This window comes from Arachis stenosperma, chromosome 10 (assembly GCF_014773155.1).
Source record: "Arachis stenosperma cultivar V10309 chromosome 10, arast.V10309.gnm1.PFL2, whole genome shotgun sequence".
NCBI classification, from domain to species: domain Eukaryota; kingdom Viridiplantae; phylum Streptophyta; class Magnoliopsida; order Fabales; family Fabaceae; genus Arachis; species Arachis stenosperma.
In genome coordinates this window covers 57,351,250-57,423,338 of record NC_080386.1, presented here as the reverse complement: position 1 = coordinate 57,423,338, position 72,089 = coordinate 57,351,250, and the positions used below count along the sequence as shown (strand labels likewise).

The 72,089-nt window shown below is 38.0% G+C and overlaps 1 pseudogene; it reads left to right on the top strand.

The window, feature by feature from the left end:
* The first annotated feature begins 43,134 nt into the window (after positions 1–43,134).
* On the top strand, positions 43,135–57,409 carry LOC130957132 (phosphoglucomutase, chloroplastic-like; annotated as a pseudogene).
* The last annotated feature ends 14,680 nt before the right edge of the window (positions 57,410–72,089 follow it).

Genomic DNA, 72,089 nt, shown 5'->3' with positions numbered 1-72,089 from the left:
TCGTCTATCAAGGAATTGCAGGGAAGTGTGTTACTATTGGTTATGGGTTTTTGTTTTTTTCTGAGAAATTTTAGAGTTGGAGAATGGGAAAATAAATTATTATAAATTAAAGCAATGAAAATTAACAAGAGGTTTTATGTAATTGAAATAAAAAGCCTTGGCTAGGAGAAGATTAATCGGAAGTTCTATCCTTGTTGGATTTCCCAAGATTAATAGTAATAGGTTGTTGTTTCTACTTAGTTAACCCTTACCAAATAAAGGAAAGTCAAGTAGTGAGCCAATTTCTATTCACAAGTCCTAATCCTCTCCCTTAGGAAGTATTAGCATTAGTGACTAGAGAGCCAACCAACAATAAACCCAATTATAATTTAACTCTTGAGTCTCCCAACTCAAGGGTTTCCGAATATTAATCAACTACAAAGCCAAGTTGGAAGCCTACTCCATTGACATGGATGCCATGCTCGCATACATGTAAAGGGAGTAAAAAGAAGACATGATAATTTTAGAAGAAATTAAATAGAACAATACTATAATATTAATAAATTTCAAGATTAAATATATCCAATTGTAACTCTAAACAGGGTAAATGGGAAATAAAAGAGTAAAGGAATAGGAAACAAACTAGAATGATAAAATCTTCAACGGAGGTAGTAATTCTTTTAATATCTAACTCAAAAGCATAAAACTAGGAATCCTAAAACCTACAGAGAGGAGATAGCCTCTCTCTCTAGAAAACTACATTTAAAACCAAAAATTATGTGAATGAGAAGTGTGTGTTGATTCCCTCCACTCTGCAGTCTGTGTTTTCCGGGCAAAAAATTGGGTAAAAAACAGTCCAGAAATCGCCTCTGATACGTACAGGTCGCTGGATTTTCCGCAGATGCACACGTGCGTGTGATGCACGCGTGCGCATCACCTAGCTGTACGGCCAATATGAAAAATTACATTTCGAAGCCCCGGATGTTAGCTTTCCAATGCAACTGGAACCGTCTCATTTGAATCTTTGTAGCTCAAGTTATGATTATTAAATACAAAGAGGTCAGGCTTGACAGCTTTGCGATTCCTTCAATTTCCTGTATTCTTTCCACTTTTGCATGCTTTTTTTCCATCCTCTAAGCCATTCCTGCCCTGTTATCTCTGAAAACACTTAACACACATATCATTGCATCTAATGGTAATAAGAGAGGATTAAAATTAGCTAAATTAAGACCAAAGAAACATGTTTTCAATCATAGCAAAAATTAGGAAGGAAAGTGTAAAACATGCGAATTCTATGAATAAGTGTGAAAGTAGTGAATAAAATCCACTCAATTAAGCACAAGATGTACCACAAAATAGTGGTGCAACAAATCTCCTCACACTTAAAAATTAGCATGTCCTCATGCTAAGCTTAAGAGAACTAAAAGAGTGGAGGCAAAATGGTAGGATGTATGCAATGCAACCTATCTATATGAATGCAACTACATGCAAAAAAATGATTCTACCTACTTGGTGAAAAGTAAATAAACCTTTCAAGAACAAATATGAACTGGATTTCACTAATTCAAATCATAAAAATGAAGTACAAATAGACTTGCAGAAGAAAATAGCTCATGAAAGCCGGGAACAAAGAATCGAGCATTGAACCCTCACTGGAAGTGTATACACTCTAATCGCTCAAGTGTTTAAGGTTCGGTTCTCTCAATTCTCTACTAATCTCCTTTCTAAGGCTTGCTCTTCTTCTACCAATAAACAAAGAATTAATGCACATATACACATATCAAGAGGTCTTTTAAGGGTTGCAATGGGGTTAAGGTCAATGTAGGATTGTATTTGGTCAAGTGGACTAAAATCTGAATCCTTAATTAACCTAAACTTCCCATCTAACTTAAGACAATCCACGTAATTACAATGCAAGATCTAACTGCCCATTAACTATGTTTACCACACATTCATGCATCACAAATTTAAGTACAACTCATATGCATTGATATTACTACTTCACTTGCAGCATTTTGTCCCCTTTTTATTATTTGCTTCTTTTTCTTTTCTTTTTCTCATATTTTTTTCTATTTCTCTTTTCTTTTCTTTTGTTTTTCTCAATGCTTATGATTAAAGTTTTGCATGCATAAACATGTGCTTAACATTCTTGTTCATATTCTTTCAAGACTACACAACACCCAATTCTCAAACCAAATGTTTCCAAACCCAACTTCCCCACACTTAAATTATGAACACTCTCACTAGTCTAAGCTAACCAAGGATTCAAATTAAGGACATTATTGTTTTCTGCTAAGAGTTAGTGATGTGCTAAAGTACAGAACAAAGGGGTAAAATAGGCTCAACTTTGGTTTGCAAAGGATAATGAAAGGGTAAGGCCATATGCATATGTAACCTAAGTGAAACAAGGCCTCAATCATATAAGTATATGCATACATTAAACCATGGAAATATAGAATCAAGCAAGATATAGATCACAATTTTAGAGAGAACAACACACGCCAAAACAAAATATTGGTTGATAAAATGCAACTAATCAAATAGGCTCAAAATCTCACTGGTTTTGTGTGTTCGAGCTCTAAACCATGTTCCAAAATAAAATTTCTTCAAGCAATTTAACAAAATTTTAATTCAATTTAGTGAAATGCTATAAAAGTTTCTTGAAAAGGAAAATATTACTTCAACCAAGCAGTGGTAGAATATGCACAAAATCAAACAAACATGCAATCAAACATGCAAATACAATAACTAATTTAACAAAGAAAATTTAAACATTGGTGTTGAGACAGGAAGGTAACTAACCCACGGAGATCGACATCGACCTCCCCACACTTAAAGATTGCACCGTCCTCGGTGCATGCTAAGATGTGCAAGTGGATGGGTTGCTACAACTGTTGCTTTTTACCCAAGGTTGTGTAAATGGACTTGTCGGTTGCCCCCATTGGGAAGCTTTCTCTTTCCTTTCTCGGTGGCCATCCTGAAAAAAGAGAAAAAGGAAGAAAAGTAACTCAGAAACAAAAATAAGAAAACAAATAGAATATGGGTGGGTTGATGCCAAATAATGAGGATCTCAACTACATGGTAGCTACAACATGCAAGTGAGAAAATAGTAGAAGCAAAGGGCATATAAATAGTGCAAAAATTGAAATAATAGAGGAGAGAGTGTGGGTAATGAAAGACAATATTGGTGCATATCAATGCAAATGGAATACAAGTATTATAAAAATTAGCATTGACTTATATTTAATAATACCCAACAGTTTAAAACAAGTCACGAAGCACCAAAATAATTCAAGAAATGATGCAATAGTTGAATAAGAACATTTAACACTAGTGATAAAATTGGAAATTAGAAAAGAAGATAAAAACATGAACAAAATTAAAATGCAATGAAGGAAAGTATGCAAATGTAATACGTAAAAGAGAATGAAAGAGAATAAGGAAGGGAAGGGAGGAGAAGAAAGTAAGAAAGGATGAGGATAGAAGAAAATGAGAGAAGAAAGAAGGAGAAATGATAAGAGAACAAGAAACGGATCCGATGCGCGCGCATGCATCACGCGTATGCATGAAAACTGAAATGGCCAATCGACACATAAGCGTCGTCCACGCGTACGGGTGAACAGCCAAAAATGAACAATGACGCGTGAGCGTTGGTCACACATACGCGTGACCTCTGGTTGTGCGAAACGCACGTTACCAGCACCAAGGCAGCACAACTCTCAACCAAATCACTCATTGAGGCCGATTTTGCACCCCATCATATGCGTCGCTGACCCCTACGCGTGGGTTGACTAAAATATGGGCGAATCACACGCGTCGCCCACGCGTACGCGTGGGTTGGCTCGTGCGCAAGACACCCTTCCTACGCAGCTCCCGCGTAACTTGCTGTAAGTTTTAGCGTCGCATGTGACGCGTGCGCGTGGTTCACGCGCACGTATGGAACACACTTTTCTCTCTCTCTTTTTTTTAAACAGAATCCAGGTGATGATGCAGAATGTATGAATGAACACTGATAAAAATAAAACAAAATAAAATTAAGAATGAAAAGGAACGATCATATCATGGTGGGTTGTCTCCCACCTAGCACTTTTAGTTATTGTCCTTAATTTGGACATCTGGGGAGCTCCTTGTCAGGGCGGCTTATGCTTGAACTCATCCAGGATTTCCACCAATGTTTGCAATTCCAATAGCCTCCGGGATCCCAAACTAGGCGCATAAAGCCTTCAAGCATGTTAAAGTAAGTGACAAGGCCCCAAGAATGTGGACGGCTGGAATGAATTCCGGGGTCCCAAACCTTGCTTTTGCACCCATCTTCTTGTTGATCATCATCTTTCCAACCGGGTGGCAAGCAATCTGAATTCTTACTGAAGCGTCCAAACAACTTTCTAGACCCATTCAATCGAGTTCTACACCAATCCTTGCACTTAGAGCGTGCAACCGTGTTGAACCTTGCATGACAACTCCTACCACTAACCATCTCCCTCTTGCTCTTAAAGCCACAAAGAGCTCTAAGTTTACCATCCGTCTCCAGTAGCCCATATTCAATTTGGAAAGTAAAGGTTAAGGACAAGAATTTTACCCACTTGAATGTTATATTGGATGGTAATGGCTTTGGAAGAGGTATTTCCAATGATTGTGCAAGCTCCACTCCCTTGTGCTATACTTTGAATTCTTCCACCTCCATGCAAGCCTCTTCAACTTCAATCGCTTCCTCTTGGTAGCTTCCTTCCAATTCAATCCCTTCTTTGTTACCTACCAAAGGCATGGGGGGTTGTGCTTCTTCTTCTTCAATCTCCATCTCTTGATCAACCTCTGCAAAGTCTTCAACCATGATTTGGCTTGGATGTTCCGCATCTCCTAAGTCTTCAACCACTTCCTCTTTTGTGATAATTTCGGCTTTCTCCACTTGCTCTAATACAAAATCAAACTCCTCCTTGATGTCTTCTTCCACTAATTCTTCAACCACTCCTTCGCCTTCAAGGGTTTCTACTTCCTTTACCCTTTGGGCCTCCTCTAGCTTCTTTTGAATTATGAATTCATGAAGACGATCCCTTCTCTCTTGTTCCATGTCAATAACATAATTGGAATTATCTTGCTCATGGATTGATGGATACCTACGGGATATAAGATTTTAGAGTTTAGAGGTGAGACCAATGAGATTAGAGATAAGTGTGTTATTATCCAAGGGAGGTTGGGGTGGATAGGAGGTTTCATTTGTTGGGAGAAAAGGCTTATAATACGGAGGTGGTTCTTCTTGATAAGGATATCGAGATGGTGTATATTGAGGTGGTGTTTCTTGGGAGTAATTGTGTTGGGATTGGGGTGGTTCTAAGTATGGCTCATAAGGTTCTTGGTATGTTGGGTAAGGATTAGGATCATAGAAGGGTGTTTGGTAGTGGGTGGCTTGTGAGTATGGTGGTTCAAAGTTATGTTGAGGAGGGGACTCATAGGTATAGTGTGGTGGGGGTTGATTATCACGGAAAGGTCTACCATAACCATTGCCTTGATATGCATCACAGAATGGTTGTTGCTTGTAACACATTGGAGGACTTTGTTGCTAAGAGGGTTGATCAAATCCTTGTGGCTCCTCCCATCTTTGGTTGTCCCATCCTTGATGCATGTTCTCATTGTAATCTCCTCTTCCTGCAACATAATTGTAACCAAACTCATAGCCAAAGGGGTGAGAGTTCATGGTAGCTAAAGAAAATAAAAACAAAAACTAGCAACAATAAGAAACTAATTCCTAAACTAACAAAAACTAGCAAACAATCAAAAATCAAATATTTACAATAACCAATAATAAGGTACACGTTTGCAATAACCAATAATATTGTACAGTCACTATGGCAAATTATATATTATTTTAAAGCCCCGAATGTTAGCTTTCCAACACAATTGAAACCGCCTCATTTGGACCTCTGCAGCTTAAGTTATGATCGTTTGAATACAAAGAGGTCAGGCTTGACAGCTTTGTGATTCCTTCAATTTCCTGTATTCCTTCCACTTTTGCATGCTTTCTTTCCATCCTCTAAGCCATTCCTGCCCTGTAATCTCTGAAAATACTTAACACACATATCATGGCATCGAATGGTAATAAGAAAGGATTAAAATTAGCTAAATTAAGACCAAAGAAACATGTTTTCAATCAGAGCACAAAATTAGGAAGAAAAGTGTAAAACATGCAAATTCTATGAATAAGTGTGAGAGTAGTTGATAAAATCCACTCAATTAAGTACAAGATGTACCACAAAATAGTGGTGCATCAAACAATGATGAGAAAACAGTTAAGGCCTTTGAGATGTTTACTTTTCCAAATTAAAATGTCTTACCAACTATCTTAGCATGAGTGATTTAATCTATGGCATACCATAATTGATTAAACCCTAATCTCTTAGCGATTTAATCTCCTTTAATCCTCACCAGAAGCCACTCTTGTGGTCATTAATTCAAATCAGAGGGTGAAGTTCATAAAACCTTTTTAGCACCAAAAAACCCTAATTATCTAAAGCTAATAGGATTTTATCTCACTTATCCCAATTAGTTCATGTAATTAGCAGTTTAAGAGGAGTGTTTTCAAGCTATAACTCAAGCGAGATAGCTCTCTCGAGAATCACAAGAGCTCATGAAGAATAAGGATCTTACTCTCGTTCTACCCAGATTCATAATATTAAGAACGAAAACAACACCTTAGAATTAAATCAAAAATTAATTAAAATAGAAGAATAATAGTTCTAATCCATAGAAATAAACAGAGCTCCTAACCTTAACCAGGAGGTTTGATTGCTCATGACTTACAGAGAAAACGGGATTCTAAAAAGTGCAGAAGGCAGAAGATTCTAAAACTAATTGACATACTGACCTAATAATAAACGCTAAATCTAAAAGATATTATTTTAAAATAAAAATTACAAAGATAGATAAGATAAAATTGAGGTGCTAAATCCACTTAGAGGCTCAAAAGTTTTGCAACTTGACAGCAGGCTGGCGTTCAGCGCCAGAATTGGACGTTGGACGCAAGAGAGGGAAAGCGCGCTCTGACTTTATGCCCCCTGCTGGTGTTGAACGCCAGGTTGGGCGTTCAAAGGTGAATTTTGCACTAAAATACAATATAACTTAATAAAATCTAACTAAAAATAATATAAAAAATTGCTAAAAAATGGTATAAGATTCTCATGCATCAAAGGCAGGCAGAATGTATTATTTTAATTGGTCTAATGCATATAAAAAATGCAACTAGATGCCACATATAATAATGAAGAAAGCAAAATTTTGGGAAGAAATAATTAGTAATAATGTTCTCAAAATCAATCATTCAATTCTTAAAAAATCAGATAAGCACAATGTATACACATTTCAATAATTTAGTGGGCCTGATAAGACTAACATTATTGTGTTCAATACTCAACATTTGCATTTTGATATTCCAAATCTTTTTAGAAGACATAAATACATACACACATATAGATATATAAGATCAAAAGATGTCATTATAGCACACAATAAATAAAAGTATAAAACATGTTCATATTCTATGTCAGGTGAACTGTTCAAAAATACTTGACTCAATTCATGTACAGTGTACTAAGAGGTAGTCATAGAACAACCTTAAAATATGTTATATCAGAGAATTTCAAATACATAGTAGTAAAGAGGATAGTAGCATTTTTCAATTGCTTGTCTGCAAATACCAGTGATGCATGCCAAAAGTACATATAGATTAACCGATACGCATTTTAAAAATAATAACAAATGCAAATTCACAGTTATTATTCAATATCATTTAATCACTTAATTGGGCACCAAGTTCCCCAAATATATAAGAAGTGTAAGCTCATTGTTTTATTTTTTCCTTTTTTCTGAAACTCTAAAAATAAAAAATAAAAAATTATTTAAGCATGAAGATTTCTTATGCGTAGCTTTGAATATTCAAAGCTTTTAATTACAATCCCATTCAACATTACAATTAGCAAAGTAATGGAATTCTTAAGATGCAATTGCAACTAAAAGAACGTACAAGTCCCCAGGAAGGTAAAGCAGATACGGCTTTGGAATGATAGAATCATTGCTTCAAGTCTCTTCAATGCACTTGCTTGTGATGTGTATGTTTCAACTCTAAGAATTTTTTGCAAATCCAAGCCAGACTCTATGGAAAGACCTTCAAGTGCTTTTGTAATTACTGATTCATCAGACAAAACCTGACTTAGCAATAAAAATATTGTAGCAGGAGTATAGAACTACAAAAGTCTTTTGTAACATGATGTTGCACTACCAATATCAATAGAAAATTCAAGCTACCTCATTCCTAAAATGATTTTCAAATGGGGATCATATCTACTACTGAAGATACCATACTATCTTACCATACCATACCTATCGAAAACTAAAGGATATCTCCTAAACAGATAAAGCAATCCAATAACGAAAAGAAAACAAAGGAAATTTAAAAAGTAGTAACACCAGCAGAACCAAATCCGACTATTACAAAATGAATTTCATTCACTCTATTAAATACAAAGTGAATAACTCATTCACCCTATTCTAACATTTTTAAAATTCAAAGTGATGTAAACATATTCCAAAACAAAATTTATAAAAATAGAAAAAAAAAACAAAAGAATTTAAACTCTTCTTTAATTGACGCAATGGATGGTTTACAACTCTGCTTCATCATCATTTTTCCCTGAAATTTAAGATATATATTTTTAAATTTTAAAAAGTAAAGTAAGTATAATAAAAAAAATAAAAAATAAAATTTAAAACATTTTATACCATTAAAATCGAAATCCGTTGAGGACTCAGTTTCACCACCACTCTCTTCGTAATATGTTGAGGAATCAAAATATTCCTAGATCAAAATTACAAATAAGAAGGCTAATGAGCTATGATAAACCTTTATTTTATGATGATTTTTAGATAGAAAAATGTAGAGTTTATCAACTTGAATTTATTCATAAAAAATACATAATTTTGTGAATTTTTCCTAATTGTGCTTAATTGTGAAAACATATTTTTCATGCTTGCAAATTATCAAATTTAATTCAATTTTATTTCATTCGATGACTTGATATGTTTGTTTGAGTGATTGAAGGTTTAGAAGACAAGGATGGCTTGAAGAAATAAAGAAAAAGCATGCAAAAGTGGATAATTCATGAAGAAATAAAGATTGGAGAATTCCATGGTTGTGCGTACGCATGCCTTGTGCGTACACATCACTTGGAATTTATGCGTACGTACGGCTTGTGCGCACGTGTAATACCCTACTACATAGAGCTTTACGCTTAATCCATAAAATAGAGGTGGTGTGGTATTAAGATCTCTAAAATAAAATATATACATGATATATAATAATAGTTGAAAGAATTTAATACTCGAGGAGCCTTGAAACATGGTTTAAGCAAAAGTATGAAAAGAAAAGCGCAATAATCATGTACAGAAACTTGCGTACATAGAAAAGTAAATACACATATGTGTAACAGGAGCTGAGTGTCAAAAGATACGTAATATCAAACTCCGGGTCTAACCTGCGAAGCCAAGGCCAGTCGGAGAATATTACATACATAAAGCATACATATACATCCCTAAAGTACTCAAAATACATAACATAAACTCCTAGTTCTCCATCTAACCTCTAAGAGGTACAAAGTAAAAACTACACAAAGGAGAAATCTAAGCACAAATATATATATATATATATATATATATATATATATATATATATATATATATATATAGCTTAAAATATCAAAATACATAAACCCGACTTCGCTTGCAAAAGAAACTCCAGACGCCCAGAAAGGTGCCTCTCGACCTGCATCTGAAAATAACAACATATGTATGGAATGAGAACCATGGATTCTCAACATGGTAATAAGGCCTACATACATAATATATAAGGTCCTGGAAAAGCCACGGGCAATCCTATAACATCGACATTCAAATTTAAAACTTTAAGATTAACACTGTAATCCATAAGCATGGTAGTTGTCTAAGGCTCTTAGTTCTAACTCAACACTAACTTAATTCTAACATATACCCTCAGTTTCTTGCCTTCTCGCCTTCCTCTAATTCTCCAAAACTCTGGCACACAGACAAGCAATACAGACAAAACAAACACAAATAGGATACAGATACAGTAGGTAGCAAATATAGCAGGTAAGGATAATAATCACATAGGCAAACTCAATTAATGCACAATCAAACAAAACACATGTATGCATATGTTGTATGCCTTCCCTATGGCTGACAAGTCTCATATGTCAGTTATAAAGCCAATCTAACATGTCCGTTAGCTAACCTAGACATTGTCCTCTTGAAAACTGGTGAGCGGTACAGTACCACGATCCTCACCTGTGAGCGTTGTAAACCACCTCAATCCCCACCTTTTGCAGGCAGTAAACTACCTTGACCCCCACAAATGTTTTCAAATGGAAAACGGCACACAGCTGGGCGGTAACTAACCATGATCCCTATAAAACAATTTCATATCAAATACGGTGGGTGGTAAATAAGCACGATCCCCACAAAATAATTTTCTTTAAAATTTGGTGGACGGTAAAAACTAATTTTTAGGGTCTTAGGGAATAAGGATAGAGGTTTAGAAGTTTAAAAATCATGTGTAAACTCACAAAAACACCATGTTGCTAAAAACAGGGTCCTACGTACGCAAGCCTGGTCTCACGTACGCGAGAGTGCATTTTACCCAGCTCGTGTACGCGACCACTGTCAGCGTACGTGAGCCGCCTTGGACAAAAGCACATGGCCACGTCGCGTGTGTACTCCCGTACGCAAGTCCTCCAAAATTGTTAAATTCTGTAGAATCTCCTTTTACACACCAATCTTCCAACGAGTATAACTTTTTTGTTAAAAACATTTTTGGTCGGTTCTTCAAACAACATAAACTTAACGGACCTAATTTTCATTTAAGATAATTTTGAAAAAGATTAGGGAACTGGAAGTCGAGTTATAGCCTGTCAGAGTTTGGTCAAAAATCAGGTTTTTATCAAAATCTTCAAAAAACCATATTCTTTTCAATTACTCATTTCAAACTGATAACTCATCATCAAAACAGCACTAAATATAACTAGAATCGTAATCTCACCCGATTCATTCATTCTTTAACATATCACCACCCAAACCACTCAACCATCCACAAATACAAACATACATACATACATACATACATACATACATACATACATACATAGATCCATACATATATATATATATATATTCAACAAATCTCTATAACCTATCCTCATAATCATTTACTATCAACAGTATTCATCACATTCATTATTCATTTCAAATCTTATCATTATAATTCAACATCATTCATCAATCATCAATCATCAATCATTCTCATCATCATTATTCACAATCATTAATAATCAATCATCATGCATTTTAACTACCCACTCAACAATTTCCAACAACAAGTCACTAAACCACAACCTTCCATATCATACAACGTATCCTATGGTCATCTAGCCTAAGTTTTCACGAAATATTATATATTATCTATGAGAAACCAAAACCATACTTTGGTTGATTCCTCCCTATGCTCGAAACACCAAGATAAACTCCAATTATGTAGTTTATCTTGTGTTGAATTTAATGAATTTTATCCACTTTTCTCACATTTATTCAATGAAATAGCATGGTTTGGCGAATTCTTCCTGAAATGTGCTTAAGAGTAGAAACATGCTTCTTAGGCCTTTAATTTGCTAATTTTAATTTCACTTCTATTCCATTCGATAACTTGATGTGTTTGTTTAAGTGATTGAAGTTTTAGAATGCAAGGATGGCTTGGAAGGATGAAGGAAAAGCATGCAAAAATGGAGGATTCAAGAAGAAGTGAAGGATTTGCTAAGCTGTCAATCTTGACTTCTTTGCACTAAGGTGATCATAACTTGAGCTACAAAGCTCCAAATGAGGCAGTTCTAGTGGCATTAGAAAGCTAACATTTGGGGCTTCAAAATAATATCAATTTGTTATGGTGGACATGTGTTAAGATGTCCACATGAGCACCCAAAGTACCAAATACACCTGATCTGTGTACGCAGCCTGACTTCAACATCTATGCGTATGCAAGCACATAGTATGCGTACGCATAGTGAGAAAAATGTGCCTTATTAATCAGAACACGTCACCAGCAATTTCTGTGGTATTTTAGGCCCAATTCAACCCATTTTCTGATGCTATTGAACCATGGATTGAAGGGAAATGAGCCAAGTAGTCATAATAGAGTTTTAGAAACATGCTTTAGGTTATATTCTAGAGAATGAAGCTCTCTCTTTTCTCTAGAATTAGGGTAGAATTAGGTTAATTGTATCTTAGATTTAGGTTTAATTTCTTGTCTTGATCTAGTTTCCTTTACTCTTCCTTGTTCTATTACTCTAATTTTCATAGTTATTATTGTTAATTTCTTATCTTGGTCACTTTTATGTTTATGAACCCTTGTTGATTTTGATTTTCATTTAATGCAATTTGAGGTTTTATGTTCCTTATTGTTTGATTGAGTTATTATTTTTGCTTTCCTGCTTTTGGTAATTTTAGATTTTATTATTTCTTGTTACTGCGCCATGCTTTCCTTTTATGCCTTCCAAGTGTTTGATAAAAATGCTTGGTTAGATTTTAGAGTAGATTTTGGTACTCTTGGCTTCTGATTGAGGACTTAGGTGCCATGATATCATTGATGCCCAGTTTTATTGGTGATTTAGGATTGTTAATTGGTTTAGGATCAATAATGTCCACTTGACTTACCCCTCATATGTTAGAGGAAAACTAAATGCAATTGACTCTTTGTAATCACCATGTTGTGGTCAATGATCCAAGATAGCATACCTTGACTCTTAATCCTTGCCTTGGGTAGCTTTTAGCATTTAAATTTCTTAGTTGTTGGTTTTATTTTCATGTCTATCAAACCCAAAACCCTAAAACTATACACCCATAACCAATAATATGCACACTTCCCTGCAATTCCTTTGAGAGACCACCCGAGGTTTAAATATTCTCGGTTTTTATTGGGTTTGCTTAAGTGACAAACAAATTAAACTTTGATTGAGGGTTAATTCTTAGTTTGGATCTATACTTGCGATGGAATTATTTTGTGAAAATTTCGAACCGATGATTTCCCTTATAAATCTTCACCACCACAAGCTCCAATTCCTCCTATTCTCAAGTCAATAAGCTCAAACCCGTGTCACTTGCTCTGCTTTACCAATTTGACTTCAACTAATTACCAATTTTAATCTACTATCACATATTATCACTATCATCAATATAGAGTTCACTAAATTAGAAATTCACCAAGAAATAAGAGTTCTTTACCTTACCCACAGCTCAAATGAACAAGACCAAACAGTTTCTACTAGCTAATTCAATCCTAAAACATCAAAATCACAAAATCCTCAATAAAAAACCCCATATATATTTGAAACTGATAACGTAAAATATGGGTGAGAAAAATTGAAATTTTTACCAAATTGGTTAGTGGCCGCTGACTCGTCAATTGGAGCTTCGGATAAAAAGATACATGAGATTAAAGGTGAGGTTAGGTTTTAGAAGTTCTTCCCCTTCTCCCTTTATGTTTTCAGTGTGAAACTCATAATGTGGGGGAGAGAGTGGTTGAAGCCATTTATTAACGTGATGTTGGGTTGGGCCTTGGGCCAAGTTTAACCAGTTTGGTCCGTTTGGCCCAATTTTGGGCCAAAATCTTTAAAATTAGTGTCAAAATTCGTATTTTAATTATTTCTCCCATTCAAAACTAAAAAATTTAATTTTATAATTTCTTTAAATAATAATTAATTTATTAGCTAATTATTTATTAATTTCGCGAGTTTTACATCCTACCCACCTAATTAGGAATTTTGCCCTCAAAATTCAAGTTCAATTACCTGATAATAGGTGTGGGTAGTCACTTCCCATTCTGGATTTCAAGCTCGCAAGTGTGTTTCTCAAATCCAGCTCAATTCCAAGAAATCTTTTTTAACAGTACTACACTTTTGCGTAGTTTCTCAACACTGGTATCGTCCATTCTAACCGGAAGTACTTGAAACGTTAAATCTTGTTCTAATTGAACTAATGTAGTGGAAAAACTATTTGATACGTCATCGGCCACCAATCCATCTTAATACTTCAAATGGCTCAATACACCTCGATTTCATCCCCTTAGTCATGATTGCCCCTCGATTCCAGGATATTAAAGCAACTTCGAAGAAGTGCAACTTCTTTCTTCAAACTATCTAGTTTTCTCTCTAGGTCCACATAACTCCCCTGTCGGCTTTGCTCAGGCGAAATCTCAACTTGAATACGCTTAGTTTTCTCCGTTGTCTTGGCTTTCAATTTGGGACCTAGGATGCTTGAGTTTTCAAAGAATAGCTGATGAGCGGATAATTTATACGCTTTTTGGCATTGTTTTTATATAGTTTTTAGTAAGTTTGAGCTACTTTTAGGGATGTTTTCCTTAGTTTTTATGTTAAATTCACATTTCTGGACTTTACTATGAGTTTGTGTGTTTTTCTGTGATTTCAGGTAAATTCTAACTGAAATTGAGGGATTTGAGCAAAACTCTGAAAAAGGCTGACAAAAGGACTGCTGATGCTGTTGGAATCTGACCTCCCTGCACTCAAAATGGATTTTCTGGAGCTACAGACCTCCAAATGGCGCGCTCTCAATGGCGTTTGAAAGTAGACATCCAGGGCTTTCCAGCAATATATAATAGTCCATACTTTATTCGGAAATTGACGACGTAACTTGGCGTTGAACGCCAAGTTCATGCTGCTGTCTGGAGTTAAACGCCAGAAAAACGTCATGATCCGGAGTTGAACGCCCAAAACACGTCATAACTCAGAGTTCAACTCCAAGAGAAGCCTCAGCTCGTGGATTGATCAAGCTCAGCCCAAACATACACCAAGTGGGCCCCGGAAGTGGATTTATGCATCAATTACTTACTCATGTAAACCCTAGGAGCTAGTTTATTATAAATAGAACATTTAACTATCATAATTTTATCCTGGATTGTATTTTGATCTAGTGATCACGTTTTGGGGGCTGGCCTCTCGGCCATGCCTGAACCTTTCACTTATGTATCTTCAACAGTGGAGTTTCTACACACCATAGATTAAGGGTGTGGAGCTCTGCTGTACCTCAAGTTTCAATGCAATTACTATTTATAATCTTATAAACTTCATTTATTCTTATTCCAAGATATTCATTCGTACCCAAGAACATGATGAATGTGATGAGTTGGATAACCCTCATCATCATTCTCACTCATGAACGCGCGTGATTGACAACCACTTCCGTTCTACATGCAACAAGGCTTGAATGTGTATCTCTTAGATTCCCCAACAGAATCTTTGTGGTATAAGCTAGATAGATGGCGGCATTTATCTGGATCCGGAAAGTCCAACCTTGTCTGTGGTGTTCCGAGTAGGATCCTGGGAATCCGGAAAGTCTCACCTTGTCTGTGGTATTCCGAGTAGGATTCCGTTCATGAATGACTGTGACGTGCTTCAAACCTGTAACCTGCTGGGCGTTAGTGACAAACGCAAAAGAGGGATTCTATTCCAGTAGGGGAGGGAACCAACCGGTGATTGGCCGTACTGTGACAGAGTGCGTGAGCATTAGCTTTCACTGCGAGGATGGGATGTAGCTATCAACCATGGGTGATGCCTCCAGACTGGTTAGCTATGCGAGTGACAGCCGCATAGGATATTTCCCCGTGAGGAATGAAAATAGCCACAGTTGATGGTGAACCCCTATACAAAGCTTGCCATGGAAAGGAGTAAGAAGGATTGAGTAGAAGCAGTAGGAAGGCAGGCGTCCGAGAGCTCTACAGCATCTCCATTCCGCTTATCTGAAATTCCCATCTATGAATCTACATAAGTATTTCTATCCCTTTTTAATTAACTTCTTTCTATTTTATTTAAACCCATAAACTAGTTTAATCTACCTAATTGAGATTTGCAAGGTGACCATAGCTTGCTTCATACCAACAATCTCTGTGGATTCGACCCTTACTCACGTAAGGTTATTACTTGGACGACCCAGTACACTTGCTGGTTAGTTGAACGGAGTTGTGACTTCAAATAAGGACAATTATTGAATAAATCCAATTACAATGAATAAGATCAAAGAACAGTGATCACAATTTCGTCCACCAAGTTTTTGGCGCCGTTGCTGGGGATTGTTCGAGTATGGACAACTGACGGTTCATCTTGTTGCTCAGATTAGGTAATTTTCTTTTCAAAAAAAAAAAAAATCTTTTTTCAAAATTTTTCTTTTTATTTTTCGTTCTTCATCACTTTATTTTCGAAAAAAAAATTAAAATAAAAATACAAAAAAATTAGAAAATCATAAAAATCAAAAATATTTTGTGTTCTTGTTTGAATCTTGTGTTAATTTTTAAGTTTGGTGTCAATTGCATGCTTTTAAAAATTTTTCTTGCATTTTTCGAAAATCTCATGCATTCATAGTGTTCTTCATGATCTTCAAGTTGTTCTTGATAAGTCTTCTTGTTTGATCTTGATGATTTCTTGTTTTGTGTCTTTTCTTGTTTTTCATGTGCATTTTTGCATTCATATTTTCCATGCATTAAAAATTTCTAAGTTTGGTGTCTTGCATATTTTCTTTGCATCAAAAATTTTTCAAAATTGTGTTCTTGATGTTCATCATGATCTTCAAAGTGTTCTTGGTGTTCATCTTGACATTCATAGCATTCTTGCATGCATCTTGTGTCTTGATCCAAAATTTTCATGTTTTGGGTCATTTTTGTGTTTTTCTTTAAATATTTAAAAATCAAAAATATCTTTTCCTTATTTTCCTCCAAATTTTCGAAATTTTGGGTTGACTTGGTCAAAAATTTTCAAAATTAGTTGTTTCTTACAAGTCAAGTCAAAATTTCAATTTTCAAAAATCTTATCTTTTCAAAATCTTTTTCAAAAATCATATCTTTTTCAATTTTTTCTATTTTTCGAAAATTTCAAAAATATTTTTTTAAATTATTTTCAAAATCTTTTTCTTATCTTCATATGTAATTTTCGAAAATTCACTAATAATTAATGTGATTGGTTCAAAAATTTGAAGTTTGTTACTTTCTTGTTAAGAAAGGTTCAATCTTTAAGTTCTAGAATCTTATCTTGTAGTTTCTTGTTAGTGAAGTAAATAATTTCAAAAATTTTGAATTAAATCTTTTTATCTTTTATTTTATCTTTTTCAAAAAAATTTTATATTTTTCAAAATTTGATTTCAAAATATCTTATCTAACCTCCTATCTTCATATCTTTTTCAAATTTGATTTCAAATCTTTTTCAATCAACTAACTAACTTTTTGTTTGTTTCTTATCTTTTTCAAAACTACCTAACTACTTCTCTCTCTTCTATTTTCGAAAATATCTCATCCCTTTTTCAAAAATTCTTTTTAATTAATTAATTGTTTCATGTTTTAATTTTAATTACATTTTATCTCTAATTTTCGAAAATCACTAACCCCTTTTCAAAAAAATTATTTTCGAATTTTCTTTTCTCTTTTCTTATTCTATTTAATTGTTTAATTACTAACACTTCTCTCCACCTCTCTTCCTCCAAAAATCCGAATCCCCCTCTTTATTCTTCTACCCCCTTCTTTTTCTACTAACATAAAGGAATCTCTATACTGTGACATAGAGGATTCCTTTTTCTTTTCTTGTTTTCTTCTCTTTCATATGAGCAGGAACAAGGATAAAGGCACTCTTGTTGAAATTGATCCAGAACCTGAAAGGACTCTGAAGAGAAAATTAAGAGAAGCTAAAATACAACAATCCAGAAACAACCTTTCAGAAACATTAGCACAAGAGGTGATGGCCGAAAATAATAATAATGATGCAAGAAGAATGCTTGGTGACTTCACTAAGCCAACGTCCAAGTTTGATGGAAGAAGCATCTCCATTCCTGCCATTGGAGCCAATAACTTTGATCTTAAGCCTCAACTAGTTGCCTTAATGCAACAAAACTGCAAGTTTTATGGACTTCCATCTGAAGATCCCTATCAGTTTTTAACTGAATTCTTGCAGATCTGTGAGACTGTAAAGACAAATGGAGTTGATCCTGAAGTCTACAGACTCATGCTTTTCCCTTTTGCTGTAAGAGACAGAGCTAGAGTGTGGTTGGATTCACAACCCAAGGATAGCCTGGACTCATGGGATAAGCTTGTCACTGCATTCTTGGATAAATTCTTTCCTCCTCAAAAGCTGAGCAAGCTGAGAGTGGATGTTCAAACCTTCAAACAAAAAGATGGTGAATCCCTCTATGAAGCTTGGGAAAGATACAAGCAGCTGACTAAAAGATGTCCATCTGACATGTTTTCAGAATGGACCATATTAGATATATTCTACTATGGTCTCTCTGAATTTTCGAAAATGTCATTGGATCATTCTGCAGGTGGATCTATTCACCTGAAGAAAACGCCTGAAGAGGCTCAAGAACTCATTGACATGGTTGCAAACAACAAGTTCATGTATACTTCTGAGAGGAATTCCGTGAATAATGGGGTACCTCAGAAGAAAGGAGTTCTTGAAATTGATGCTCTGAATGCCATATTGGCTCAGAACAAAGTGTTGACTCAACAGGTCAACATGATCTCTCAGAATCTGAATGGATTGCAACATGCATCCAACAGTAATAGAGAGGCAGCTTCTGAAGAAGCTTATGATCCTGAAAACCCTGCCATGGCAGAGGTTAATTACTTAGGTGAACCCTATGGAAACACCTATAACTCATCATGGAGAAATCATCCAAATTTCTCCTGGAAGGATCAACAAAAACCTCAACAAGGTTTTAACAATGGTGGACGTACAAGGCTGAACAATAGTAAGCCATATCCATCATCTTCTCAGCAACAGACAGAGAACTATGAACAAAATAATTCTAATTTGGCTAATATAGTCTCTGATCTATCAAAGGCCACTTTTAGTTTCATGAATGAGACAAGATCCTCCATTAGAAATCTGGAGGCACAAGTGGGCCAGCTGAGTAAGAAAGTCATTGAAACTCCTCCCAGTATTCTCCCAAGTAATACAGAAGAGAATCCAAAAGGAGAGTGCAAGGCCATTGATGTGATCAAAATGGCCGAATGCACAAAGGAGGAGGAGGACGAAAATCCTAGTGAGGAAGACCTCCTGGGATGTCCTTCAAGCATGAAGGAGTTTCCTATTAAGGATCCTGAGGAATCTGAGGCTCACCTAGAGACCATAGAGATTCCATTAAATCTCCTTCTGCCATTCATGAGCTCTGAAGAATATTCATCCTCTGAAGAGGATGAAGATGTGACTGGAGAGCAAGTTGCTCAATATTTAGGAGCTATCATGAAGCTGAATGCCAAGCTGTTTGGTAATGAGACTTGGGAAAGTAAACCTCCCTTGCTCATTAGTGAACTAGATACCTGGATTCAGAAAACTCTACCTCAAAAGAAACAAGATCCTGGCAAGTTCTTAATACCCTTTACCATTGGCACCATGAGCTTTGAAAAAGCTCTATGTGATCTGGGGTCAGGGATAAATCTGATGCCACTCTCTGTAATGGAGAAGCTGGGGATCATTGAGGTACAACCTGCCTTGTTCTCATTACAACTGGCAGACAAGTCAGTGAGACAAGCTTATGGAATAGTAGAGGACGTGCTGGTAAAGGTGGAAGGCCTTTACATCCCTACTGATTTCATAATCCTAGACACTAGGAAGGAAGATGATGAATGCATCATCATAGGAAGACCTTTCCTAGCCACAGCAGGAGCTGTAATAGATGTCAACAGAGGTGAGTTAGTCCTTCAATTGAATGGGGACTACCTTGTGTTTGAGGCACATGGCCATCCCTCTATGACAGAAGAGAGTAAGCATGAAGAGCTTCTCTCAGTTCAGGGTCAAGAAGAGCCCACACAGTCAAACTCTAAGTTTGGTGTTGTGAGGCCACAACCAAACTCTAAGTTTGGTGTTCAAACCCCATATCCAAACTCTAAGTTTGGTGTTGGGAATACCACACTTAAATTGACCTGATCACCTTATGGAGCATTGTCAAGCTAGTGACATTAAAGAAGCGCTTGTTGGGAGGCAACCCAATTTTATTTATCTAATTTTATTTTATTTTGTTTCTTTGTTATTTTTGTGTTTTATTAGGTACATGATCATGAGGAGCCACGAAAAAATCAAAAAAATTAAAAACAGAGTCAAAAACAGAAGAAAAAAAAATTTTTCACCCTGGAGGCAGCACAGACTGGCGTTCAACGCCAGTAAGGAGCATCTGGCTGGCGTTCAACGCCAGAACAGAGCACCATTCTGGCGCTGAACGCCCAAAACAAGCAACAACCTGGCGTTAAACGCCAGGATGCGCACACAGAGGACAATCTGGCGCTGAACGCCAGAAACAAGCTTGGAACTGGCGTTCAACGCCAGAAACATGCATAACATGGGCGTTTAACGCCCAGAACGTGCATCAATGGGCGTTTGAACGCCAGAATGATGCATGAAGGCATGTTACATGCCTATAGGGTGAAGGAATGGTATTTCTTTTCACCTCAGGATCTGTGGACCCCACAGGATCCCCACCTCAGGATCTGTGGACCCCACAGGATCCCCACCTACCTTTTCTTTTAATCCTAATCACACTCTTCTAATCCAAATCTCATTCTCAATATCACACTTCCCAACACCCTTCATCAATCACCTCAATTCCTCTTCCCAATTACCCCATTCACCATTCACATCATCCCCTCTTCCCCATAAACCCCACCTACCTCCACTACTTTCAAATTCAATTTCCCACCCTTTCCCACCCAAATTGGCCGAACCTATACCCTCCCCCCTCACTATAAATACCCCTCCATTCTTCATCATTTTCACACAACACAAACACCTTCCTCTCCCATATAGCCGAAACCACTCTTCTCCTTCTCTTCCAATATTCTCTTCTTCTTCTACTCTTCTTTTCTTTTTTGCTCGAGGGCGAGCAAACTTTAAGTTTGGTGTGGTAAAAAGCCTAAGCTTTTTATTTTTTCATTCACCATCAATGGCACCCAAGGCCGGAGTTCCCTCAAGAAAAGGAAAAGGGAAGGCAAAAGCTTCCACTTCCGAGTCATGGGAGAAGGAGAGATTCATCTCCAAGAGCCACCAAGACCACTTCTATGATGTTGTGGCAAAGAAGAAAGTGATCCATGAGGTCCCTTTCAAACTCAAGAAGAATGAGTATCCGGAAATCCGACATGAAGTTCAAAGAAGAGGTTGGGAAGTCATAGCCAACCCCATACAGCAAGTTGGAATTTTAATGGTTCAAGAATTCTATGCCAATGCATGGATCACTAGAAACCATGATCAAAGTATGAACCCGAATCCAAAGAATTATCTCACAATGGTTAGGGGGAAATACTTGGATTTTAGTCCGGAAAATGTGAGGTTGGCGTTTCATTTGCCTATGATGCAAGGTGATGAACACCCCTACACTAGAAGGGTCAACTTTGATCAAAGGTTGGACCAAGTCCTAATGGACATTTGTGTGGAAGGCGCCCAATGGAGAGTAGACTCCAAAGGCAAACCAGTCCAACTAAGAAGACTGGACCTCAAGCCTGTAGCTAGAGGATGGTTGGAGTTCATCCAAAGATCCATCATCCCTACAAGCAACCGATCTGAAGTTACTGTGGATCGGGCCATCATGATTTATAGCATCATGATTGGAGAGGAAGTAGAGGTTCATGAAGTTATATCCAATGAACTCTACAAAATAGCTGACAAGTGGTGGACGAAATTGTGATCACTATTATTTGATTTGACTTTTTGGTCTTGTATCTTTTTACTCTTAGGGCACTGCTTATTTTCACAACTCCGTTCAACTAACCAGCAAGTGTACTGGGTCGTCCAAGTAATAACCTTACGTGAGTAAGGGTCGAATCCACAGAGATTGTTGGTATGAAGCAAGCTATGGTCACCTTGCAAATCTCAGTTAGGCAGATTAAAATAGTTTATGGGTTTAAATAAAATAGAAAGAAGTTAATTAAAAAGGGATAGAAATACTTATGTAGATTCATAGATGGGAATTTCAGATAAGCGGAATGGAGATGCTGTAGAGCTCTCGGACGCCTGCCTTCCTACTGCTTCTACTCAATCCTTCTTACTCCTTTCCATGGCAAGCTTTGTATAGGGGTTCACCATCAACTGTGGCTACTTTCATTCCTCACGGGGAAATATCCTATGCGGCTGTCACTCGCATAGCTAACCAGTCTGGAGGCATCACCCATGGTTGATAGCTACATCCCATCCTCGCAGTGAAAGCTAATGCTCACGCACTCTGTCACAGTACGGCCAATCACCGGTTGGTTCCCTCCCTACTGGAATAGAATCCCTCTTTTGCGTTTGTCACTAACGCCCAGCAGGTTACAGGTTTGAAGCACGTCACAGTCATTCATGAACGGAATCCTACTCGGAATACCACAGACAAGGTGAGACTTTCCGGATTCCCAGGATCCTACTCGGAACACCACAGACAAGGTTGGACTTTCCGGATCCAGACAAATGCCGCCATCTATCTAGCTTATACCACGAAGATTCTGTTGGGGAATCTAAGAGATACACATTCAAGCCTTGTTGCATGTAGAACGGAAGTGGTTGTCAATCACGCGCGTTCATGAGTGAGAATAATAATGAGGGTTATCTAACTCATCATCATTCATCATGTTCTTGAGTACGAATGAATATCTTGGAATAAGAATAAGATAGAGAATTGAATAAGAGAAAATAGAACTTCATTAATCTTTGAGGTACAGCAGAGCTCCACACCCTTAATCTATGGTGTGCAGAAACTCCATCGTTGAAAATACATAAGTGAAAGAGGTCCAGGCATGGCCAAATGGCCAGCCCCCTAAACGTGATCAATGATCTCCTAAGATGAAGAATAAAACAAAACTGAGACCAAAGATGTCTAATACATCAATAATTCATCCTATTTATAATAAACTAGCTCCTAGGGTTTACATGAGTAAGTAATTGATGCATAAATCCACTTCCGAGGCCCACTTGGTGTATGCTTGGGCTGAGCTTGATCTATCCACGAGCTGAGGCTTCTCTTGGAGTTGAATTTCGAGTTATGATGTGTTTTGGGCGTTCAACTCCGGATAATGACGTTTTTCTGGCGTTTAACTCCAGAAAGGAGCGTGTACTTGGCGTTCAACGCCAAGTTGCGTCGTCATTCTTCGAATAAAGTATGGACTATTATATATTGCTGGAAAGCCCTGGATGTCTACTTTCCAACGCCTTTGAGAGCGCGCCATTTGGAGGTCTGTAGCTCCAGAAAATCCATTTTGAGTGCAGGGAGGTCAGATTCCAACAGCATCAGCAGTCCTTTTGTCAGCCTTTTTCAGAGTTTTGCTCAAATCCCTCAATTTCAGTCAGAATTTACCTGAAATCACAGAAAAACACACAAACTCATAGTAAAGTCCAGAAATGTGAATTTAACATAAAAACTAAGGAAAACATCCCTAAAAGTAGCTCAAACTTACTAAAAACTTCCTAAAAACAATGCCAAAAAGCGTATAAATTATCCGCTCATCACAACACCAAACTTAAATTGTTGCTTGTCCCCAAGCAACTGAAAATCAAATAGGATAAAAAGAAGAGAATATACTATAAAGTCCAAAATATCAATGAATATTAATTTAATTACATGAGCGGGACTTGTAGCTTTTTGCTTCTGAACAGTTTTGGCATCTCACTTTTTCCTTTGAAATTCAGAGTGATTGGTATCTCTAGGAATTTAGAATTTGGGATAGTGTTATTGACTTTCCTAGTTAAGCATGTTGATTCTTGAACACAGCTACTTTTGAGTCTTGGCCGTGGCCCTAAGCACTTTGTTTTCCAGTATTACCACCGGATACATAAATGCCACAGACACATAACTGGGTGAACCCTTTCAGATTGTGACTCAGCTTTGCTAGAGTCCCCAGTTAGTGGTGTCCAGAGCTCTTAAGCACACTCTTTTGCCTTGGATCACGACTTTAACCACTCAGTCTCAAGCTTTTCACTTGGACCTTCATGACACAAGCACATGGTTAGGGACAGCTTGGTTTAGCCGCTTAGGCCTGGATTTAATTTCCTTGGCCCTCCTATCCATTGATGCTCAAAGCCTTGGATCCTTTTTACCCTTGCCTTTTGGTTTTAAGGGTTATTGGCTTTTTCTACTGCTCCTTTTTTTTTATACTCTTTTTAGATCTCTTTTTTTTTTCACTGCTTTTTCTTGCTTCAAGAATCAATTTCATGATGTTTTTCAGATCATCAATAACATGTCTCTTTGTTCATCATTCTTTCAAGAACCAACAATTTTAACACTCATAACAACAATATCCAAAGACATATGCACTGTTCATTCATTCATTCAGAAAACAAAAGCATTGTCACCACATCAATATAATTAAACTAAATTCAATAATAATTTCGAAAATTATGTACTTCTTGTTCTTTTGAATTAAAACATTTTTCTTTTAAGAGAGGTGAAGGACTAATGGATTTATTCATAGCTTTAAGGCATGGTACATACTAATGATCATGAAATAAAGACACAAAACATAGATAAACACAATAATTAAAAACCGAAAACAGAAAGAAAATAAAGAACAAGGAATGAATCCACCTCTAGTGGCGTCTTCTTCTTGAAGGACCAATGATGTTCTTCAACTCTTCTATGTCCCTTCCTTGCCTTTGTTGCTCCTCCCTCATTGCTCTTTGATCTTCTCTTATTTCTTGGAGAGTGAGGGCGTGTTCATGGTGTTCCACCCTTAGTTGTTCCACATTATGGCACAAATCTTCCAAGGAGGTATTAAGTTGCTCCCAATAGTTGTTGGGAGGAAAGTGCATTTGAGGCATTTGTTGATGGTGAACCTCCTCTTGTTCTCCTTGAGGGCCGTGAGGAACTTCCTTTGTTTGCTCCATCTTTTTCTTGGTGATGGGCTTGTCTTCTTCAATGGAGACATCTCCATCTATGATAACTCCGGCTGAATAACATAGATGGCATATGAGGTGAGGGAAGGCTAGCCGTGCCATGTATGAAGGCTTGTCAGCTATTTTGTAGAGTTCATTGGATATGACTTCATGAACCTCTACTTCTTCTCCAATCATGATGCTATGAATCATGATGGCCCGATCCACAGTAACTTCAGATCGGTTGCTTGTAGGAATGATGGATCTTTGGATGAATTCCAACCATCCTCTAGCTACAGGCTTGAGGTCCAGTCTTCTTAGTTGGACAGGATTACCTTTGGAGTCAACTCTCCATTGGGCGCCTTCCACACAAATGTCCCTAAGGACTTGGTCCAACCTTTGATCAAAGTTGACCCTTCTAGTGTAGGGGTGTTCATCACCTTGCATCATAGGCAAATGAAACGCCAACCTCACATTTTCCGGACTAAAATCCAAGTATTTCCCCCTAACCATTGTGAGATAATTCTTTGGATTCGGGTTCATACTTTGATCATGGTTTCTAGTGATCCATGCATTGGCATAGAACTCTTGAACCATTAAAATTCCAACTTGTTGTATGGGGTTGGCTATGACTTCCCAACCTCTTCTTTGAATTTCAAGTCGGATTTCCGGATACTCATTCTTCTTGAGTTTGAAAGGGACCTCATGGATCACTTTCTTCTTTGCCACAACATCATAGAAGTGGTCTTGGTGGCTCTTGGAGATGAATCTCTCCTTCTCCCATGACTCGGAAGTGGAAGTTTTTGCCTTCCCTTTTCCTTTTCTTGAGGGAACTCCGGCCTTGGGTGCCATTGATGGTGAATGAAAAAATAAAAAGCTTAGGCTTTTTACCACACTAAACTTAAAGTTTGCTCGCCCTCGAGCAAAAAAGAAAAGAAGAGTAGAAGAAGAAGAGAATTTGGAAGAGAGGGAGAAGAGGGGGTTCGGCTATATGAGAGAAGAAGGGGTTTGTGTTGTGTGAAAATGTAGAAGAAAAGGAAAGGTATTTATAGGGAGAGGGGGGTGTTGGGTTTCGGCCATTTTGGGTGGGAAAGGGTGGGAAATTGAATTTGAATGTAATGGAGGTAGGTGGGGTTTATGGGGAAGAGGGGTTGATGTGAATGGTGAATGGGGTAATTGGGAAGAGGAATTGAGGTGATAGGTGAAGGTTTTTGGGAAGTGTGACATTGAGAATGAGATTTGGATTAGGAGAGTGTGATTAGGATTAAAAGGTAAGGTGGGAATATGTTAGGTGGGGATCCTGTGGGGTCCACAGATCCTAAGGTGAGGATCCTGTGGGGTCCACAGATCCTGAGGTGAAAACAAATACCATTCCTTCACCATATAGGCATGTAACATGCCTTCATGCATCATTCTGGCGTTCAAACGCCCATTGATGCATGTTCTGGGCGTTAAACGCCCATGTGATGCTTGTTTCTGGCGTTGAACGCCAGTTTCATGCTTGTTTCTGGCGTTCAGCGCCAGGTTGTCCTCTGTGTGCGCAACCTGGCGTTAAACGCCAGGTTGTTGCTTGTTTTGGGCGTTCAGCGCCAGAATGGTGCTCTGTTCTGGCGTTGAACGCCAGCCAGATGCTCTTTACTGGCGTTGAACGCCAGTCTGTGCTGCCTCCAGGGTGAAAATTTTTTTTTTTCTTCTGTTTTTGACTCTGTTTTTAATTTTTTTTTTTATTTTTTCGTGACTCCTCATGATCATGTACCTAATAAAACACACAAAAATAACAAAGAAACAAAATAAAATAAAATTAGATAAATAAAATTGGGTTGCCTCCCAACAAGCGCTTCTTTAATGTCAATAGCTTGACAGTGGCTCTCATGGAGCCACAAGGTGATCAGGTCAATTTAAGTGTGGTATTCCCAACACCAAACTTAGAGTTTGGATATGGGGTATGAACACCAAACTTAGAGTTTGGTTGTGGCCTCACAACACCAAACTTAGAGTTTGACTGTGTGGGCTCTTCTTGACCTTGAACTGAGAGAAGCTCTTCATGCTTACTCTCTTCTGTCATAGAGGGATGGCCATGTGCCTCAAACACAAGGTAGTCCCCATTCAATTGAAGGACTAACTCACCTCTGTTGACATCTATCACAGCTCCTGCTGTGGCTAGGAAAGGTCTTCCTAGGATGATGCATTCATCATCTTCCTTCCTAGTGTCTAGGATTATGAAATCAGTAGGGATGTAAAGGCCTTCAACCTTTACTAGCACGTCCTCTACTAATCCATAAGCTTGTCTTATAGACTTGTCTGCCAATTGTAATGAGAACAAGGCAGGTTGTACCTCAATGATCCCCAGCTTCTCCATTACAGAGAGTGGCATGAGATTTATCCCTGACCCCAGATCACATAGAGCTTTTTCAAAGCTCATGGTGCCAATGGTACAAGGTATTAAGAACTTGCCAGGATCTTGTTTCTTTTGAGGTAGAGTTCTCTGAATCCAAGTGTCTAGTTCACTAATGAGCAAGGGAGGTTTACTTTCCCAAGTCTCATTACCAAACAGTTTGGCATTCAGCTTCATGATAGCTCCTAAATATTGAGCAACTTGCTCTCCAGTCACATCTTCATCCTCTTCAGAGGATGAATATTCTTCAGAGCTCATGAATGGCAGAAGGAGATTTAATGGGATCTCTATGGTCTCTAGATGAGCCTCAGATTCCTCTGGATCCTTAATAGGAAACTCCTTCATGCTTGAAGGACGTCCCAGGAGGTCTTCCTCACTAGGATTTTCGTCCTCCTCCTCCTTTGTGCATTCGGCCATTTTGATCACATCAATGGCCTTGCACTCTCCTTTTGGATTCTCTTCTGTATACTTGGGAGAATACAGGGAGGAGTTTCAATGACTTTCTTACTCAGCTGGCCCTATGCCTAGATTCTAATGGAGGATCTTGTCTCATTCATGAAACTAAAAGTGGCCTTTGATAGATCAGAGACTATATTAGCCAAATTAGAATTATTTGTTCATAGTTCTCTGTCTGTTGCTGAGAAGATGATGGATATGGCTTACTGTTCAGCCTTGTACGTCCACATTGTTAAAACCTTGTTGAGGTTTTGTTGATCCTTCCAGGAGAAATTTGGATGATTTCCCATGATGAGTTATAGGTGTTTCCATAGGGTTCACCTAATGAGTTCTTGAGCCTTCAGGCGTTTTCTTCAGGTGAATAGATCCACCTGCAGAATGATCCAATGACATTTTCGAAAATTCAGAGAGACCATAGTAGAATATATCTAATATGGTCCATTCTGAAAACATGTCAGATGGACATCTTTTAGTCAGCTGCTTGTATCTTTCCCAAGCTTCATAGAGGGATTCACCATCTTTTTGTTTGAAGGTTTGAACATCCACTCTCAGCTTGCTCAGCTTTTGAGGAGGAAAGAATTTATCCAAGAATGCAGTGACAAGCTTATCCCATGAGTCCAGGCTATCCTTGGGTTGTGAATCCAACCACACTCTAGCTCTGTCTCTTACAGCAAAGGGAAAAGCATGAGTCTGTAGACTTCAGGATCAACTCCATTTGTCTTTACAGTCTCACAGATCTGCAAGAATTCAGTTTAAAAACTGATAGGGATCTTCAGATGGAAGTCCATAAAACTTGCAGTTTTGTTGCATTAAGGCAACTAGTTGAGGCTTAAGCTCAAAGTTATTGGCTCCAATGGCAGGAAGGAGATGCTTCTTCCATCAAACTTGGACGTTGGCTTAGTGAAGTCACCAAGCATTCTTCTTGCATCATTATTATTATTTTCGGCCATCACCTCTTGTGCTAATGTTTCTGAAAGGTTGTTTCTGGATTGTTGTATTTTAGCTTCTCTTAATTTTCTCTTCAGAGTCCTTTCAGGTTCTGGATCAATTTCAACAAGAGTGCCTTTATCCTTGTTCCTGCTCATATGAAAGAGAAGAAAACAAGAAAAGAAAAGGAATCCTCTATGTCACAGTATAGAGATTCCTTTATGTTAGTAGAAAAAGAAGGGGGTAGAAGAATAAAGAGGGGGATTCAGATTTTTGGAGGAAAGAGGTGGAGAGAAGTGTTAGTAATTAACAATTAAATAGAATAAGAAAGAGAAAAGAAAATTCGAAAATAATTTTTTGAAAAGGGGTTAGTGATTTTCGAAAATTAGAGATAAAATGTAATTAAAATTAAAACATGAAACAATTAATTAATTAAAAAGAATTTTTGAAAAAGGGATGAGATATTTTCGAAATAGAAGAGAGAGAAGTAGTTAGGTAGTTTTGAAAAAGATAAGAAACAAACAAAAAGTTAGTTAGTTGATTGAAAAAGATTTGAAATCAAATTTGAAAAAGATATGAAGATAGGAGGTTAGATAAGATATTTTGAAATCAAATTTTGAAAAATATAAAATTTTTTTGAAAAAGAGAAAATAAAAGATAAAAAGATTTAATTCAAAATTTTTGAAATTTTACTTCACTAACAAGAAACTACAAGATAAGATTCTAGAACTTAAAGATTGAACCTTTCTTAACAAGAAAGTAACAAACTTCAAATTTTTGAACCAATCACATTAATTATTAGTGAATTTTCGAAAATTACATATGAAGATAAGAAAAGATTTTGAAAAGATAGATTTTTGAAAATTGAAATTTTGACTTGACTTGTAAGAAACAACTAATTTTGAAAATTTTTGACCAAGTCAACCCAAAATTTCGAAAATTTGGAGGAAAATAAGGAAAAAATATTTTTGATTTTTAAATATATAAAGAAAAACACAAAAATGACCCAAAACATGAAAATTTTGGATCAAGACACAAGATGCATGCAAGAATGCTATGAATGTCAAGATGAACACCAAGAACACTTTGAAGATCATGATGAACATCAAGAACACAATTTTGAAAAATTTTTGATGCAAAGAAAATATGCAAGACACCAAACTTAGAAATTTTTAATGCATGGAAAATATGAATGCAAAAATGCACATGAAAACAAGAAAAGACACAAAACAAGAAATCATCAAGATCAAACAAGAAGACTTATCAAGAACAACTTGAAGATCATGAAGAACACTATGAATGCATGAGATTTTCGAAAAATGCAAGAAAAATTTTTAAAAGCATGCAATTGACACCAAACTTAAAAATTAACACAAGATTCAAACAAGAACACAAAATTTTTGATTTTTATGATTTTCTAATTTTTTTTTTTTGGATTTTATTATTATTTCGAAAATAAAGTTTTGAAAAACGAAAAATAAAAAGAAAAATTTTGAAAAAGATTTTTGAAAAGAAAAATTACCTAATCTGAGGAACAAGATGAACCGTCAGTTGTCCATACTCGAACAATCCCCGGCAACGGCGCCAAAAACTTGGTGGACGAAATTGTGATCACTATTATTTGATTTGACTTTTTGGTCTTGTATCTTTTTACTCTTAGGGCACTGCTTATTTTCACAACTCCGTTCAACTAACCAGCAAGTGTACTGGGTCGTCCAAGTAATAACCTTACGTGAGTAAGGGTCGAATCCACAGAGATTGTTGGTATGAAGCAAGCTATGGTCACCTTGCAATCAGTTAGGCAGATTAAAATAGTTTATGGGTTTAAATAAATAGAAAAAGTTAATTAAAAAGGGATAGAAATACTTATGTAGATTCATAGATGGGAATTTCAGATAAGCGGAATGGAGATGCTGTAGAGCTCTCGGACGCCTGCCTTCCTACTACTTCTACTCAATCCTTCTTACTCCTTTCCATGGCAAGCTTTGTATAGGGGTTCACCATCAACTGTGGCTACTTTCATTCCTCACGGGGAAATATCCTATGCGGCTGTCACTCGCATAGCTAACCAGTCTGGAGGCATCACCCATGGTTGATAGCTACATCCCATCCTCGCAGTGAAAGCTAATGCTCACGCACTCTGTCACAGTACGGCCAATCACCGGTTGGTTCCCTCCCCTACTGGAATAGAATCCCTCTTTTGCGTTTGTCACTAACGCCCAGCAGGTTACAGGTTTGAAGCACGTCACAGTCATTCATGAACGGAATCCTACTCGGAATACCACAGACAAGGTGAGACTTTCCGGATTCCCAGGATCCTACTCGGAACACCACAGACAAGGTTGGACTTTCCGGATCCAGACAAATGCCGCCATCTATCTAGCTTATACCACGAAGATTCTGTTGGGGAATCTAAGAGATACACATTCAAGCCTTGTTGCATGTAGAACGGAAGTGGTTGTCAATCACGCGCGTTCATGAGTGAGAATAATGAGGGTTATCTAACTCATCATCATTCATCATGTTCTTGAGTACGAATGAATATCTTGGAATAAGAATAAGATAGAGAATTGAATAAGAGAAAATAGAACTTCATTAATCTTTGAGGTACAGCAGAGCTCCACACCCTTAATCTATGGTGTGCAGAAACTCCACCGTTGAAAATACATAAGTGAAAGAGGTCCAGGCATGGCCGAATGGCCAGCCCCCTAAACGTGATCAATGATCTCCTAAGATGAAGAATAAAACAAAACTGAGACCAAAGATGTCTAATACATCAATAATTCATCCTATTTATAATAAACTAGCTCCTAGGGTTTACATGAGTAAGTAATTGATGCATAAATCCACTTCCGGGGCCCACTTGGTGTATGCTTGGGCTGAGCTTGATCTATCCACGAGCTGAGGCTTCTCTTGGAGTTGAATTTCGAGTTATGATGTGTTTTGGGCGTTCAACTCCGGATAATGACGTTTTTCTGGCGTTTAACTCCAGAAAGGAGCGTGTACTTGGCGTTCAACGCCAAGTTGCGTCGTCATTCTTCGAATAAAGTATGGACTATTATATATTGCTGGAAAGCCCTTGATGTCTACTTTCCAACGCCGTTGAGAGCGCGCCATTTGGAGGTCTGTAGCTCCAGAAAATCCATTTTGTTTGCTCAAATCCCTCATTTCAGTCAGAATTTACCTGAAATCACAGAAAAACACACAAACTCATAGTAAAGTCCAGAAATGTAAATTTAACATAAAAACTAAGGAAAACATCCCTAAAAGTAGCTCAAACTTACTAAAAACTTCCTAAAAACAATGCCAAAAAGCGTATAAATTATCCGCTCATCAACAAGCCTTCATACATGGCACGGCTAGCCTTCCCCCACCTCATATGCCATCTATGTTATTCAGCCGGAGTTATCATAGATGGAGATGTCTCCATTGAAGAAGACAAGCCCATCACCAAGAAAAAGATGGAGCAAACAAAGGAAGTTCCTCACGGCCCTCAAGGAGAACAAGAGGAGGTTCACCATCAACAAATGCCTCAAATGCACTTTCCTCCCAACAACTATTGGGAGCAACTTAATACCTCCTTGGAAGATTTGAGCCATAATGTGGAACAACTAAGGGTGGAACACCATGAACACGCCCTCACTCTCCAAATAAGAGAAGATCAAAGAGCATGAGGGAGGAGCAACAAAGGCAAGGAAGGGACATAGAAGAGTTGAAGAACATCATTGGTCCTTCAAGAAGAAGACGCCACTAGAGGTGGATTCATTCCTTGTTCTTTATTTCTTTCTGTTTTCGGTTTTTAATTATTGTGTTTATCTATGTTTTGTGTCTTTATTTCATGATCATTAGTATGTAACCATGCCTTAAAGCTATGAATAAAATCCATTAGTCCTTCACCTCTCTTAAAAGAAAATGTTTTAATTCAAGAACAAGAAGTACATAGTTTCGAAATTATTATTGAATTTAGTTTAATTATTGATGTGGTGACAATGCTTTTGTTTTCTGAATGAATGATTGAACAGTGCATATGTCTTTTGATCTTGTTGGTTATGAGTGTTAAAATGTTGGTTCTTGAAAGAATGATGAACAAAGAGAAATGTTATTGATGATCTGAAAAATATCATGAAATTGATTCTTGAAGCAAGAAAAAGCAGTGAAAAAAAAAAGGGATCTAAAAGAGTATATAGAAAAAGAAGGAGCAATAGAAAAGCCAATAGCCCTTAAAACCAAAAGGCAAGGGTAAAAGGATCCAAGGCTTTGAGCATCAATGGATAGGAGGGCCCAAGGAAATAAATCCAGGCCTAAGCGGCTAAATCAAGCTGTCCCTAACCATGTGCTTGTGTCATGAAGGTCCAAGTGAAAAGCTTGAGACTAAGTGGTTAAAGTCGTGATCAGGCAAAAGAGTGTGCTTAAGAGCTCTGGACACCACTAACTGGGGACTTTAGCAAGCTAAGTCACAATCTGAAAAGGTTCACCCAGTTATGTGTCTGTGGCATTTGTGTATCCGGTGGTAATACTGGAAGACAAAGTGCTTAGGGCCACAGCCAAGACTCATAAGTAGCTGTGTTCAAGAATCAACATGCTTAACTAGGAAAGTCAATAACACTATCTGAAATTCTAAGTTCCTAAAGATGCTAATCACTCTGAACTTCAAAGGAAAAAGTGAGGTGCCAAAACTGTTCAGAAGCAAAAAGCTACAAGTCCCGCTCATGTAATTAAATTAATATTCATTGATATTTTGGACCTTATAGTATATTCTTCTTTTTATCCTATTTGATTTTCAGTTGCTTGGGGACAAGCAACAATTTAAGTTTGGTGTTGTGATGAGCAGATAATTTATACGCTTTTTGGCATTGTTTTTATATAGTTTTTAGTAAGTTTGAGCTACTTTTAGGGATGTTTTCCTTAGTTTTTATGTTAAATTCACATTTCTGGACTTTACTATGAGTTTGTGTGTTTTTCTGTGATTTCAGGTAAATTCTGACTGAAATTGAGGGATTTGAGCAAAACTCTGAAAAAGGCTGACAAAAGGACTGCTGATGCTGTTGGAATCTGACCTCCCTGCACTCAAAATGGATTTTCTGGAGCTACAGACCTCCAAATGGCGCGCTCTCAACGGCGTTTGAAAGTAGACATCCAGGGCTTTCCAGCAATATATAATAGTCTATACTTTATTCGGAAATTGACGACGTAACTTGGCGTTGAACGCCAAGTTCATGCTGCTGTCTGGAGTTAAACGCCAGAAAAACGTCATGATCCGGAGTTGAACGCCCAAAACACGTCATAACTCAGAGTTCAACTCCAAGAGAAGCCTCAGCTCGTGGATTGATCAAGCTCAGCCCAAACATACACCAAGTGGGCCCCGGAAGTGGATTTATGCATCAATTACTTACTCATGTAAACCCTAGGAGCTAGTTTATTATAAATTGAACATTTAACTATCATAATTTTATCCTGGATTGTATTTTGATCTAGTGATCACGTTTTGGGGGCTGGCCTCTCGGCCATGCCTGAACCTTTCACTTATGTATCTTCAACAGTGGAGTTTCTACACACCATAGATTAAGGGTGTGGAGCTCTGCTGTACCTCAAGTTTCAATGCAATTACTATTTAAATCTTATAAACTTCATTTATTCTTATTCCAAGATATTCATTCGTACCCAAGAACATGATGATGTGATGAGTTGGATAACCCTCATCATCATTCTCACTCATGAACGCGCGTGATTGACAACCACTTCCGTTCTACATGCAACAAGGCTTGAATGTATCTCTTAGATTCCCCAACAGAATCTTCGTGGTATAAGCTAGATAGATGGCGGCATTTATCTGGATCCGGAAAGTCCAACCTTGTCTGTGGTGTTCCGAGAGTAGGATCCTGGGAATCCGGAAAGTCTCACCTTGTCTGTGGTATTCCGAGTAGGATTCCGTTCATGAATGACTGTGACGTGCTTCAAACCTGTAACCTGCTGGGCGTTAGTGACAAACGCAAAAGAGGGATTCTATTCCAGTAGGGGAGGGAACCAACCGGTGATTGGCCGTACTGTGACAGAGTGCGTGAGCATTAGCTTTCACTGCGAGGATGATGTAGCTATCAACCATGGGTGATGCCTCCAGACAGGTTAGCTATGCGAGTGACAGCCGCATAGGATATTTCCCCGTGAGGAATGAAAGTAGCCACGTTGATGGTGAACCCTATACAAAGCTTGCCATGGAAAGGAGTAAGAAGGATTGAGTAGAAGCAGTAGGAAGGCAGGCGTCCGAGAGCTCTACAGCATCTCCATTCCGCTTATCTGAAATTCCCATCTATGAATCTACATAAGTATTTCTATCCCTTTTTTAACATAGCTTGACCATAGCTTGCTCATACCAACAATCTCTGTGGATTCGACCCTTACTCACGTAAGGTTATTACTTGGACGACCAGTACACTTGCTGGTTAGTTGAACGGAGTTGTGACTTCAAATAAGGACAATTATTGAATAAATCCAATTACAATGAATCAGATCAAAGAACAGTGATCACAATTTCGTCCACCAATAGCCTTTCCTATAATCTGTCAAATGTTGAGTTACATGCACTGCTACTTCATCTTTCGTGATACATCTTAGTAACTTTAAGGTGAATTGAAGGTTTGCTCATGTATTCTTCAAACAATAATTCACGTGTCAACTTTCGACATTCAACACACTAAGTCTTTTCTTGTACATTTAAATTCCATTCCTGTTTTCCATTGATCTCTTCTTGATTTCCTTGCTCAACAAGCTTTGATATTCTTAGTAGCTCCTTATCCTCTTACTGCGGTCTCCGAATTCCATCTTTACAATTGTTTAACATTTGCAATTGATCCAATCTAACACCTCCATCCACTTTCTCATCTCCCAACCTAATATTCGAAACTTACTTAACGGTTCCTTCTCCCTAATTGTCCTCCAAACAACAATAAAATACTTCCAGCTCAGGGCATCCGCCAATAGATCATAATATTGCATCAACACACCACCTAAGCATTTTGATAATGTATTGTAGTAAACCTTAAACAGTTTATTAGTTCAGGTAATCGTGAGTACTAGCATTGTTGTTAATTTCTCCTTCAAAGTTTGAAAACTCTCCCCACGATCGAACGTCCATACAAACGGTGCATCCTTACGGTTCATTCTACCGAAATTAAACTTCACAACTCATCATGATTCTGCATACGCACAAGCTTCATCTTCTATGTCCACCAATCGTGTTCTAAGGAACTAACTCCCTGAGAGTTATATCTAAGAATTGTGCGTGACACGAAATCGAGCTTGAGTTGATTTCCAAAAAGATTCTAAGCTCAAAGGATGAACGAATAACCCAAACGGTGTATAAAAAAGATGTATAAAAAAGAAGGAAGCTAAATCGAACACTCTTATTTGAAAGAAGCAAGGCATATTAAATTAAGAAAGTCTTCGTCGATTTTGAAAAAAAACAAGTTCATGGAGAAAAGCAATTTGCTACAAGTTTTTAAGGATTCAAGAATTGCTTGGTTGTATCAAAATGAAATTAAGCTAACCTCGGAAAGTAAAAAGTTCATGCACGGTTATGTGCTAGTAAGAAATAGAATTGGGGAGACAATTAAATCTTTTGCAAACAAAGAATCCGAGACAAAATCTTGAGAAAGTTATAAGAAAAAAATAGCTCAGGTCACGAAGGTCAATGGATACTAAGCCTATTGCACAATCAATCTCTCTTCATTATAGCTCACCGTCATAGAATTCAAACACTACCCCTCGTGAACATTAGCTTTTTCAGACTCTTTGAATATAAATCGAATTGTATATTCAAAGCAATCTAGCAACATGTGGTGCATTGACAACTAGTCCAATCCTATCAGCAACAAGTAGGAAGGATCCTCAAGTTTAAGTACTACAAGTTGAGAAGTTGGTATATGTAAAATCCGGTTAATTAACGGCTAATTAACCTATAAATGAGAATTTATTCTAGAAAGCCTAAAATGTGATTTTTATGGCTAATTGTGATAGAGGAGATTGAGACGAGAATTTTGGTACCAATTTTATGGAATTCGGACCAAGATTGGACCGAACGGGCCAAACCGGGCCAACCGGACCCAAAGTGGGCCCTTGGCCCAACATAACTAAACCAAAACTCTAGTTTTCAGCACTCTCTCTCCTCACAACACACTCAAACACGCTGAAATGGTGGAGAGGAAGGGAAGAACTCTCTCTCAACTTCTTTCTCTCACTTGATCTTCAAACCACCATAACTTTTGATCCAGAGCTCCGATTGCCGCTCCGTTTGCGGCCACGCGTTCACCGCGGAGAGCTCTAAAAAACCCATACAATTAATCTTGAGGTAAGCCACGTTTTGCTCTTCGAAATTCCAGCCTTGTTTTCGAGTTTTATGAGCAAAAATGTTGAGATTTTGTGCTCTTTGATGTTATAGGACCCAACTCTCTTGAAGGAGAAGGTTAATCTTGTCTCCTTGGACCTTGGGTGTGGTAAGATTCTCAACTCTAGTGTAATTTTGTTGTTCTATGATGTTTGGGTATTGAGATGTTGTGTATGGGTATGATGATTGTGGCTTAGGTTGTGTATGTGTGAATATTGGAGCTTGATTGGTGATTTTGAAAAGCTTGGAAAGGGTTTGGTGGTGAAAAATCTGTTCTTAGAGGTTTTGAGGCCTTGAGAGCTTGTGGATAAGTGATTTGGAAGTGCTTCGGTTGAGCTTGGGAAATCGGCTAAGGTATAGTTTCGGTTTCCCGTATCTAATATGTAATGTGGTAGGAAATACTTAGGCTAGAGGCCCTAAGATAGGCATTGAATTGTTGATGTTGTTGAATGATTGAGATATATGATGTGATCATATATGTGATGATGATATTTGATGCCTTGGTGGTATGATGTATGAGAAATATGCATGTTGTGATATATGCTTGATGATTGGTTATGGTTGAATGGTGGGTTGAACCATGTTGATGGTGAATATGATGTTGATTGTGTACAATAATGATTTATTGGAATTGGTGTTGTTGAGAATTGGCATGAGGAATAGTATATGATATGTCAATATGTTTGAGTTTGAGCCACTTGGGTGAAATGGGTTAAAATGATGAGATAGTGATTTTGTAAATTGTGGTAAAGTGTCAAGGTGTGAGTTGAGGAGGCTTGATGTTGAATTTGATACATTTTGATTGATTTTCAAAGAAAATGGATGAAATTGGCATGTTTTGATAGATTTTGAAAAGAGTTGGAAATGGCTTGTTTTGAAAATGGCACTTTGTGGTTTTGTATGAAAAATATGGTTTTTGGGCATACTTTGACGGCACATAACTTGGACTACATATCACTGTTTTGTGCCAAATCTATTTAGAAATGAAATTGGATCCGGGATGTCCATGCCGTTCGAAGAACGGGTGAAAAACGATTTAAAATGAGGAAGTTATGTCCGTCGGAAGATTGGGGTTTAAATCTGTGAATTATGCAGCTTTTAACTTAGAAAATTTTTAGCAGAATGACCCCTTGCGCGTGGACGCACCTGGCGCGTACGCGCCGATCTTCCAGAAAGTGCCATCCACGCGTGCGCGTGGTGTGCGCGGGCGCGTCGATTGTGCTGCACCCAATGCCCAGCCATTTTCTAGAGAGTTATGCGAGAAGTGTGCCAGTGTTGTGCCTGGGGCACGAGAACACCCACGCGTACGCGTGGTTGACGCGTGCGCGTCGATTGGCAAATTTTTAATCCACGCGTTAGCGTGCATGACGCTTGCGCGTCGATGAGTTTTTGAGGCCATCCACGCGTGCGCGTGGAGTGCGCGTACGCGTGGCCCTGTTTTCATCCCAAAGTTGATTTTTGAGTTTTAAAAGCCAAATCTCATACTTCTAAGCCTCCAATCTCACCATTTATGTCTTAAATCATTATGACATGCCTAGCTATTAAAAAGGGGCAAGTGAATGAGGTAACTTGCGAGTGAAGCAAGGGAAAAATGAATGATCATTGAGGATCAAGCATGATTATGTGAGATGCGGAGGATGGTGGTGGAAGTGCTTGTTATGCCATGGGCCGAAAGGCCGTATTTGTTAATGAGATGGCTGGTTATGGATTTAACCGTGATGCCGATGGGCTGGTTATGGATTTAACCGTGAGCCGGAAGGCTAGATTATTGCCTTGTTACGGCGGAGCCATGATTATGGCCATGTACAAATGCATATATGTTGTTGAATGAATTGTGAATGTTGCACTTCCACTGTTGGAGATGAGAGTTTCCCTGGGAGGAAGCAGTGGCTAGCCACCACGTGCTCCAGGTTGAGACTCGAAGCTCTTTTGACCCTATGTCATAAGTGTGGCCGGGCACTGTGAAAGACCCGGATGAGCTCGCCCCCGTAAATATTCACCAGTGAGGGTGATGGATATAGATCATGATTATGATCAAGTTTATAACGAGTATAACTCGAGTTGGGGATGCGTGACAGAGGGACAGTCCAATGGTTAGCTACCAGGACTTGTCGGGTTGGCTCTATAACCGACAGATGATATCATCAGCCACTAGGAACAGGCATTCATCATATGCATACTATATGAATTGTTTGAGATTGCCTATTTGACTGCATATTACTTGATAATTGTCTAAATGTCTTACTTGTTCCTAATCGTATATTTCTTGTCTGATATAACTGTGTTTGCTACATTATACTCCTGCTGGTGGTTGGGAGGTTTGAAGGAATTGGAAAGGGAAGTATTAGTTAGACTGAAGTATCTTTAGTCAGATGCCCTTTATGGTTTAGCTTGTTTATAAGCTTTGATATTATCTGGAGGAAGTACTAGGATTGCCTTCGGCTTTCCTCTATTATTATGTATTATATATGTGGAAGCTGTTACCATGCTGGGGACCTCTGGTTTTCACCCATGCGGATTTTGTGGTTTTCAGATGCAGGGCGTGTGGTTTCCCGCTGAGGCATGCTGGAGACTTCTAGATTTGCGAAGATTCTTTGTTCTCGGGACTTTGTTTTGGTTTATATGTTTTGCTTAGATACTTTTATCTCCATTAAATAATATAAACTGTGATGACTCCTCTTATGGGAGATTTTGGAGAATAGGTTTTATGTATTTGTGTCCCTTTAGGTTTCCTTTGGGGTTTTCCTTATTTTTATCATATGTATATATTGCTATGCTCGGACCGGTTATCTTCGCAGCCGGATTCTGAGTCTTGATATTCCTATTTTTGACACTCCTTTGTATATATAATCTCGCGTTGGTTTATCCTTGTTCGTTACGTTATCGATCGGAGTGTTGCGCTTTAGAGTTGCGATTTTTGTTTACCCCTTTTTCTTCAAAGGCTCCTAGTTATAATCAATCATTCATACTACTATACGTACTAATTTTTATTTTAGAGGTCGTAATACCTTGCCATCTCTGAATTATGACTTAAGCATAAGACTCTGTATGGTAGGGTGTTACAGTATATGCATACTCGAGTAACAACTGAGTCTTAACACTTTCAGCTCTAAACCCTTACCTCCGTCATACACTATGATGAAATGCAGTATTTCTAGTACCATATAATGTAATTAAAATTCAATTAATGCTTTCAGGATTACCTCCACTCGGTGGTTAAGCTCCATCGGCTTCTTGAGTCCTCCTGCAGGAGCAATCTTTGGAGATATGACTTGGCCCCCCGCACCTATAACACAAACCTAAACACTTTCGGTACGGCCTATTCGGATGGAAACTTTCACACCTTTGGCACCTCACATCCTCTGAGTAAATCATTGTTTGTTTCCCTTTACAATCCTCCTGGCAGCTGCCACTCCTCTTGAACTTTTGGCCCATTAATGCAAAGTTTCTCCCTTGATCTCTCCTAACAAAGGCTCAATCGTCACCCCTATCCAAGGCTTCTTTTCTCACACAATCCTAAGAAATTCTGCTTTTGGATATCAGTTCAGAGAAAGTTATAATCTCCATCAGGCCTACTGTACTCAGAATCTCACTCCAGAGTCCACCTTCGTACTTAATACACTTCCACTCCTCAAAGTAGCCTGGAGCACCCTGACAAATCTTGGAGAGCCGACACAGTTCCTTAAATCGACTAGTGTACTCAGATACCGACATTGAATCCTGCTTCAACTATAATAACTCGAGCTCCTTGGCCGTCCAAACTGAATTCGAGAAATTTTTCTTATAAAATTCTGTCTGAAAGACATCCCAGGGAATCACAGCATTGTCTTGCTACAGAAGGCATTGGGCTCTTTGCCACCAATGCTAAGCTTCACCCACCATTTGGTAAGTATCAAACTTTATACATTGCTCTGCCGGCACTTGTGCGCTTGTAACGCTCGTTCCATTACCTGGAACCAATTATCAGCTTCTGTCAGATTAGTGGTTCCTCTAAATACTGGTGGATTGATCTTCATGAAAGTTGCTAAGGTCATCGACCCATTTCCGACGTTACCCCCGTTCTTATTGCCGGCTTGATCCCCTAACGTTGTAGCTATGGCCTACATAACAACAGCCATATTCTCCAGGGAAGTCATGAAGTTTACGAGATTATTCACAATTGTTTTGGGTTCTGTATTACTAGTCCTACCTCTCTCTCGACCACGACCGCGTCCACGAGTCGACATCGGATCCTTGTTCACTTCAAACAAGTGAAATCAAGTTGATCTGTCTCAATATCGCAAGTCTAGTGCTTCAAAGTCCAAATCTATGCTCATGATTATTCATGCCATATATCGATTAGATATCCTATTTAGCATGTTCAGACGCCCAGAGTATGCCTAGAAGTATAGTCATCCTATCCCTCAGGCTCTCACTACAAGAAAAAAGGCCTATCGACACACTTTTTTCTTGCCACGCTTTTAAAGCGTACCCAAAAGTGGTCAATGGCCACATTTTTTCGAGGGATGCCACTGATTTGTAATTTGGTCACGTCTTTTTTTGTCACGCTTAAAAAGCGTGGCCATAAAGGAAAACCGGCACACTTTCACATGGGTGGCTACTAATTTGTGTTTTTGCCACGCTTTAAAAGCGTGACGAATTTGTCTTCTAACAGTAACATTTTTAAAGCGTGCCAATATGCTGTGTGTAATTAGACACCCTGCAAAAGCATACCGATAGTGTTTACCCCAAAATTTAATTTCCCACCCCCTTCTTTTCACACTTAACTTTTTTCTATGTTAACTTTCTAAGTGATAACAGCGCATACTACATACACAATTCACTTTTAATTTATTCCCAAATTCACTTTTAATCTAAGATAACTTAGAAGCAAGCCGCCATCGTACCCATCAGCAAGCTATCGCACCAAGTTCATCACTGCATATCGCGGTGACCGTCGCACCACCCAGCTCGCTGTCGCACCAATGTTCATCTAACCCTCACACCCAGCCCTTCATCTAACCATCACACCCAGCCCTCTCTCTGTCGTACGCAACCCTCGCACCATCAATGGTCTCTTGCACCCTACTCAAAAACCCAACACTCTATATCTGTTTCTGTCACAGTGGTCTCTCCTTCAATCGGTCTCTCGGTGTGCCCAGGCATTGGTGTGACCTCCTACTCGAAAACAGTTGCAAACCCTTGCAAACCCAACCCTCTGTCTCACAAACCCTCGCAAACCCAACCCTCTATCTCTGTCTCTGTCTCAGTGGTCTCTCCTTCAATCGGCACCGTAAACACTGGTAAGTCTTTCTTCTCTGATTTTTTGTTTCTTTGTGTCTCTATTTCTTCTCTATTTTGGACTAATTAACATAAAGAGAAGGTGTCACTCCTTTGCATTTGGTATGTCCTTTATAAACCCTACCAAACCTACCTTCCCCAATTTGGCACTCCTACCTGAAGTTCTTTGTAGTAGCAGCTAGTTCGTGGAAAGTGAACGTTCGTGCAGCAATGTTATTGCTTCCTGTGTCTTTGTTTCCTTCTTTGTTTAACATTTTAGGTTTTGTTTGGCCTCCCATTTCCTTGTTCTGATAATTATTATTTTTTTAGTTAAATCCATGTTTTAATTTTACAGAATCTAACCCTGGAGCACTGATAAACCCCATTTGTAGGGTTTATCTCGTATTGATTTTTGGGGATTTTATCACCTTTTACCCACATTTATTCAATGAAATAGCATGGTTTTGTATATTCTCCTTTAATTGTGCTTAAGAGTGAAAACATGCTTTTTAGGTCTTAAAATAGCTAAATGTAATTTACCTTGATTCCATTAGATGCCTTGATATGTTTGTTAAGTGATTTCAGATTTAGAAGGCAAAGATTGGATAAAGGGAATAAAGGAAAACCATGTAAAAATGGAGAACTCATGAAGAAATGAAGGAATCGCAAAAGCTGTCAAGCCAACCTCTCTGCACTTAATCGGCCATAACTTGAGCTATAGAGGTCCAAATGATGCGGTTTTAGTTGTGTTGGAAAACTAACATTCGGGGCTTCGAAACGATATAAGATTTGCCATAGTTACTACAGGTATGGCGACACGTACGTGCACTGTACGTGCACACATCATTGCTGCCATATGATCCACTTAAAGCAATACGTGGCCAGCGAATTCTAAAGCCTTGTGGGCTCAATCCAACTCATTTCTGATACTATTTAAGCCAAGCATTGAAAGGGAATCAACATACTTTTACATACTTTTGATCATTAGTTTAGTTTAGCTTAGTTTAGTAGTTAGAGTTAGTTTCTAGAGAGAGAATATCTCACTTCTCTCTAGAATTAGGATTAGGTTTTGTTCAATAATCTTAGATCTAGGTTTTCATTCATTCTTTCTTCTACTTCTACCTTTCAATTTCTTGTTGTTACATTCATCTTCCTCTATTCTTTTGTTGTAATTTCCTTTATGTTGTTCTTATACTTTTTTGTAGATCTACTATTGTTCCTTCTCTTTTTTTTCCATTCAATTATAGGTAATTCATAATAATTGTGTTTTTTTTAATTGTTGTTGTTAATTTATTACAATAATTGTTGTTAGATTTCATTGTTGTTGTCAATTTACTATAATTTTCTTTCATGCCTTCTAAGTATTTGATAAAATGCTTGGTTGGATTTTAGTATAGATTTTGTTCCTCTTGGCCTAGGTAGAGTAATTAGTGACTCTTAAGTTATCTAATTCCTTTGTTGATTGATAATTAGAAGTTGCTAATTGATTTGAATGCCTCTAAAGCTAGTCTTTCCTATAGGAGTTGATTAGGACTTGAGGAATCAAATTGATTCATCCACATGACTTTCCTCCATGGTTAGAGGTTAACTAAGTGGGAGTAATGGACAATTTGCTATCACAATTGAGGAGGATAACTAGGATATGACCTCTAGTACTCATATCTTGCCAAGAGCTTTGTTATTTGTTAGTTTATTTCCTTTGCCATTTATATTTCTTGTCTAAAATCTCAAAAACCCCAAAATAACTCACAACCAATAACAAGACACTTTATTTTAATTCTTAGGGAGAACGACCCGAGGTTCAATACTTCAGTTTATAAATTATAGGGGTTTGTACTAGTGACAAACAACTTTTTGTATGAAAGGATTATTGATTGGTTTAGAAACTATACTTGCAACGAGAATTCATTTGTGAAATTCTATACCATCAATAATCTAACCATCAAGCACTATACAAACTACAAAGCCTCAGAGCTTGAAACTGTTGTTCTTGCACTTGTAGATTTGCAGCTCAACACCAAAGCCAGTTCCCTGAATGCTATACGTGAAAAGTATAAACAATATAAGGTAAAAATTTGGTGTTTACTATCTTCACTAATAAAAGTAATATCGTAAATTAGTTTTCAAAGAAAGCTCTAGTGTTGAAGTAATAGACCCTGTTTCTGACTATTTGGAGCTACTGGAGGTGAGAATAATTTGTCTGTATAATCAGAATCTAACAGGGCAATTCATGTTACTTGATCTTACTGCTATAGCTTCATTTTATTTATTTATTATTCTACTTCTGTGCAGAGTGTATTTAATTTTCAGCTAATAAGAAGTCTTATATCAAGGCCAGATTTTAGGTACAATTTTCTTCATATCTGAATTGCTAATGCTAACATTATGGGATTGCATGTCCCATTTTGTTTCGTATTTGGTTCTCCCCTTGGCCTCTTCGTCTCGTTGTTTCTCTGTCTCTTTTTTTTCTTTTTTCTTTTCTGCTTTGCAGCTCTAATTTTCTACAATTGTTGTTTCACATATTCTTGTTTACTGTGGCATTAATGAAAGAAGTTCTCTGTCTAATACCTTGCTCTCAATAATACGAGATTTCCTATTTGACAAAAAAAATTTATTCTTTTAATGCAGTGTGGTTTTTAGTTTCTAGTTTTTTCTGTTTAGTCAATCTTATTTGTAATTTAAGAGGTTGACCTTTCTGTTCTTCCTTGCAATTCTTATGGCTTGACTTCCTGGATCTTGCATATCTTCTTTTGGTTGTCTAATCTTTCTTGGTTGTTCTTAAGATTCCATATATAAAATTTATCATGTTTTGAACAAAGTGAGCATATCATGGCTGATGTATGTTGCTGGTTATTATGCTCACAATTTATGAAAGTCTCAGTCTTGAAATTCATTACATCTTTTTTATGTTTCAGGTTTACATTTGATGGAATGCATGCAGTTACTAGCGCTTATACCAAACCTATTTTTGTTGATAAACTTGGTGCTAGCCTAGTATGTTTTGCCCCTTTAAAACCTTTTTTAATGAGTTGAAAGTAATTTATTTGTAGTTGTTGATAACATGTTTTAATTATGCAATGTAGGATTCAATCGCAAATAGAATCCCTTTGGAAGATTTTGGACATGGTCATCCTGATCCTAATCTAACGTGAGTTTAACTCTTTATTTTATTAAATTGTCTTTTCACCCGAGATAAATATATTTGATGGATTATTCATTGGACAGATATGCAAAGGATCTTGTCAACATTTTATATGCTGAAAATGGTCCTGATTTTGGAGCTGATATTGATGGTTTGTGAGTTTCATGAGTTTCTTTTGTTTGTTTCTCCCCATCTAATTTCCTCAGTAAACTATTAAAATTCAATGTTCATATTGTATTTGTTGTGCAAATATTGTTATGGTACATTTATGAGAAATGATCTATCTCATGTAATATGGGTCCACCATAATTTTCAACATATTGCAGAAGATGCAATTGATGTATGCTTGCACGATAATGTTTTGTCTGTTTACTTAATGTTGTTCAAGTATTTCATTTTTATTGATTTTTCTCTAGGTGATGGTGATAGAAATATTATTTTAGGAAGATGTTTCTTTATTACTCCTTCGTATTCTGTAGCAGTTATTGCAGCCAATGCAAGAGAAGCAATTCCATACTTCAAGGATGGTGTTAAGGTAGAAATTGTATCCACTCGTTATTGTTAGGTGTAAATTTTTACAGGGAAAAAATTTCCATTTTCCTTCATTTTGATTTTAGGGTCTTGCTAGATCAATGCCAACAAGTGGTGCTCTAGATTGTGTTGCAGAGAAATTAAACCTTCCCTTTTTTGAGGCATGCTTTAATTTATTTTATTTTGTATAATTGTTTATATTTTCTAAAACTATTTTAAATGGAGTCACATATATTTATAAGCATATTTCTTTGATAACAGAGAATGACATGGGTTCAGGTTGGGTTCAGGTCCCAACTGGTTGGAATTTTTTTAGGAATCTTATAGATGCTAGGAAGTTATAAGTTTGCGGCTTGAAGAAAGTTTTGGAACATGCTCTGACCACATTCGTGAGAAGGATGGCATCTGGTAAGTATTCCACATGTTTTTGTAAGTTTATAAAATTTGATTTAGTTTAATATTTCTGGGCTACTACTTTGGTATATCTTGAAAAATTATTAGAATTCTGAAAAACAATGTTGACCATTTAGAATGGCAACGTCTATGTGTTTTCCAAGAAAAGAAAAATTGTTGTGTATCTTGTGTTAACAAAGCTGTTTTAGCTTGGCTTTCTATTATTGTGCACCACAACAAAGACAAGAAGGCAGGGGAGAAACTGATCTCTGTGGCTGATGTTGTGAAGGAACACTGGGCAACTTATGGAAGAAATTTCTTTTCTAGATATGACGATGAGGTTGTGATGCATTCGCATATTTGCCATTTTAACTAGTTAGTTTAGTTAGTTTTAGCTTAGGTTCATTCACTTTCTTTGAAATAAATGAGCAATTTTGTGAGTTTTCCTCCATGCATCCATGAACCAAGAATTAAGTGAAATTTGGCATAATTCATGCAAATAAATCAAGGAGTTTATATACAAGTTGATGTGAATGATTCCCTTGAAAATTATTGCATAAGATGGCAAAACTTTGAGGAAAGTTCTTTGGTTTATGTTAGGTGATGAAGCAAGAAGACAATGGAGCAAGAAAATATTGGAGAAAGGAAGAACAAGCAAGTTGGCAACTTGGAAATCAAGTTGGCAACTTGCTAGTGTGTGTCCAGCAGAGTTGGCAGCTTGACCTCCCCCTCTTCAAGGATGAATATCTTGAACCACAAGGATCCAATTGACATGATTCCAATTGCGTTGAGAAGCTGACATCAAGAGCTTTCCAACGATATATAATAGTCCATAATGTGGCGAGGAATGGAAGCTCAAATCAGAGGGAAATTCAAGCCCCAAGAGCAAGGAAATGAAGCATTGCAAGTTGCCAACTTGAGCAGCAAGTTGGCAACGCCAGGCAGCCCTGGAGAAGCAAAGTTGGCGTTGCCAACTCTAGAACCACGTTGCCAACGCCCACCAAAGCAATCTTGGGGAGCTAATTTGGAGCCTCGAGCACGTTGCCAGCCTAGAGATGAGGGGCGTTTTTGAGGACAACGCAGGCTAACAACGCCAAACAATCAAGCTTGGCCCTGGAAGAAAAGGAGCTGGCGTTGCCAACTCAAGATGGGCATTGCCAACGCCACACAACCAAGCAACAAATGGAGCCCTGGAAGAAAAGGAGCTGGCGTTGCCAACTCAAGATGGGCGTTGCCAACGCCACACAAGAATGCTTGGCTAGGCACCAAGTCTTGGTGCCAACCAAGTTACCAACGCCCATCAGCCTTGCCATGCAAGTTGCCAACGCCAGGAAGGGCACCAATCACGTTGCTAACGCCAATCTTGGCTGCCAGCCAAGTTGCCAACGCCAAGCAAGGCTACCAACCACGTTGCCAACGCTGAAATACAAAGGAGTGTTTGCCAAAAACGCTGGTGAGCTGGACAGCCTGACCTTACCTCCTTCAATGGAGTATATCTTGAGCTACAAAGCTCCAAATGAGGTGATTCCAACGGCATTTGAAAGTAGACATCCAGAGCTTTCCAACCATATATCATAGTATGGGATTGGCATTCATTTGAAACTTCAAAAGTTGGCTTCATTTAGAGCTTCAGAATCTGAGCACGTTGGCAACGCTGGAAACAAGGGCGTGTTTACCAAAAACGTGTGCGATTTTGGCAGCCTGACCATGTCCTCTTCAATGGAAGATATCTTGAGCTACAGAGATCCAAATTGAGTGCTTCCAGTTGCGTTGGAAAGCTGACATTCAGAGCTTTCCAACCATATATAATAGTCTATGGTGGAGCACAAAATTGAAGCCAAACCAGAGTCATCTTTAGACCCTAAAAACAAGAACATGAAGTGAAATTCAAGGGAGCTAGAGATGAGCCTTGGATGTGGGATCGAGCACGTTGCCAACGTGCCACAAGGGGGGCGTGTTTTGCAACAACGCCAGCCCCAAGTCCTTGCCTTGGGAGAGTGATGCACGGCCACGTTGCCAACTTGGGGTTGAGGGTGCGTTATTCACAACAACTTGGCAACAACTTGGCAGCTTGACCTTACCTTCTTTGAGGAACCATAACTTGAGCTAGGAAAGTCCAATTGAGGTGATTCCAGTGGCATTAGAAAATAGACATCAAGAGCTTTCCAATGATGTATAATAGTCCATATTGAAGCTGAAGGTTGACACTCAAATTCTGGGCTACATTTAGCATGAAAGTAAGGCCAAGAAGAGGAAAAGCAAGTTGTTGGCAACAACTTGGGCTAGCAACGCCCAAGTCTCATACTTCATGCCCAGGAAATTGTCCTGCACGTTGCCAACGTGCATTTGGCCTGGAGTTAGTGCCAATAACGCCAAGCCAATGGGCCAGAATCATGATGAATGAACCCTTCCTTTCCAAGCCTAGCAACACCTCCAATTGAGCCAAGAATTCAACAATGAGAAAGCCCACATTGCTAACCCAAATTGAAGATCTCTGAAGAGTTTTAGAGTAGTATAAATAGAAGAGATTGATGTACTTGTAGGGGACTTTTAGACTTTTACACTTTTTGGAATACTTTTACACTTTTTAACACTTAGAATTTTTAGACTCTTTTTGCACTTGAATTTGGAGAACTCTTTTGGTACTTCCGGGAGAGCTCTCTTTGGTTTTCTATTGGAACTTTTCTCCTTTATTTACAAGTTTTAAGCACTTCATTCTTCTTCTTCTTCTTCTTCTTCTTCTTCTTCTTCTTCTTCTTCTTTTACACTTAGTTTAATTCTTGTTGATGGCAATTGTTGTTGAAATTGGAGCAATGACTCACTAAACCCCACTTTCATTAGGGGGAGGAGCTCTGTTTGTTGGAATGGATTGATGAACCCATCTTTCCTCCTCAATTCTAGTGGTTGATCTAAAGAGGGAACTCTTGCTCTTCATAGATTCAACCACCATCGAGAGAGGGGTTAATCTACATGAATTATGTGGTGAGTTTGAGGAATAAGCCACATAATTCAGTTTAGAGTTCATCCTTTCATGATTTCTTTAATCAATATACCTTGGTTAGTATGTGAGATGTAACTCTCCTTGGTTGAGATTTTAGAAATTGTGTGGCTGGATAATATATGAGCTTCATCTCTTCTCATGAACAATTAGATCACGAGAGTGGCAATTGGTTATGTTGAGAGAGATTGAATCACCAAGAGATTGGGGTTCAATCACCCACTTGCCATAGATCTATACCCATGATTGAGAAGGATTTGACTAACATCAATTCATGAAAACTAACATCTCTGATCCCTAATGATCCTCTCTACCATCAATTCTTACTTCTATTGCTCTAGTTATTTGATTACCCATTTCCCAATCCCCTTCTACATTCTGTCTATTTACCACTCTTGTTATTTACATTCTGTTCATTTACTTCTTGTCATTTACTCTTATGTTCTTTAAATTTCTGCAACTTTTAATTCCATGCAATTTATCTTTGATGTCATTTAAGTTTCTTGCACTTTAAGTTTCCGTCATTTACTTGCACTTTATTTCTATCTTCTAGTTCTTTACATTCCTTGCCATTTAAATTCCTACAATTATGTTCAAAAGTCACAATGCTCATAAAACCAAAACCATGTTTGCTTGACTAAATTTACCATTTAACTAAAGTTGCTTAATCTACCAATCCTCGTGGGATCGACCTCACTCTTTGTGAGTTTTATTACTTGATACGACCCGGTATACTTGCCGGTAAATACGTGAAATTCTAATTTTCACCTATCAAGTTTTTGGCGCCGTTGCCGGGGATTGGAAAAGATTGACAATGATTAAGTGAATGGTAGTTTAGATTAAGCATTTTCTTTGTTTTTGCTTTGTACAGTTCTTTTAATCTTTTTGTTTTCTTTTTGACACTAAGTGTTTGTGTTATTGCCTCACTAAGAGATTCTCATCTGAGATATGAATTTCAATTGCTTTGGTGATTGTGTTTTACAAAACTTAAATGGAGTTTACCTCATCTTTTGATCAAACAAACTTTCTGGGATATCACCCACCACCACCAATCTCTAATGGTGGCTGGGAATATCACCAAGAAAATACAAATTCTGAGCACTCCAATCCATGGAGATTTGCTTCAGAGACACAAGATGAGCAAGAGAATCATATGGGATACCAACCACCACCACAAAATGATTCATATCATTATCCTTATGGTGGATGGAAATATCAACAAGAAATGATGGATCATGAGCAATCAACCCAAATGGGATATGCCCCAAGGTCACATAATGATCAAGAAAGTTACATGGGGTATTTTCCACCACCACAAAATGATTCAAGTTACCATACTAATTGTGGTTGGGAAAATCAAGACCAAGGAATGATGGGGTTTGAGCAATCAAACCAAATGGGATGCTTCACAAGAACACAGAATGATTCATACTCCTATGAATGGGACAACTATCCAAATTGTGATTGGGAAGGACCAAACCAAGGAGAATTCAATGTTTCTTATCCCATCCATCATGAGCCAGCACCTCTTAATTATCCAACCTCACCTCCAAATTTTTCATATCAAAATTTTTCACCACTTGAGTATGCCTCAACACAAAGTTTCCTCCAAAATCCATACCATTCATCCCATCAATCACACAACTTATTCCACACCCCTCAACACAACTTCGCCACAACACATTCACGTCACCAAAATTACTCTCAACCTTCATCTCTTGAATTAACAGATGAGGAATACCTTGAAGGCATTGAAATACAGAGAAAATTAGTGGAATTTTACACAAAATCCCCATCTTGGGAAGAAACCATCCTCGAGCAGATAAATGGGTCCTTAGAGCAAACAAAGAGGAACTTAGAACCATCAAACAGTACGGAGGAAGACAAATTTGTGGGTGAGGAAGTGGAAAAGCAAGATGAGGAAGCCTCTGTGACAAGAGAAATTTCAATGAAAAATGAGGTAGAGGTGGTTGAACCTGAAATTGCACTTGAGATGACAAGAGAACATGAAGACTCACAACTCTCACAAACTTCCCTGGACCAAAACGCCTCAACACTTGAAACCATGATTGAAAGGTATGAAGAGGAGATGAAGAAATGTTGGGAAGATCAACAAACCTCCTCCATGATAGAGCTATTAAAGCAAATGTTGGGTACAAAGAAAGGAGTGGAGGAGCATGAACGTGAGGAAGTCATTCCAGAGAATTCACACTCAAGTGAAGCAGAAAATCACATGAAGGAAGGGCTCATGGAACCACCAATACAAAAGGCTTTTGATGAAAAGAAGACTCCAACAATCACACAACCACCAAGACTTGGATTCAAGGAAGTGAAGGCAATTAACAAAAGCACCAAGAAGAGGATTGTGACCAAGCTACCAAGGACAACATTCATGAAGAAAAAAGGGTCAACCACAAGCAATCCTCCCCATGATCCAGCAAGCAAGCTCAATCAAGCCATTAACAAAAGAAAGTTTGCTGAGGAGAGGCCAAGACAGGGGACACTAGCTGAATCTTCTCCCCCCTTAAGGTCATTCCTATTAACAAACTGGAAGAAGAGGAAGAAAGTGAACAACATGTCAACCATAGGTATAATTTCTCTTCTCTGCTTTGTTTTCGTTCTTTGTTTTATTTAAATTCAATAAATTGGCATATGGTTACATTTTAAGTTTGGTGTTGCCTGGCAACAAATTGTTTTCAATCTTTTTGGATGATTGCATCAAATCAAAAATGAAAGTGACACACCAAGATTCTAAGTTTGGTGTGCCATTTATTTTCTATGCAATTTATTCAAGCAACACTACTTGTCTGCATAATCATAATGCCTCTGCAGTTTTAGTTTTCTCTTTTGATTTAATACTTTTGCATTCTACTTGCTTTAGTTATTTTTCTATCTTTAAACGCTTTCATTTAGTTTGCTTATTAACTGTTTTTGTTAATACATTACCAAGAGATCCTTATTCATGATAGATTCTTAGCTTGATGATTGTATTTAACATACAACAGTTTCATTTGCTTAGCTTTAATTCAAATAAATTGACATATGATTGCATTCTAAGTTTGGTGTTGCTATGCAACAAAATTTGTTTCTAATCTGTACTGGATACTTGCATTAATTCCAAGTGAAAGTGTCACACTAAGTTTGGTGTGCCACTTATCTTTTATGCAATGTATTGTGCTCACCTTCTTAAGTTTGCAATCAAAATGTCTCTGTCTCTTGTGCCTTAATTGTTATCTTTAATTTTGTTTGCTTGAAACACATGTGCTACTAATGTTTCATTGTGTAAGACATTCATGATCTATCTTAGCCCCATAGCCACGGTTCTAATTGTTGCTTGAGGACAAGCAATCATTCTAAGTTTGGTGTGGGAAGGGAAAGAAAAGGAGGAAAAGGACAACAATAGAGAAGATAAATTACAAGGTTGTAAAGTTCTTTTTTTTTCTCTCATTTGTTTCCAGCACTTTAAATTGCATGATTGTCTTATTACCTTCTCTGTATACATGTGAGATATGAATGGGCATAGTTTGATTTCTAAATTGCAATATGCTGCTGTGGCATTATGACCACCAACTTGAGTTTTGTGAATTCAAAAGCAATAAAGCATCATGATCATAAACAAACAAGGCATGAAAGAAGAACTTAGCATGTGCATACAAATATTGGAAAGCTAGTATGATTGATTGTTGCTCAAGTACATTAGACTTTATTTAATTGAAGTTTTCATCTAGGACTTTTTGTGAAATCTTTTGAAAATCATGAAGACCTTGAAGAAGCAAATGCAATTAAGGCAAGAAAAGAAAAAGGGAAAGAATGAGAAAGCTGAAGGCTCTGAGTACCAATGACAATTTCATTGTTATGTACTTGTGGTGTTTATGTATCAAGTAAAATGCTTGAAAACAAAACACTTAGAAGTCAAGGCTAGGCTCAAGTGCAAAAGCACTCCCTCAAAGCTCAAGGTTCTGAGCATCAATGATTAGAGAGTCAAGAAAAGAAAAGAAAAAATGAGCCTAATGAAGTCCTCTAATTAAATGCTTGTGGTGCTTATGTATCAAGTGGTAATACTTGAAAACAAAGCATTTAGAATCATAGCTTTGTTATTAACTCATGGGGCAAAGCACCCAAAAGGAGAAGCTAATAAGAAAAATTAAAAGCTTGTTTCAAGGAAGAATTATAAGAAAAAGATTTCATAAAGTGAGCTAGATAGAAGCATCAATCATTTACATTTCTTTTGTGATTGTAGCATGCATAGAAAACTAGCTTGCCATGAACATTAACTTGCTATTCTTCTAACCTTGGATTGTCAATCTCTATTGCATGATTCTTTTCTTGCTTGAGGACAAGCAAGGTTTAAGTTTGGTGTTGTGATGCATTCGCATATTTGCCATTTTAACTAGTTAGTTTAGTTAGTTTTAGCTTAGGTTCATTCACTTTCTTTGAAATAAATGAGCAATTTTGTGAGTTTTCCTCCATGCATCCATGAACCAAGAATTAAGTGAAATTTGGCATAATTCATGCAAATAAATCAAGGAGTTTATATACAAGTTGATGTGAATGATTCCCTTGAAAATTATTGCATAAGATGGCAAAACTTTGAGGAAAGTTCTTTGGTTTATGTTAGGTGATGAAGCAAGAAGACAATGGAGCAAGAAAATATTGGAGAAAGGAAGAACAAGCAAGTTGGCAACTTGGAAATCAAGTTGGCAACTTGCTAGTGTGTGTCCAGCAGAGTTGGCAGCTTGACCTCCCCCTCTTCAAGGATGAATATCTTGAACCACAAGGATCCAATTGACATGATTCCAATTGCGTTGAGAAGCTGACATCAAGAGCTTTCCAACGATATATAATAGTCCATAATGTGGCGAGGAATGGAAGCTCAAATCAGAGGGAAATTCAAGCCCCAAGAGCAAGGAAATGAAGCATTGCAAGTTGCCAACTTGAGCAGCAAGTTGGCAACGCCAGGCAGCCCTGGAGAAGCAAAGTTGGCGTTGCCAACTCTAGAACCACGTTGCCAACGCCCACCAAAGCAATCTTGGGGAGCTAATTTGGAGCCTCGAGCACGTTGCCAGCCTAGAGATGAGGGGCGTTTTTGAGGACAACGCAGGCTAACAACGCCAAACAATCAAGCTTGGCCCTGGAAGAAAAGGAGCTGGCGTTGCCAACTCAAGATGGGCGTTGCCAACGCCACACAACCAAGCAACAAATGGAGCCCTGGAAGAAAAGGAGCTGGCGTTGCCAACTCAAGATGGGCGTTGCCAACGCCACACAAGAATGCTTGGCTAGGCACCAAGTCTTGGTGCCAACCAAGTTACCAACGCCCATCAGCCTTGCCATGCAAGTTGCCAACGCCAGGAAGGGCACCAATCACGTTGCTAACGCCAATCTTGGCTGCCAGCCAAGTTGCCAACGCCAAGCAAGGCTACCAACCACGTTGCCAACGCTGAAATACAAAGGAGTGTTTGCCAAAAACGCTGGTGAGCTGGACAGCCTGACCTTACCTCCTTCAATGGAGTATATCTTGAGCTACAAAGCTCCAAATGAGGTGATTCCAACGGCATTTGAAAGTAGACATCCAGAGCTTTCCAACCATATATCATAGTATGGGATTGGCATTCATTTGAAGCTTCAAAAGTTGGCTTCATTTAGAGCTTCAGAATCTGAGCACGTTGGCAACGCTGGAAACAAGGGCGTGTTTACCAAAAACGTGTGCGATTTTGGCAGCCTGACCATGTCTTCTTCAATGGAAGATATCTTGAGCTACAGAGATCCAAATTGAGTGCTTCCAGTTGCGTTGGAAAGCTGACATTCAGAGCTTTCCAACCATATATAATAGTCTATGGTGGAGCACAAAATTGAAGCCAAACCAGAGTCATCTTTAGACCCTAAAAACAAGAACATGAAGTGAAATTCAAGGGAGCTAGAGATGAGCCTTGGATGTGGGATCGAGCACGTTGCCAACGTGCCACAAGGGGGGCGTGTTTTGCAACAACGCCAGCCCCAAGTCCTTGCCTTGGGAGAGTGATGCACGGCCACGTTGCCAACTTGGGGTTGAGGGTGCGTTATTCACAACAACTTGGCAACAACTTGGCAGCTTGACCTTACCTTCTTTGAGGAACCATAACTTGAGCTAGGAAAGTCCAATTGAGGTGATTCCAGTGGCATTAGAAAATAGACATCAAGAGCTTTCCAATGATGTATAATAGTCCATATTGAAGCTGAAGGTTGACACTCAAATTCTGGGCTACATTTAGCATGAAAGTAAGGCCAAGAAGAGGAAAAGCAAGTTGTTGGCAACAACTTGGGCTAGCAACGCCCAAGTCTCATACTTCATGCCCAGGAAATTGTCCTGCACGTTGCCAACGTGCATTTGGCCTGGAGTTAGTGCCAATAACGCCAAGCCAATGGGCCAGAATCATGATGAATGAACCCTTCCTTTCCAAGCCTAGCAACACCTCCAATTGAGCCAAGAATTCAACAATGAGAAAGCCCACATTGCTAACCCAAATTGAAGATCTCTGAAGAGTTTTAGAGTAGTATAAATAGAAGAGATTGATGTACTTGTAGGGGACTTTTAGACTTTTACACTTTTTGGAATACTTTTACACTTTTTAACACTTAGAATTTTTAGACTCTTTTTGCACTTGAATTTGGAGAACTCTTTTGGTACTTCCGGGAGAGCTCTCTTTGGTTTTCTATTGGAACTTTTCTCCTTTATTTACAAGTTTTAAGCACTTCATTCTTCTTCTTCTTCTTCTTCTTCTTCTTCTTCTTCTTCTTCTTCTTCTTTTACACTTAGTTTAATTCTTGTTGATGGCAATTGTTGTTGAAATTGGAGCAATGACTCACTAAACCCCACTTTCATTAGGGGGAGGAGCTCTGTTTGTTGGAATGGATTGATGAACCCATCTTTCCTCCTCAATTCTAGTGGTTGATCTAAAGAGGGAACTCTTGCTCTTCATAGATTCAACCACCATCGAGAGAGGGGTTAATCTACATGAATTATGTGGTGAGTTTGAGGAATAAGCCACATAATTCAGTTTAGAGTTCATCCTTTCATGATTTCTTTAATCAATATACCTTGGTTAGTATGGGAGATGTAACTCTCCTTGGTTGAGATTTTAGAAATTGTGTGGCTGGATAATATATGAGCTTCATCTCTTCTCATGAACAATTAGATCACGAGAGTGGCAATTGGTTATGTTGAGAGAGATTGAATCACCAAGAGATTGGGGTTCAATCACCCACTTGCCATAGATCTATACCCATGATTGAGAAGGATTTGACTAACATCAATTCATGAAAACTAACATCTCTGATCCCTAATGATCCTCTCTACCATCAATTCTTACTTCTATTGCTCTAGTTATTTGATTACCCATTTCCCAATCCCCTTCTACATTCTGTCTATTTACCACTCTTGTTATTTACATTCTGTTCATTTACTTCTTGTCATTTACTCTTATGTTCTTTAAATTTCTGCAACTTTTAATTCCATGCAATTTATCTTTGATGTCATTTAAGTTTCTTGCACTTTAAGTTTCCGTCATTTACTTGCACTTTATTTCTATCTTCTAGTTCTTTACATTCCTTGCCATTTAAATTCCTGCAATTATGTTCAAAAGTCACAATGCTCATAAAACCAAAACCATGTTTGCTTGACTAAATTTACCATTTAACTAAAGTTGCTTAATCTACCAATCCTCGTGGGATCGACCTCACTCTTTGTGAGTTTTATTACTTGATACGACCCGGTATACTTGCCGGTAAATACGTGAAATTCTAATTTTCACCTATCAGGTAGGTATCATCATAGCTGCAATTGAAGCTTAATTTGTAGCATGATCTTGGCATTTTAGTTTTATCTTTTGATTTTCTTAGTAAAATGAGCATGGTTAAGTGTAAAGGTTTATTTTACAAATCTATCTCTTTCATGTAGGAATGTGAATCTGAAAGTGCCAATAAAATGGTAGCATACCTACGAGAGATTGCATCAAAGAGCAAGACTGGTGATAAGTTCGAATGATAATTTTGATAGTTCTAATGATCTCCTAAGTTCTAATGATGAACTTATTTTGTCCTAATTCAATTATTAGTTTTGTTACAGTATTGTAATTTTTTAATTATAATTTTAGCATGTAAATAATTCATTTAAACAAATAAAAAATCAATTCTTTATACCTTCTAATTTTCTCTTTTTTTTTTAATTTGACAAAGGAATAGGCCACGCTTTCAAAAGATTTTAGCTGGCAAGCCAAGCCTTTGATGTGTGATTGTATGGGCTCTATCTGTATGCTTTGAAAGCATACCGAAAACCAACCTAATCGGCACACATCAAAAGCGTGGCAATATGTACACTTTTCGGTACACTTTTAAAGCATAGCTATAGGTTAATAGATATGGCCACACTTTTTAAGCGTGGCAAGAGATGAAAGCGTGGCAAAAAAAAAACGTGCCGATAGATCCACAAAAGCGTGGCGATAGAGCAATCGACACGCTCGCGGATGTGACCCTTTCAAAGCGTGCCGATAGTTCAAAAAGTGTGGTGAAAAGCTACGGCACGCTTTTAAGCACGTTTTGGCATGCTTTAAAAGCGTGGAAGAAAGCTTATTTTCTTGTAGTGTCTACATGAATAAACTTCTCTAATACCATAATTTGACAGCCTACCACACAGAGCTTTATGCTTAAGCCATAAAATAGAGGTGGCATGGTATTACGACCTCTAAAATAAAATATATACATAATATATAATAATAGTTGAAAGAATTTAATACTCGAGAAGCCTTGAAGGATGGTTTAAGCAAAAGCGTGAAAAAAAAAGCACAACGTATAGAAACTTGCGTACGAAGAAAAGTAAATACACATATATATAACAAGAGTGGAGTGACAAAAGATACATAATATCAAGCTCTAGGCCGAACCTACAAAGCCAAGGCCGGCCGGAGAATATTACATACATAAGTATAAATATACATCCTAAAAGTACTCGAAATACATAATATAAACTCCTTGTTCTCCATCCAACCTCTAAGAGGTACAAGTGAAAACTACACAAATGAACATAGTCACTGTTAGGAACAGATTCGCAAGGAGAGAGTGGTCACGAGTGAGGGAGCAGGTCACGGGCCTGACAACCGTTGCACCCAATCACGTCCGTGAACCCTGGCACCGCCGCTGCTGTACCCACACCGCCGTTGTCCTCATCGTGAAGTCAGAGTCACCGTCATCCATCGAGGAGATCTAAGGAAGAGAGTGGGAAAGTGCACGCACAGGAGGGAGACCGCCGTGCCTTCGTCATCACTCCTCGCCACCACTGCCGTCGAAAACCGCCACTGAAGTCTTTTTTTTCCCTGGGTAAGCCTTATCATCTTTGAAACCTTTGAAATCAGTCTTCCGTCATAGCCTATTAGAGTTACTGAGATGATGGTAACATAGGATTGAGTTGCGGTTCGTGCATGTTGAGTTCAGTAGTCGTGCATGCGACATTAAGCTGTCGCGTCATCAACGGAGTCGCCGTCGTTCCATTTTCTCGGCTATTCGTAAGTTCAGTAGGCTGTTCCCTGTTCCAATTTCTTTTAGTCGCTATTCTGTGATATGTTTCTAAGGTCATTGCAACGTTAATGCTTTAGGTTTGAGTTCGGTTCTCACGTGTTGTGATTAAAATTGTTGTGGATGCGGCTGTCGCGGATTGTGCGCTAAGAGAAAATGTTTTCTTGACGCGTTTGGTTTTTAGGTTTTGGCTTGTTGAGGTAAGGGCCTTTTCAGAAAAACATATTCTATAAATTGGAATTATTATATATGGATATTATGTGGTAAAGATGTATCCTTGAGTGATTAGATAAGTCTTATGTACTGTTGGTTGTCTTGGATGAATATGAATGCTTGTTTGACTGGATTATTATTCTATTTTGTAAAATAAAATGTTCTTAAAGTACTTCTTTAAAGTTGGTTCTTAAAAGTTTTGAAATCAAGTTAATCTGTTGGAAATTGGTTTGAGATTGAATTGGTGCTCTTGATATCTGAAAATGAAACCAACTTGATTTTGAACTAACTTGGTTTTGAACTTGTGAGAGAGGGTTGTGGAATGGTTTGATTGGGACCCAGAAAGGGTGGCAAAGTCCGAGTTTTAGGGGAGATGCTGTCGAAATTTCTGTAAAATTTGAGACTTTATTTGAAGATGTTATTTGGGAAATTATGAATTTAAGGCCTTAACTATTTTACTTGGAATTGTGAATTTAAGACTTTTATTATCTTTACTTGAATTATTTATGAAAGTGCTTAAATTATGTTTTGAAAGAATTTTTTAAAAAAGGACTATGACTTAGCTTTGTTTTCTAAGGAAAGCATTCTATTTTTGGGTGCAAGCCATTTGGAAGAGAATTATATTTTAAAGTTGTTTAAAGGGTGGAAAGAGTTTATGTTTTTGGATTTGACTTAAACACGGTTTATGTTTTTTTATTTGACTTAAAAGATTTCAGTTACAGGAGTTTTAGTGACTTTGAAAGAACTTGGGTTTCGATTTATAAACCTCAATTTTCGGCATTTTAGAAAAGTTTTGAAGTATTCTTTGAATTTTGATTTAGCAAAACTAAAATGATTTCTGAGCCATTGGAAATGATTCAGATTTTTGTCATGGGGTTGAAATTGGTTTTGGTTCAAGTAAAAGAAATTGTATTGAAAATGTGGTTGGAGTAATTGATTATATGACTCGGTTTGGCTTAGATTCTATTTTTATTACTTACATCAGGAATCCAAGGTTTTAAGGATTTTAAACAAACTTGAGGAAATGAATTATGTTATCCTCCCTTAAAGACTTGAGACACTTCTGAGGAACTTTTGTTATCAAATCCTGTTTTAGAATAAATGATTTTAAATCTCTCTGAAAGGACTTTTGATTTGGTGTGGTTTTTGAAAGGTTATGGAAGGATGATGAGGAAGGTCTTATTTTTGGAAGGAGGGAATTATGTTTGAGGAAAAATGGCTTATAAGCTTGAAACTATTTGAGAAATAGGGATTTTAAAGCAAAGGCAGGAAGGAATTCATTTTTTATTTCAAAGTAAAGTGATTTGCGAAAAAGTTATTTATGACTTGAATGATGATTTTATGGGTTTGATGATGTCGGGTGGTGGAAGTGCTGTTACGTTATGAGCCAGATGGTTGTATATGATAATGAATTATAGCTGATTGTAGAGTATGTTATGAGCCGGATGGCTATGTATGAATATGGATGATTATTGACTTGATAAGGTGATTGTTGCACTTCCACTTATCTGAGATACGAGTTCCCTGGGTAAAAGCAGTGGCTAGCCACCACGTGTTCTAAGTTGAGACTCGATACTCTGCTGACCCCATGTTGTAAGTGTGGCCGGACACTATGAAATTCCGGATGAGCTCGCCCCCGTGGATGAACACCAGTGTGGGTGTTATATGATTATGATTATGTTGAGAATAACTCGAGTTGGGGATGCATGACAGGAGGACAGTCCAATGGTTAGCTACTAGTACTTGTCGGGTTGGCTTTGTAACCGACAAATGAGACTCATCAGCCACTAGGACAGGCATTCATCATATGCATCTATGTGATATTATTTGGCTGTGCATATTGTACTTGGTTTGCCTATATGAATAATTATGTTTAATTGCTATTTGCTCTACTTGAAGTAATTGTTTGTTTGTGCTTGAACTTTCCTACTTGTGTTTGTGACTAAAATTCTGTTGGATTGTGGTGATTGGTTGTTGTTTGGATTGTTTGAACCTAGGGCCGTGGTTGATCATGAGGTGGGTCGAAGGCCATGTTTGGCTTGTGTTTCTAGTTTAGAAAAGTATGAAAAACTAAACTGGTTCAGCATAGACTTAATGAACCTATGCTTGGAACAAGTTGGTCATTCATACTATCTAGGAAAAACCTTTTGAAAGTCTTTTGAATTTTTGAAGAAATAACAGTTTCCTCTTTCATAAAAGATTTCAAAATTTTAATGGTAAATCATCGGGTTTTGAAAGTATGCATAAGATGGTTATTGATCACTGTAACGATTTTATTTCACGTATCCTATTGTAGTAATTCTCAAAAACCTTCTACTGAGAACCCTTTCGAGGACGATGTTCTCACTCCCCTACAGGTCTTTTCTCTTTTCAGGTTATGGATGATGAGGTTCTGAAGGGCTTATTTCTTTCTGCTTAGACGATATTTTGGATTGTTTTAGTATTTATGTTTCTCTCGCCTTAAATTTTGCAAGTTCTATGAGAGGGATAGGTTTTTGATATGAAATACTTGTAAATTAATAATAAGTACTTATAAGTATTCTTTATGAGTATTGTAAGTTATATTGTATGTATGGAGGTATGTTGCCTATCAAAAAGGAATTTGGAGCGGTAATACGGTTTAAAGTTTTAGCAGGCTCATGTTTATGCATTAAATACTCTGAGAGTCGTCGTAACACCAGAGCTATCAGAGTCGCGCAGCCAGAAGCATTAGCTTTGATAGTTAGGGTGTTACATTATGGTATCAGAGCTGTCTTTCTTGTAGAACCTTAGGAATGTACTAACTATACTTCAATTGCATACTCTAAGTGTCTGTCATGCAATAGTCTTGTCAAATGACGAGAATTAGAGCTTTATGAACATAACGGTCTATTGATTAATGCTGTTAGTCTTGCATTGCATACTTCTTGGTATTAAGTTTGGCCGGCTTAAAACTAGTGAATTATGTATATGGGAGCACTAATGGGTTGTCATAGACGACATACGAGTAATAGGTAATGCGATTAGTGGGTTTTGGGAACGTTAGAAACTATTTCTCGAGGTTATTCAGTATGTGTCTTGAATTTTGTTCGAGTCGACTTGTTCTTTCATAGCCTAACTTGAAGTTCTTGTTTGCTAATCCTTTTGAAAAGTAGTTTGATTTTTTCAACCCTATTCCTCTATTCATATGCATTCTTGTTTGATCCTAATTGCATATGCTTGTTTGAAATCCTTGTTGTATCTATCTTTCTCTGTTTAAATTCTTCTTTTTGATTCATGTATTCTTTGATATAGCTTTGAACTTGTCTTGATGCGCTGTTCCTTTTAAGTCCTTATTCCGAGTCCATTTTTAAAGAAATTGTGATTCAGTTTTTTCTCTTATTTGACAGTAATTACAACCAATTTTGAAATTTTTATAAAATTGTTGTTAATTCGATATACACTTATCTATATAAAACTTTGAAATTTCTTACACAGTTTAGCAACTATTTATTTCTAATACCTCGCATGTACTTTTACTGGTTTATGAAACTACACTTACTTTAAATACTGGTTGACTTTCTAATAATTTTACTACAGTTCCAAGGCATATCTTTATTTGATTATGTATTTAGGTATTTTTCTAAATTCTGAAAAAAAAAAGATTTTTCGCTTTTATTCCAGTTGATTTTCGTTTGATAAACTTCACCTAATTTATTTTTTATTTGAGTTTGGTTTAGCATACTACATTTTTTATGCCATTGTTGTTCTTTTGAAAATGTTGGACTGATATGTTTCTTCTTATGAACGGATCATTCTTTCTTAAGCTTTTCATCTCTATGAATCTCATACTTGATTTTGTTTTTAATCATTCTTCTACCTCTTGTGAGCACTACCATCAATCTCAACTTCCCTTCTCTTGTGAATCTCATCCTTATATGAGTCAACTTGATTTATTTCAATTTTGTGTATCCTTTATCCTCTCATTATTTTTGCCAGAGTTCTTAGTCAAAGATTTTTTCTCAAGAATTGCTATTAATGAGTTGATTCCTTTTAGTACGTCCTAATCTTCTTGAATGTTTTTGTGAGGTAGTGATTTCAAGTATAATCTCGGAGTTTTGTTTTGAACTTTTTAAACATGTTTTGATTCCTCTTTAAGGATATTTGAAGTCATATTTTTCTGTTGCTTGATTGTAATTGAAACCATTCTTCAATTTTTGACAAAGTTGTTTTAAAGTTGGCATGCGATATTTTAAATAAAGTTTTGAAAAGCTTCCTTATTTAGTAGAAACCTGCCCGTTTGTAACCCACTACTTATTTCCTTTACCAACTTATAAGCAAATTTTTACCTCGGATTTTCTTTTCAAAATAGAGTTTAACTTCCTCTTTCATCCTTGCCATAATTTTTATACACGCTTGTTTGAATATGAACTTTGAGAATTTTTGAACAAGCATTTGATTTTCTTTCGAGTTTTATGAATTACTTTTGGTTAAGTTGTACACCTAACTACCTTTCTAAAATATTTGAGGAAATATTTTAGCTCTTAGCCAAACCCATGTTCATTTTGTTTTAAAACTCTGCATAATCTACTTCAACATGGAATTGTATTAAAGTAATGCCACATTTATACTTTTCTTATTCTTTTACAAGGTGTTTGTTGCGCACCTTTTCTTTGGAAACATAAAATAGTTTTTGAAAAGTTTTTCACTCTTCATGAGCAACGCATTCAAAAGTATTTTAATCCTACTCTTGTGTCTTGTAAGCTCTCTTTTTGGTTTTAGGCATTCTGCTTTTGTAAACCTTATACTTCTTTGACTCAGCTTGATTTTGTTCAAACTACTATGCTACCTTTTCTTTTATCATTCCTATCAGACTTCTTTGATTCGGGTGTTATTTTTGAGGTTGCCAAAGTGATTTTCTTTCCGTCATTCTTCACTCCTTGTACATTCTTAATTACTTGTGATCTCATCAATCCTTTCAAGCTCTTGCAGTTTTTGTCCTTGCCACTTGTCCTTTTCCAAGGTCTTGTATCCTTCTGAATAAACTCGAGGAATGCCTTAGAGTCACGTATGACCGTTAGGCATAGCAAGGGAAGTGTTAGTCTCTTTAGAATGCAGTTCGTGAACGTGAAAAGATGGAGCGGTAAGTGTGCAATGTTATGAGGAGTTGTGGGGTTTTGTTCCTTGCAAGAGAGTTTCCAGGTGTTAGGTTTGTGACCGGTTATAGGGTCATAAAGCAACTGATGGAGTTGGAAAGTTAAAATTCTGAAGTGTACGATATCTGTGAGCGAACATTATATCCGTTGCCTTAATACCAGCCTGCTTTGTAGCCTTTTGCCACTTTAAATACCGCCCTACTTTGTGAATGCCTATCTTGTAAAACTTGCCCTCTATTGTGTTTTTCCAATTTTGGTAAAGTCTTGAAACTATATAACATCTATGCATTGAGCCTTCTTGAATCTTTTGCCTTACATCATACCTTACCTTTATATTTAAATCTTATGGTTATTTGGAATTTGAACATTTATATATATGCTAAGATTTCTTACTTTTCTAGAAAGTATTTAAAAGTAGAGTACTAAGACTATGTATTATATTATATATTACTTGAATTTTCGAGGGCGAAAGTTTTTATAACTGGGGTAGAATGTAAAACCCCACATTTTGGAAAGTTATTAATAAATTATTTATGATTTATTATAATTACTTGAGATTAGATTTTTGAGATTTTGTATATATATATATATATACCAGGCAAATTCTTATTTACAATTTAGAATTTTTATAATTTAAAAATATTGAGTATTTTATATGTCTTAATTTAAATATTTTTAACCTTATTTTATAAATAAAGGAAAATTAATTTACTTATCTCCAATTCTTATTAAATTGGTATTTAATTGAAAATAATTTACAAATTGGTAATTAAAAGGTGTTTTAAAGATGGATACTTTATATTTAATTTGATTTTTAATTATTATTCTACTCTTTAATTATTTTATAAAATTACACTACTACTTCCTATTTTTTTTTTTTGTAAAAACCCCTAACCTAACCCACACCACCCCAAAACCCTAACTCTACACTCCCACAAGCACACACACACGCAGAAACACCAGAAAAAGAATGAAGAAAGAAAGAAAAAGAAAGACGAATGGGGAAAGGGGAAGGGGCCACAAAGAAGGAGAGGAGGAGAGCAAGAAGACCGCGCCGGTATAAGGAGCTCGCCCACCACCGCCACGTTGCTTAGGACCGCCGCCTTGCCACAGCCACCGTCCATCCCGCCGCACCACGCCATGTCGCCGTCAGGAATAGAGTTGCAAGGTGACAGTGGTCGCAAGTGAGGGAGCAGGTCGCAGGCCTAGGGACCACTGCACCCAGTCACATCCATAAACCCCACCACCGCCGCTGCTGTACCCGCGCCGCAGTTGTGCTCATCGTGAAGTCAGAGTCACTGTCATCCATAGAGGAGATCCGAGGAAGAGAGTGAGAGAGTGCACACAGGTTAGGGAGACCGCCACGCCTTTGTCGCCGTTCCTCGCCGCCTCTGCCACTGGAAACTGCCATTGAAGTCCTTTTTCCTGGGTAAGCCTTATTGTCTCTGAAACATTTGAAATCAGTCTTTTGTCATAGCCTGTTAGAGTTACTGAGATAATGGTAACATAGGATTGAGTTGCGGTTCGTGCATGCTGAGTTCAGTAGTTGATAAGCGGATATTTGATACACATTTTGACATCACTTTCATATAGTTTTTAGTAGCTTTTTATTTAGTTTTTATTAAGTTTTTAGAGGTTTTAATGTTAAAATCACATTTTTGGATTCTACTATGAGTTTTTGTATTTTTGTACAATTTCAGGTATTTTCTGGCTGAAATTGGGAGCTAGAGCAGAATTCTGATTCAGAGACAGAGAAAGCACTACAGATGTTGTTGATGACAAGTCATCTTATGCTAGTTTTACTAGCATTTTTCTTTGCTTTTATTAGGTTTATTACACTTTCTTGCATGATAAGTAAGTAATCGGAGTGCAATTTCACATTTACCTTGACACAATTAAACATTGTTGATTTTATGCAAAATCATGAGATTTATACACAATTTAGTTGATTATTATGAATGATGTAAAACCTTGTGATTTTGGCTAGGCGTTGATTGCTTGATTGGTTAATTTTCGGTGCATAATGATGAAAAGAAAAAGGCAGAGAAGCAAGGTGAAAATGAACGATGCGTTCATTTGATGAACGATGCGTTCATTTGATGAACGCTACGTTCACACGCGATGCGCACGCGTACCAGGCGCTTCCACGTGGATGAGCAATTTGGAAATCCACGTGCGTGCACGCGTGGATCGAAGATTAACGTTCATAAGAAATGAACGCTACATTCACTTGGAGCGAACTCCTGCGATACTTTCAAGTTTGAATTCGAAGATGGGCATCGATGCGCACGTGTACATGGCGTGCATGCGTCGATATGACAAGAGTGGTGATGGGCGCAGACACATACATGACGCTGGACGTAGAAGTGGCATTTCATCATCCACGCGCACGCGCACAAGACGCGCACATGTGGACAGCGTTCATGGCGCGAACGTAGCGTTCAGTTCATGAACGCTACCAAGGACACAGACGCACACATGGTACGCGTGAACATGGTTGAGGCAGAAGATAGCATCGACGCGCACACATGCAATACACGCATGCGTCGATAGGGAAAAAGCCAGGGACGTGCACGCACCAAGGGTGCACACGCATCGGTGAATGAACGCAGCGTTCACTCTGAGAACGCTACGTTCTCCAAAAGCAACCCTCAAACCACACCAGATGAGAACCCATTCTGATCTGTTTCATCAAAGGCCAGAAATCCCACTTCAAGTAATGGGATGATAAAATTAGAAAGTGTATAAATAGGAGAATATTCAATTTCATTAGGGACCTTCTCTTGGGATATTTTGATTTTTAGCCTTCTTTTAGTTATTTCTTGGAATTTTTAGATCTGAGTTTATTTTTTTCTTTATGTTCATCATTTTCTTATTCTGCAATTGATTTTCTGTTTTGGGTTCTAGAGCAATTATGAACTAAACCCCACCTTCATTAGGGGGAGGAGCTCTATTGTAATTCCCATGAATCAATGAAATTCTTCTTCTTCTCAATTCATCTTTGTAGCTATTGGGTACTGGTGCACGAAATTGAGATCCATGTTCTTTTGTACTTGTATGAAATCATTATTATGGCATCGGTTGTTTTCACAACTCCGTTCAACTAACCAGCAAGTGTACTGGGTCGTCCAAGTAATAAACCTTACGTGAGTAAGGGTCGATCCCACAGAGATTGTTGGTATGAAGCAAGCTATGGTCACCTTGTAAATCTCAGTCAGGCAGATTAAATTGGTTTATGGTTTCGAAAATAGAAATAATAAAATAGAAATAATAAAAGGGATAGAATACTTATGCAGATTCATTGGTGGGAATTTCAGATAAGCGAATGGAGATACTGTATGGCTCAAGGACGCCTGCTCTCCTACTGCTTCAACTCAATCCTTCTTACTCTTTTCCATGGCAAGCTGTGTATAGGGGTTCACCGTTTGACGATGGCTACTTTTTATCCTCACGGGAAAATGGTCCTCTGCGGCTGTCACTCGCATGGCTAATCGTCTGGAGGCATCACCTGGCCGAAGGCTACATCCCATCCTCGCAGTGAAAACTACGCTCACGCGTTCTGTCACAGCACGGCTAATCACTGGTTGGTTCCCGCGCCTACTGGAATAGAATCCCTTGATTCTTTTGCGTTTGTCATCATGCCCAGCACTTGCAAGTCTGAAGCACGTCACAGTCATTCATTACCGGAATCCTACTCGGAATACCACAGACAAGGTTAGACTTTCCGGATTCCCAGGATCCTACTCGGAATACCACAGACAAGGTTAGACTTTCCGGATCCTCATAAATGCCACCATCTATCTAGCTTATACCACGAAGATTCTGTTGGGGAATCTAAGAGATACACATTCAAGCTCGGTTGCATGTAGAACGAAGGTGGTTGTCAATCACGCGCGTTCATAGGTGAGAATGATAATGAGGGTCATATAATCATCACATTCATCATGTTTTTGGGTACGAATGAATATCTTGGAATAAGAATAAGAGAGAATTGAATGAAAGAAAATAGAATTGCATTAATACTCGAGGTACAGCAGAGCTCCACACCCTTAATCTATGGTGTGTAGAAACTCCACTGTTGAAAATACATAAGTAAAAGGTTCAGGCATGGCCGAATGGCCAGCCCCCTAAAACGTGATCAATAGCCTCTTAGGATGAAGAATAAAACAAAACTGAGACCAAAGATATCTAATACATTAGTAAATCATCCTATTTATAATAAACTAACTCCTAGGGTTTACATGAGTAAGTAATTGATGCATAAATCCACTTCCGGGGCCCACTTGGTGTATGCTTGGGCTGAGCTTGATCAATCCACGAGCTGAGGCTTCTCTTGGAGTTGAACTCCGAGTTATGACGTGTTTTGGGCGTTCAACTCCGGATCATGACGTTTTTCTGGCGTTTAACTCCAGACAGCAGCATGTACTTGGCGTTCAACGCCAAGTTACGTCGTCAATTTCCGAATAAAGTATGGACTATTATATATTGATGGAAAGCCCTGGATGTCTACGTTCCAACGCCGTTAAGCGCGCGCCAATTGGAGTTCTGTAGCTCCAGAAAATCCATTTCGAGTGCAGGGAGGTCAGATTCCAACAGCATCAGCAGTCCTTTTGTCAGCCTTTTTCAGAGTTTTGCTCAAATCCCTCAATTTCAGCCAGAATTTACCTGAAATCACAGAAAAACACACAAACTCATAGTAAAGTCCAGAAATGTGAATTTAACATAAAAACTAATGAAAACATCCCTAAAAGTAGCTTAAACTTACTAAAAACTTCCTAAAAACAATGCCAAAAAGCGTATAAATTATCCGCTCATCACAACACCAAACTTAAATTGTTGCTTGTCCCCAAGCAACTGAAAATCAAATAGGATAAAAAGAAGAGAATATACTATAAATTCCAGAATATCAATGAATATTAATTATAATTAGATGAGCGGGACTTGTAGCTTTTTGCTTCTGAACAGTTTTGGCATCTCACTTTTTCCTTTGAAGTTTAGAATGATTGGCTTCTCTAGGAACTTAGAATTTCGGATAGTGTTATTGATTCTCCTAGTTAAGTATGTTGATTCTTGAACACAGCTACTTATGAGTCTTGGCCGTGGCCCTAAGCACTTTGTTTTCCAGTATTACCACCGGATACATAAATGCCACAGACACATAACTGGGTGAACCTTTTCAGATTGTGACTCAGCTTTGCTAGAGTCCCCAGTTAGTGGTGTCCAGAGCTCTTAAGCACACTCTTTTGCTTTGGATCACGACTTTAACCACTCAGTCTCAAGCTTTTCACTTGGACCTTCATGACACAAGCACATGGTTAGGGACAGCTTGATTTAGCCGCTTAGGCCTGGATTTTATTTCCTTGGGCCCTCCTATCCATTGATGCTCAAAGCCTTGGATCCTTTTTACCCTTGCCTTTTGGTTTTAAGGGCTCGTGGCTTTTTCTATTGCTCCTTTTTTTTTCACTGCTTTTTCTTACTTCAAGAATCAATTTCATGATTTTTCAGATCATCAATAACATTTCTCTTTGTTCATCATTGTTTCAAGAGCCAACAGTTTTAACATTCATAAACAACAAGATCAAAAGACATATGCACTGTTCAAGCATTCATTCAGAAAACAAAAAGTATTATCACCACATCAATATAATTAAACTAAATTCAAGAGCTATTTTCGAAATTTATGTACTTCTTGTTCTTTTGAATTAAAACATTTTTCATTTAAGAGAAGTGAGGGATTAATGGATTTTATTCAGAGCTTTAAGGCATGGTTACATACTAATGATCATGAAATAAAGACACAAAACATAGATAAACACAATATTAAAAAAAAATGAAAAACAGAAAGAAATAAAGAACAAGGAATGAATCCACCTCTAGTGGCGTCTTCTTCTTGAAGGACCAATGGTGTTCTTTAGCTCTTCTATGTCCCTTCGTTGCCTTTGTTGCTCCTCCCTCATTGCTCTTTGATCTTCTCTTATTTCTTGGAGAATGATGGAGTGCTCATGATGTTCCACCCTTAATTGTTCCACATTGTGGCTCAAACCTTCTAAGGAAGTGTTGAGTTGCTCCCAATAGTTGGTTGGAGGAAAGTGCATCCCTTGAGGCATCTCAGGGATTTCTTGATGGTGAGCTTCCTCATGCACCTCTTGAGAACCGTGAGGGGCTTCTCTTGCTTGCTCCATCCTCTTCTTGGTAATGGGCTTATCCTCCTCAATGGAGATGTCTCCTTCTATGATAACTCCAGCTGAGTAACATAGATGGCAAATAAGGTGAGGAAAAGCTAGCCGTGCCATAGGTGAAGGCTTGTCGGCTATTTTGTAGATTTCATTGGAGATGACCTCATGAACTTCTACTTCCTCTCCAATCATGATGCCATGAATCATGATGGCCCGATCCACAGTAACTTCAGATCAGTTGCTAGTAGGAATGATAGAGTGTTGAATGAACTCCAACCATCCTCTAGCTATAGGCTTGAGGTCCAGTCTTCTTAGTTGGACTGGCTTGCCTTTGGAGTCTCTCTTCCATTGAGCTCCTTCCACACAAATGTCCATAAGGACTTGGTCCAACCTTTGATCAAAGTTGACCCTTCTAGTGTAGGGGCGTTCATCACCTTGCATCATGGGCAAGTGGAATGCCAACCTTACATTTTCCGGACTAAAATCCAAGTATATCCCCCGAACCATTGTGAGATAATTCTTTGGACTCGGGGTCATACCTTGATCATGGTTCCTAGTGATCCATGCATTGGCATAGAACTCTTGAACCATTAAGATTCCAACTTGTTGTATGGGGTTGGTTAAGACTTCCCAACCTCTTCTTCGGACTTCATGTCGGATCTCAGGATACTCATTTTTCTTGAGCTTGAAAGGGACCTCAGGGATCACTTTCTTCTTTGCCACAACATCATAGAAGTGGTCTTGATGGCTCTTGGAGATGAATCTTTCCGTCTCCCATGACTCGGAGGTGGAAGCTTTTGTCTTCCCTTTTCCTTTTCTAGAGGATACTCCGGCCTTAGGTGCCATTGGTAATGGAAAAACAAAAAAAAGCTTATGCTTTTACCACACTAAACTTAAAATATTGCTCGCCCTCGAGCAATAAAAGAAAGAAGAGAAGAAGAAGAAGAAGAAAATATGGTAGAGAGGGAGAGGGGTAGGTTCGGCTTAGGTGAAGAAGAAGGGGTTTGTATTGTGTGAAAATGAAGTAGAAGGGAAGGGTATTTATAGGGAGAGGGAGGAGGTATGTTCGGCCATTTGGGTGGGAATGGGAGGGAAATTGGTTTGAATTTTTGAAGGTAGGTGGGGTTTATGGGGAAGAGTGGATGGATGTGAGTGGTGAATGGGGTAATTGGGAAGAGGAATTGAGGTGATTGGTGAAAGGTGTTGGGAAGTGTGACATGGGGAAGAGTGAATTTGGATTAGGAGAGTATGATTAGGATTAAAAGGTAAGGTGGGAATATGTTAGGTGGGGATCCTGTGGGGTCCACAGATCCTGAGGTGATCCTGTGGGGTCCACAGGTCCTGAGGTGTCAAGGAATTCCATCCCTGCACCAAATAGGCATGTAAAATGCCTTCGTGCATCATTCTGGCGTTTAAACGCCCATTGGTGCACGTTCTGGGCGTTCAACGCCCATGTAAAGCATGTTTCTGGCGTTGAACGCCAGTTTCATGCTTGTTACTGGCGTTCAGCGCCAGTTTTTCCTCTCTGGGCACATTCCTGGGGTTCAGCGCCAGAATGTTGCTTGTTTCTGGCGTTCAGCGCCAGAATGGTGCTCTGTTCTGGCGTTGAACGCCAGCCAGATGCACCTTACTGGCGTTGAACGCCAGCCTGTGC